This window comes from Callospermophilus lateralis, chromosome 1, assembly GCF_048772815.1.
Source record: "Callospermophilus lateralis isolate mCalLat2 chromosome 1, mCalLat2.hap1, whole genome shotgun sequence".
NCBI lineage: Eukaryota > Metazoa > Chordata > Mammalia > Rodentia > Sciuridae > Callospermophilus > Callospermophilus lateralis.
This window is the reverse complement of record NC_135305.1, coordinates 142742511-142814599: the sequence shown is the minus strand read 5'-3', so window position 1 is coordinate 142814599 and position 72089 is coordinate 142742511. Positions and strand designations below refer to the sequence as shown.

General features: G+C 39.4%; 2 pseudogenes; one reads left to right on the top strand and one right to left on the bottom strand.

Annotated features, from left to right (window-relative positions):
- Nucleotides 1–39140: 39140 nt before the first annotated feature.
- Nucleotides 39141–41472, bottom strand: LOC143399253 (chondroitin sulfate synthase 1 pseudogene; annotated as a pseudogene).
- A 7322-nt stretch (nt 41473–48794) lies between these two features.
- On the top strand, nt 48795–50435 carry LOC143642035 (KH domain-containing RNA-binding protein QKI-like; annotated as a pseudogene).
- Nucleotides 50436–72089: the final 21654 nt, after the last annotated feature.

Genomic DNA, 72089 nt, shown 5'->3' with positions numbered 1-72089 from the left:
TTTTTTAATTTTCATAGTCCAGAAAAGGCTTTGAAAAACTCACTACAACCCTATGAGGCTGCTTATCTCTCAAAATCCTTGTCTGAACTTTTTGATCCTATCAACTTGGTTTTCCCCCTAGTGGGCATAATCCACCTTCCTCTGATGAACTTGATGGTATTATTAAAACTATAGCAAGGTACGTAGTTTTTGTCCTGACTTCAGATGTCGGCCACATTTGTCATTAATGTATAATGGCAGTGCATTTTGAATTTACTTCAAATTATTTAGGTAATTACGCCTATAATTAAGGAGTCCTGCAGTGAATGATTATACACATAATAAGTAGAGATTCCAATTAATGAAATTTATTCTAAAAATAGTCTATTATAATCTGTATCTTGCCAAAGTTGGAAAGTAAACCTAGCTTTTTATATCATGGTGAATTCCTAGTATCTCATTGCAAAATAAGAATAAAATAATTTTACAAATTGAGAAACTAAAACATAACAGTTAGTGTTTTTTATCCTAAACCCAGAAAGTGCTTCAAGCAAAACAGAGTTCTAATCCTCATTAGCCTACTTGTGTTTGCTATTTTAAGATTTCTTAGTGTATGTGATGGCATTTACAACTCCAAAAAAGGAAGGTATCCTAGCTGAGGTGCCACCTGAATGCTGGCAGGCAGTGTAATTATCCTTTAGCCTTAGATTAGTTTGCAGTTGAGACTCTCTCAGTTCCTGTCACCACTGGCAGGTTGTTTTGAGAATAAGCCTGTACATTTGAAATGGACATTTTAAAAAGGAAAACTAGTGGCTGGGTATTATTGGACCCAAGTGTAGAACTGTCTTAGTTATTTTAGACTATAAATTTGAAGATGGTGATTCTGAAGAATGGAAGAGTAAAACTAAAAAGCCACAGGTATTATATACATATCATCAGCTGCAAACACACTATAAAGAGTCTAGATTGCCCAGCATCGTGGTTCTAAACCTCTTTGCTGTTATATTAACTTGCTGAAGATTTGACTCTGTATTTTTTAGTCTAAGGTGTGTTACCTTTTTAGTGTGCAGGTGATAAAATTACGGTCCTAGATTCAACTTGAACTCTTAAACCTATTTATATAAACATTAACGCAGCACCTCTCCTATGCCAGTTACATCTTGACAGTGGTGGTATAATAAAAAAAATAATCAGGACCTTGAAGAAGCATACTGATGCCAATGTTTAATACAATTTAAAAGTGAACATTAATAAAATTATATCTCAACACTATACGAGAGCACTTATTGTCACACATAATATGCACTAATATTGTTCCAAACTCCTTCTGTTTCTTTGGGATAATCTGGAAATTATCAACATCCTGTCTACTTCAGAGATCATTACTTTTCTTGCTTGCCTGTATATGAGTTTTCATGCAGTTTTTAACTTTTAGTATTCTTTTCATGGTCTTTGTAAAAAGTCACTATTTTTGATTAGTCATGTTCAAGTCAGATTAATTAATTGTTAAAGATGAAAAGATACACAACAAGGATATACTTAAAAGAATCCAAGTTTATAAAATTTCTTATTATAGCCATTATGCTTTTGATATATTTTAAAAGCTGGTCTATACAAAATAGCATGCATTGACATAATTTCTAGAAAAACTGAGTATCTTTATGTATCATGTGTAATTTATATTTTTAGACTATGTCCTTCCAAGGTCATCATTTCCATTCAGGAGCTGTCATTTTATTGCAGATGTCTGTGATATGCGGTGCCTCTAATTGCAATTATCAGTATTTGCAAGGGTGTGTGTTTAAAAATCTGTACACAATTCACTCTGTTAGTCACAGACTGAACCCACACATGATGTGCTTTTATTAATGGGAAACTGGTCATTAACAAAGCTATCTCTCAAATCATTTTTTCCTAATGCTGGATTTAGGTGAGGTGGGGGATAAAACAATGTACCGCTTCTTGGAAACAATCAGCAAAATGTATAAAAAGAAACACCGCATTGCTTATAGGGCTTAGGCTTATATGTTGTGCTTTATTTTGTTGATGAACATATTTTGCTAATATAAAAAAGTTTCTGGTTTCTGCAGTGAACTAAATGTTGCTGCTATTGATGAAAACCTCACATTAGCTGTGTCAGAAAATGTAGCAAAGACCATTCAGTTATATGGTGTAAAATCAGAGCAGCATGTAAGTAGTTCCCTTTTCTGTAAGCTTTAATGATTTTGTTTAAAATTACTAATTACATAATACTTGACTAAACATAACTAACATTGTAACAAATGAAGTAATCTATTTTTGCCAATATCTGAGTTGTTTAATTTGGTTCTGTATTAATTTTAGAATAGCTTGTTGACAAGTTGACTGAAATAATTTGTTTAAAATGATCCTTGGGTATGTAGAGCCTTCCTACTTGTAATTCCAATGGAAGGTCCAACTTTGTTTGCTATCACACAGTACTATTTTCCATTAAATTCTTCTTGTTGTCTCGACAAATAATTTAGAGGCATCTTTTTTTTTAAAAAAATTGTTTATTAAAAACCAGCCATACAGAGAAATGGAAGCTTTCTGTAAGCAATTAGATGACTAATTTTTCTCTTAAACTTTGTTTATAGATACCTTATAATAATATTCATTGCTTTAAAAACACAGGTTTTTTACTATAAATGAAATTCAGTATTATATCTAGAAAATTTAATCTGGTTACTGAAAATGTCAGAGAAAAATGTTCTTATGAGATGGTTTCACTAGAGGAAAGAATCAGCATATGTATAAGAAATATCTTGCATTTTGGTGGTGGCCGGGGTGAGAGAGGTTAGATGGTAGTAATGGGAATATATCTGGGAGAATTATTACAAAGGGCTTTGAAAACAATAAAAATAATCTAAGAACTATGGTGTATGTCTGTAATTCCAACAATTCGGGAAGCTGAGGTAAAGGATTACACATTAAAAGCCAGCCTCAGCAATGTAGAACCTGCCTTACAATAAAATGAAAAAAGAATCAGTTGTAGCTTAGTGGTAGAATACTCCTGAGTTCAGTCCTCGGTACCAAGAAGAAAAGAAAGAAAAAAAAATCAACACACATCAACATACTTGAATTGATATTTTTGCTTAAATAGTCTGGGTTCTAGGTTGCTTAGGCATTTTTAACCTACAGTGATGAAGGTTGAGTTTTTCATTTCTTAATAGAATTCTTACCCCTCCCAATTTTACTTTTCAACTTTCATTTTAGTATATAAGGAAACTCTTTATTGAATAAAATTACAAAGAAAACCATGTGCTTTATTTATTATTTAGATACTGGGGATTGAACCCAGGGGTGCCTTGCCCCTGACCTACATCCCTAGCCCTTTTTTTTAAAGTTATTTTTTATTTTGAGAGAGGGTCTTGCTAAGTTGCTATGCCTTCACTAAGTTGCTGAGGCTGGCCTCAAATTTGAGGTCATCCTGCCTCAGTCTCAAGTGGCTGGGATTGAGCTGGGTGGATGGGATTGAGCTAGGAATATGGCGCAGTGGTAGAACACTTGCCTATCATGCATGAGGCCCTGTGTTGGAGCCCAGCACTGCAAAAAAGAAAGGATCAAGTGACTGGAATTATAGGTGTGTACCACCTAGCTGGTATAATTTTAACAACATTTTATGTTGTTTAATTCTTGGCTGTTAATAATACCATTCCTGCTACTCCTCTATGTTGATGTGTTTTGTTCTTTGATCTTTCCATGTTCTTACTCTTAAATGTTTGTTTGGTGGTACAAGGAATTGAACCCAGGGCACAGGGCCTCCCCCATTCTAGGCAAGCATTCTTCCACTGAGTTACATCCCAGCCTTCATTATTCTTATTCTTTTGAATAGTTTCACTAAAGACAGAGGAAATAGTCAAATACTAAGTACTTGGTTGAAGTAAGAAAGTAAACAGATTTTTAAGTGGAATAACAACTTTTATATAAATGGAAATGTTGACTCAAGATTTGGAATGAAAGATCAATCTTTAAATAGGGGATTCCTTTCACAGTTGAAAAATTAAATCTCAAATCTACCAGGTTTAAAAGTGACATAAATCAGATTATTAATGGAACATCTAGATGCTAAGATAAAGGAAATCTAGAAATTTAAAGATAGGTATGCTTTCAGAAAGGGTGACTTGAAAATACAAGCTGAAATTCATTAATTAGTTAATTAATTTTTAGAGTTTTAAGGATATCAGTGACATGGAGAAATACTATATAACATTAAGTGGGGAAAGTATGATACAAAACTGTGTGTGTGTTAATTAGCTTTGTATTTTAACAACCTAAAATTTAGAATGCCCAACTATCCAGGATCCAAAATTTATTTTCCTAAAACTTAAAAGTTTTCTGCTGCCAAGCACTTTAATATACTTAATTATAGCTTTAATACATATCAGGAGAAAGGCTCATGAGAAGATTTTCAAACTGCTTTTAACATTGTGGGTATAGTAGATTATAAAAAATAAATCACGTTTAAAGTACATTTATAATCTTATAATAACAGATCAGAAATTATTTTTATCATTACATATATATTTTTCCCAAAGCCTTTTCTGTTAATAATCATCAAAGACCAGTGTCATACAAACATAAATTTCTGTAAAAAGAAATCTTTAAATCCTTTCCTCCATCCCTTCTTTGTTCCCTCCCTCTCTCTTGAATGTGTCATAAATGTCCATTCCTTCCTTCCTTCCTTCCTTCCTTCCTTCCTTCCTTCCTTCCTTCCTTCCTTCCTTCGTTCCGTGGTGAATCTGAATCTGAATACCCTCTGGTATCAGAGGGTAGCTTAGACTCATTTTTCCCCTTGGGTACCAGGGATTGAACATAGGATCACTTAACCACTGAGCCACATCCCCAGCCCTATTTTGTATTTTATTTAGACATAGGGTCTCACTGAGTTGCTTAGCACCTCACTTTTACTAAAACTGGCCTTGAACTCAATGATTCTCTTGCCTCAGCCTCCAAGCGACAGGGATAGAATCATTATTAAACGCTGTATTCACTATAAGCAATCATGGATTATGAAAAGCCATTAACATATATCATATATATATATATATATATATATATATATATTTGTGATTTGCTTATTCACTTTACAAAATAACAGAGATATGTAACTACTATTTCAATACATGCATAAAATATATTATGTATATCATGGTTTATTAATTTATATGATCTTTATATATAGTTAGATGATAATTTAGTAGTTTAATTTTGAGATAAGAAGGTTTGCCACTGAATTCTCTCATGCGAATTTTAAGCAATAGAATATACATCCTGTAGTAAGTATTTTTTATAATGTGTCATGAATGTCAGCTTTCTAGGTGAATTTTTGTGAAAAATAAGAGCACTGGTATTTAAAATCTCTCCATTTAAAAATTCTTATTCATTTGCCTTGACAGCAATTGTGAAGTTATAATCAATTTACTGAGTAGAATTTTATGTTCAGAACTCATAGGTATAGATATATAAACCATAGTATTTTATGATTGAACTGAACAAATTATTTAATAGCAATGTAATGCTTATTTGTTTCTATAGTCTGAAATTGCCTTACAGAAGAAAATGACACTAGGCTTTATAATGGAAAGTGTGAATTGATGTTTTTCCTGCCCCCAGTGTGTTACAAAGAAATTAAAATTTCACGATTAAGGGAACTGTTAGTGCACCTTTATAATTTATGGGAATATAAGCTTTTTTGAAAACAAAATTGTTGGTAAATAATAATAAATATTCCATTAAAAAGTGAATTATTACATATTTTTCAGCAGTAACTATTACCTTGTGGTTTTAAGGAATCTAGAATCTTAGTGTAAACATCAAATGTTATGAACTATGAGAAAGTAAAATTGATATATAATTTGGTTGCAAACTGAAATAATAATAGGAGTGACGTTTTACAGAAGTTTCCCATTTCAATACAAGTCAGTAGTTGTAGACACTAGGGTTTTGTTTTAAGGCCTTGTAAATATATACTTATTCTTTGTTTAATTTCATATGTAACTTGGAGACTTGGCATTCCCTTAATGGAAGAAAACTTGCATGTGTGTTATTTAAATACTCATGTAGAGACATATGAGTTCAATGTTTATAGTTTTAAAATAATTATTTAGTGGATACTTTAATGTCATCTTCATGAATACCTCTTCATATAGCATTATATGGTAATGACTTATGTTGTTCACATTCAAATAAATAAAAGATGAAAGGAAATATGAAAATCTTGAAATAGTTTTTTTAAAGAGAGAGAGAGAATGAGAATTTTTAAATATTCATTTTTTAGTTTTCAGTGGACACAACATCATTATTTTATTTTTATGTTGTGCTGAGGATCTAACCCAGTGCCTCACGCATGCCAAGTGAATGTGCTACCGCTTGAGCCACATCCCCAGCCCTGGAATAGTTTTTACATTATACTTTTATGTAATAAGGCATTCCTTTTTGTTGAAGGCATTCCCTTTAAAATTTGCAACAAGACAGGGATGCCTTCTCTCACCACTTCTATTCAACATAGATCTGGAAGCACTAACCAGAGCAATTAGACAGATGGAAGAACTTAAGCTAGCACATTTTGCTGATGTATGATTCTATACCTAGCAGACCAAAAAGGTTCTACCAAGAAACTTCTAGAACTAATCAATGAATTCAGCACAGTGGCAGGATATAAAATCAACACCCATAAGGCATTCCTGTATATCAGTGACAAATCCTATGAAATGGAAATGAGGACAAGTACCAAATTCATAATATCCTCAAAAAAATACTTAGGAATCAACTTAACCAAAGAGGTGAAAGATCTATAAAATGATAACTACAGAACCCTAAAGAGAGAAATAGAAGAAGACCTTAGAAGATGGAAAGATATACCTTGCTCATGGATAGGCAGAATTAATATTATTAAAATGGCCATATTACCAAAAGCACTTTACAGATTCAATGTGATTCCTATCAAAATCCCAATGGCATTCCTCACAGAAATAGAAAAAGCAATTATCAATTTCATCTAGAAAAATAAGAGATCCAGAATGGCTAAAGAAATTCTAAGCAGGAAGAGTGAAACAGGTGGTATCATATACCAGATCTTAAACTATACTACAGAGCAATAGTAAGAAAAACAGCATGGTACTGGAACCCAAACAGGCTGGTAGACCAATGGTACAGAATAGAGGACACAGGGACCAACCCACAAAATTACAACTACCTTATATTAGACAAAGCTGCTAAAAGCATGCAATGGAGAAAGGATAGCAACTTCAACAAATGGTGCTGGGAAAACTGGAAATCCATAAGCAACAAAATGAAATTGAATCCCTTTCTCTCACCATGAACAAAAGTTAACTCAAAATGGATCAATGATCTAGGAATCAAACCAGAGACTCTGTGTCTAATAGAAGAAAAAGTTGGCCCTAATCTCCATCACGTGGGATCAGGCCCCAAATTTCTTAATAAGACACCTATAGCACAAGAGTTAAAACCAAGAATCAACAAATGGGATGAATTTAAACTGAAAAGTTTTTTCTCAGCAAGAGAAATAATATGTGAGGTGAATAGGGAGCCTACATCCTGGGAACAAATTTTTACCCCTCACACATCAGATAAAGCTCTCATCTCAAGGGTATACAAAGAACTCCAAAAGTTAAATAACAAAGAACTAAATAACCCAATCAACAAATTGGGCCAAGGACTTGAACAGACACTTCTCAGAAGATGCAATCAATCAACAAATACATGAAAAGATGTTCACCATCTCTAGGACAGAGAAATACAAATTAAAACTACTCTAAGAATCCACCTCACTCCAGTAAGAATGGCAGCCATTATGAAATCAAACAACAACAACTGCTGGCGAGGATGTGGGGAAAAAGGTACACTCATACATTGCTGGTGGGACTGCAATTTGGTGCAGCCAATTTGAAAAGCAGTATGGAAATTATTTGGAAAGCCAGAATGGAACCACCATTTGACCCATCTATTCCTCTTCTCAGACTATACCCAAAAGACCTAAAAACAGCATACTACAGGGACACAGCCACATCAATGTTTATAGCAGCACAATTCACAATAGGTGGAAACAACTTAGATGCCCTTCAATGGATGAATGGGTTAAAAAAAAAACTGTGGCATATATACACAATCGAATATTACTCAGCACTAAAAAAGAAGAAGATCATGACATTTGCAGGAAAATGAATGGCATTAGAGCAGATTATGCTAAGTGAAGTTAGCCAATCCCTAAAAATCAAATGCCGAATGTCTTCTCTGATATAATGGGGGTGACTCAAAATGGTGTAGGAAGGAAGAGCATGAGAAGAAGATTACCTCTAGATAGGGAAGAGAGGTGGGAGGGAAAGGGAGGGAGAAGGGGAATTGCACAGAAGATGGAAGGAGACCCTCATCGTTATACAGAATACATGTATGACGATATGAGGGGAAAAAAGAAGTGTGTCACATTAGATTGGGTAGAGAGAAGTGATGGGAGGGGAGAGGAGGGTAAGGGGGAAAGGAAGGTCAGCAGAATAAAAGAGACATTAGTATTGCTGTATGTATATATGTGACTGCATGACCAATGTGATTCTGCAACACGTTCACTCAGAAAAATGAGAAATTATACCCCATCTGATTCAAATGTATGATATGTCAAGATCATTGTACTGTCATGTATAACTAATTAAAACAAATTTTAAAAAATAAAGAAATAAATTATACAAATAATATTTTTTGTTATAATAGTTTTTACATTATTTATAAGTAAAAGATAAGTATGTTCTCTTGGACTAAATATGTACTTAGTTATAACAAAAACATGCTGGACCCTTTGGGTTAGCTACCCTCTTGATCCTTTAGCTAGCTCTCTTTCATATTCTGCTTTACATTAGACTACTTTAGAATCACTGCTTTTCCCCTCCCTTTAAGATAGCTTTATGACTTGCTTCCTAGACAAATAATAGCTTGATTTTCTGGAGGCTGTTCCAGGTCAGTGGTAGGTGGATTGTCAGGCTTGTCTAAAAGTCGGTAGGCTTTATTGATGACAGAGAACATTGCTACACAATGGTGATTCTCATCATAAAATACTTCCATGAGAAAGGAAAAAATTCAGAGTTTTCAGTTAAAATCTGTTAATGCCTGTATTAGTTATCTGCTGCCACAAGAATACTGTGTAACTAGCAGCCACAAATCAATTCGTATTTATTGATTGCTCTTTGCTGGTCAGAAGAAGTATAGCCATGTAGCTTTGCTGACCTTGGATAAGTTTTCTCCTGTGTTGGCTGGCTGCTGATCTAGCGTTAACCACAATTAAGATTATTTTTTGTATGTATAATCCTACAGCAAGCTCTGCTGGGCTTGACCTTACAGTGAAGGCAGAGGCACTGGAGAGAAAGAGACCCAATTAAGTGTGGTTCACCAAAATGGCTCAACCACAGTACCAAATTAAACAGCAAATAGAGATGCAAGGAGAGGTGAAGGATTGGGGATAATTATGTCATCTATCACAAAGCCAATTTGGAAGTGTGGCAACTACTAAAAAAGAGAGCTTGTGAACTTTACTTTTTATTCCCAAAGGTAAATAATCTTGCTATTTGAATTCTAACCAACTTGTATTTGTTTAGGTTTTATGTCATTTGGCTACTAGCTTCAGAGTCACAAAAAATAAAAATTCATTGCTATAGTAATTTCATAATTTTCTTTTGTTTGTTTGTTACTTAATGATTTTAATTCATGTTAATATTATATTTTTAAATTGAGGTTTTTTTGGTTGTTTTTATTGAAGCTGTGGTCTTGCTCTGTTGCTTGGGCTGCCCCCCGGCTCCTGGGCTCAAGTGGTCCTCCTGCTTTTGCCTTCCAAGTAGCAGTATAGCTGGGACTACAGGCGCACATCACTGTGCCTGAATATTAGCCTTTGTCTGAACAGCTAGGACTTCATTTAATGATACTATATGTGTTTACCCTTTATCATATTCCTTAATTTTTGTTATTCCAGAACTTGTTTCATTACAACAACTAAATAATATCAAAAAATATTTTCCATCATCTATTTCCTCTACCTTTCTTATTTAAAATATTCCTATTAATTTTTTCCTTTTCTCCAAAATGTGAAGTTTCCTTAGTCTATGAGCGAAATAAATCTTCCATTTCCATCCTAGGAAACATAGTGTTAGTTAAAGGATTGAAAAGGAATTGAACAATTGGATCTTACCCTGTAATTTTTCACTGCCATGTTAGCACTTGATACAATCAAGATAATTTGATCAATAAGTTATTCAATTTTTCCAAGTGTTCTCATTGAGACAATTTATCTGAATTACCTAGTCATTTTTTTCACAGGAAGTGGAAATCTTAACATTGTAGAGCCCTTACATCTTCCCAACCCTTTCTTTCTTTATTTGTTTGTGTGCTTATTTTTTCATTTATTTGTTTGTTTGTTTTGCACCAGAGATTGAACCCAGGGGTCTTAACCACTGAACCGCCTCCCCAGCCCTTTTTATTTTTCATTTTGAGACAGAGTCTAGTTAAGTTAGATACTCACTAAGTTGCTGAGGAAGGCCTTGAACTTGGATCTTCCTGCCCCAGTTTTCCAAGTCTTATTGAGATTACAGGCATGTACCATCATACCTGGCTGTTACATCTTTTCAAGTATATTAGTGATCAAATAGAGCTTTTAATACTACCTATTCCCAAGGTATGGAATATGATTTAATTTCTTCATGGATAATACAAAATTATACCAAAGTATATTTCTGGAAAAAAACATTGTCAGCATTTAGTCAAGATTAGGCTGTGCTTCACTATGAGTAGCCTCTACTACCCTAGCATAGATGACATATAAATGCATATAACAACAAAGGTGTAGTCATACTCACAATTAAGGTCTAAAGAAAACCTACACTTACTATATAAGGCTGTTATAGGTATGGACTTGCTACATGAGGCAAGATTGCCTTGCAAATGGAGCCAAGGCCTAACATGTTCTGGTTGGGCCTGCAGTGTCCCAGTGTGACTAGATATCTCTGTTGCTAGCATTACCTAAGGCTCTGAATTGAGAATTAGAATAGAAATGATTGGGAGGGATATATGAGTAAAGATGCCTCTATAAACCCCAGATATTAAGGACAAACTGAGAGACAACACAAGACATACTAGCTCTGAAGAATAGTTAGGATACAAAGTTAAATTTAGTATATTCAAATTTAAAAGAGGTTATTTACATCTTAAAAGCTATTAATTATCTTAGATTATAATTAACTTCACCAGACATAGCATACTTTTTGGCAACTGCCTTTTATTCAGCTCATTAGTATGAAGTTGTGCCTATTTAGAGTTTTCTTTGACATAGTTGAACAATAATAAAATGGTGACATACAGAAAAATTCTCTCTGTGATGGGAACCAAGAAAATAATTTCTCCCTCTCTGGGAACACTTTTTATCATTTTTCAATGTGTGAGGATATGGTTAGTCTAGCAGATTAGTGGATAGGTTTTATGGGATCTTTGAATCCCAGGAATTATAAATGTTATATGATATGTAAATTTTTTTCTGAGAAAATGCTGCAACAGATTTCAAAAAAGCCTGTGATGCCTATTCTCAAAATACCTGAAAAATATCTGTAAAATCCTCCTAAATATTTAGAAACTAAAGATCATAATTCTAAATGACTTATGGGTCAAAGAGAGAATTGGAAAAAAAAACTTTGTTGAGATACAATTTTGCATACCATAAAATTCATGCATTTGAAAAAAATTTAATTGTGATAAAATGCACATAAGTTATAATTTACAACCTAGTAAAGTGTAGTAATACACATCAAATACACATCAGTCCCAGATTCTCTGGAGGCTGATGTAGGAGGATTGCTGGAGCCTTTAAATTTGAGGCCAGTCTGGGAAATACGGACCCTAATATTTTTAAAAAAATCTCGATCTCACCTGGCTTAAAGTGTACAGTTAGTATATTCACATTGTTATGTAATTTATGTGTTCTGGTTACCAACTTGTCTGAGTCCAGCTTGTATAGTCATATACAACATATTGTGTAGAATGAACTAATTACTTAGAGATAAACAGCAAGGGACAACAGAAGCTTAGGATTCATGGTAAACCAGTCCTCCAAGGATGAAGTCTCAATTGCATGTGTCCTACTTGCACCAAGGGTGAGGGCCTCTAAAGCATTTTATACTTCAGGGTCACTTGAAAAGATGGAAAATTTTAAAAAATGCATTTCAAACTACGTAAAAATGAAAATACAACATACCAACATTGATAGAATCTAGTTAACTCAGTTAGGTTCAGAGCATAAAATTCTCATAGTGGGAAGAAAAAGGTCTTAACTTAATGATCTTATAATTTTTCACATAATGAATTAGAAAGGAGAGTCGTTGGGAATCTAGCACAGTATAATACTTGCCTAGCATGCATGGAGACCCTGAATTCAATCCCCAGGCCTTCCTGGGAGAGCAAATTAAACTCATAACAGGCAGAAGGAGGGAAGTAATAAAAATGAGAACAGGAATCAATCAAATTGAAAACACAAAACCAATAGAGAAGATCAATGAAACAAAAATCTTATTTTAGAATTATAAATAACTTCAGTGAAATCATTGTACTTAAAATGTACAACCCTCCACACTATTTCTATTTATCATCTACAAACAGAAAATACAATTTATTTTTGAAAATGCTTTAAAGGCAGCAAAACATCAAAGTCTTAGGAACAATTTGACAAAATATGGGCGGGCTTCTACATTGAAAACTATACAGCATTATTGAAAAACAATAAGAATGAGATAAGTGATGGTATATATCCTATTCATGCCTTAGATGACTCAGTATTACAAAGATGTTAATTCTTGTGAAATTAATATGTATATTTGATGTAACTTCCATAAAAATCCTAACAGATTTTCATTTACAGAAATTGATAAGGTGATTTTAAGATTATTATGGAAATGCAAAATGTCAAGAATAGGAAGGACACTTTAAAGAAGAACATTGTTGGAAGATTTGATATTCTAGCTAATAAACTTTATCATATTTAAGATGGTGAAATATTAGTGCCAGTATAGATGGATAGAACATTGAAAGAGAAAACAACCCCACACATAAGCAGTTACTTACTGTGTGACAAAAATGGTACAGAAGAATAGTGGAGAAAGAATATCTAGAAAGTCTCCTAGGATATAATAAACTAATCTTAGGATAAAAAGCTGAAAAAGGACACAGATTAGAAATTGAAATGTGGGAATGCCTTTTGTATTTTTCCTTAGTTTCTTTAAACAACCACCTTTCCACAGTTTAAATAGCCTAAACTTCTAAAATACATTTTGTTAAACTAAATGTATTATATGTCCTGGAAGTCTGGGGAAAATAAAGGAATAAAATGTGTACATAGAAGGGTATGTGTGCCAGAAGAAATTCTTTTCCGTTTTCTAGGTTCTAGATTTCTTATATTCACTTTTGTTAATTTCAAACATACGATAGATCTATTTTTGCTAAGGATTTGATTTAGTTGGGATATTGAATTTCTAACTGTAATCATTCTAGTTGAACTTCAAAGATTAACAATAATGACAAGTTTTGTGCTCTTGGAAATTCAGATCTCCTTACTTCATGTCTCATGCATCCAAATAGCTTTTAAAAATTAGCAGGAGAAATATTTTCTTTAGTCTATTAAATATTTGTATGTACTGATTTGGAAAAGCCCAAGATGTATTATTAGGTTAGAAAAAGAAGGTAAGAATAAACAGTAGACCTGCTTGTAAGTAAATTAAATATATAAATAAATGCTATTTTATGATTTTCCTTTTCTGCCCCCTCCAGAAGATCACATGAGAAACTATTAGTTTATGACATTGTGGAGAATGGGACTTAGGATATGAAGTATTTGTTGTTGTTGTTGTTGTTGTTGTTTTGTTTTGTTTTTGGTGCCCTTCAGTTTTGTTTCAATTTTAAACTAGATGTAGGTTAGAGGAAGAAATAGTCAGGTGTGGTGGGCTATTTGGGATGCTGAGGCCAGGAAGACCACGAATTCTAATCAAGTTTTGGCAACTTAGAAAGACTGTGTTTCAATATAAAAAATGAAAATGACTAGGGATGAAGCTCCTTGGTAAAGTGCCCTGGGTTCAATTCACTTCCTCCCAAATACCATAAAAAATATAATAGAAAAGAAAGAAAAGAAGAAGAAATACTTTGATTAGTACCCACAGAGAGGTTGATCATACTGAATGGGACAGAGAAATTAAGTACCAGTGGTTTACAAGCCAACAAGGGTCTGGTAGCTGTTGAATCAATTTGCTTGGACTTTGGTTGAATCAACAGATCTTCCAGATTTTGGGACTACTTCTTCACCTTTCCCTACATGTCTGGATTCTTAGAAACTGACAGACTAAAGACTAACTGTGAGTGCTTTTCCAGAGTTCCTTGTGACCCAGTCTGTCTTCCTGAAACTATTTGTGACCTTAACCCTCAATCATACTAGCCCTTGCCTTTATTCTGAACAATACGGAAAACTTTAATGATTGGAATTATAAGGAGAAATCTAACTCAAAAAGGAAGTGTTGAATGGAAGAATTAATATCACAAAAAATTGATCAATATGTAGGAAAATATAATCTTTATTTTCCTTTAAAAAAACATTTATTTTTTTAGTTTTAGGTGGACACAATATCTTTATTTTACATTTATGTGGTGCTGAGGATCAAACCCAGTGCCTTATGCATGATAGGCAAGTACGCTGAGCCACAACCCCAGCCCCTTATCTTTAATTTCTTTAAAAAATAAATAATAATGGCTGATATAGAAAATAGAAATAGATTTGAAATAAAATATAAGTCCACATTAAGGTGTCACGAATTTTAAAACTTTCTAAAATACTTTTTTTAACTTTTCAAAAATTTTTAAAATTCTTTTTAGTTATATATGACAGTAGAATGTATTTTGACATATTATACATACATGGAGTATAACCTCCCATTCTTGTGGCTGGACAAGCAGTTACACTGGTTGTGTACTTATATATAAACATAGGAAAGTCATATCCGATTTATTCTACTGATTACCCTTTCCTTAATTCTCTTTGTCTAAAGATTTGTATGATTTAGAAGGATTATGAAGTCATAAGTACTTGAACTTAGATTGAATGTTAATTTTTAACGATTTAATTATGACCTGAGATAATAAAAATAGAATGTATAACTTCTAACTACTTTGGTGGCAAAAGGAATAAAAAGAAAACTATCAGTACAATAAAAGGCTGAAAAGAAGGCAGAATAAAAGAACAAAAGTAAAATGATATATAGAAAGTTCATAATAAGGTGGTAAAATAAGTCTCCATGCATATTAAATACAAACAATTGGCCACTGACATTCAAATAGAAAATATGAATAAATTTAGCTTTCTGCAACATACCTAAAATATAAGGACAGATAGGGGATAAAAGTAAATGAATGGAGAAATATATTTGAGACAAATATTAATCAGAAAAAGACTGACATAACTATATTACCATCAGATAAAATTGACCTTAAGCAAAACACTTTAGGGATTGGGGAAGATCGCTTGCTGAGCAAAGGAATAGTGTACTGAGAAGGCATAAAAATTATCATTGACATCATAACCTCAAATTAATAGAGAAAAAGTAGATATAATTACAGAGAGAAATTTACAAATCCTTTACAAAAATGGGGGGTTTGATAGTGAGTGGGGTCATTCAGGCCACAGTAGAATGATAAATCTTTAGACCTATCCTCTTGGGACTTTCTTAGGCTGTTTAATTTATGGCAACCACAAACATAGTGTGACAAATATAATAGTGACATAGTTTGAAAAATAGATTTCTGATATTTTTAGAGAAACAGTTGCTCTCAGGTAATTAACCTTTTAATTTTTTTCTAAACATTGCTATTAAGATTGATATCTGGATAAAACTTAATTAACTTGGAGTTCAGTAATACGCTTTGTTGTTATGGCTTAAAATGAAATTTATTTATATATAACAATTTTTTCCTATGGAAAGTAATAATGGCTACATGTGATAGTACATACATAAAATCCCTGCTACTCAACAGGCTACAGCAGGAGTATTGCTTAAACCTAGAAGTTTGAGACTGACCGAGCAACATAAGGTGATCTCCATCGCACACATGCAATTGTGCACATGCTTTCTCTCTCTCTCTCTCTCTCTCTCTCTCTCTCTCTCTCCCCCAGAGTTTAAACCCAGAAGTATCTAACCACTGAGCAATAGTACCAGACAATTTTTATTTTGAGACAAGGATTGCTAAGTTGCTCAGGGCCTTGTTAATTGCTGAGGCTGGCCTCAAACTTACAATCCTCCTGCCCCAGTCTCCCAAGCCACTGGGGTTATAGGTGTGCAATAACCACACCCAGCCTCATCTCTTTATGCAAAAGGAATAATGCATGTTATAAAATTGTGTTGATTAATGTAGGCCTTAATAATAAGATATAATGATTTTAAGTGTTCAGTAGCCATGAGAGTAACAAACTTTCTTATCCTTTGAAAGTTCTATAGTTTGAAATCCAACTTGTATTATACTCAAGTTACTATAAACCACAGGTCTTAATCTCTGTTTTTATACTGATTTATAAGTTAGTGGTCTTCATTATTCAAAAATGGGGAAAACTCTGTATATATCACATGGTAAACAGTTCTTATTCAAAGAAATAAAAATATGCAGACTTGTGACTGTAATTAACAAGACCAATGTTAAAAAGCCTGTGATTGGTCATGAGTAGGTGGTAAATCCATGGGCTGTATAAAAACTTAAGAGTACTGGAAGGAAAATAAAGTCAAAACTTTTGGGGAGTATCATGTTAAATGATCTGTTTTTAGAAAGTTGTTTGCTTCACCACCCAGCATTGGTGCCAGATGGAGATTTTCCCTTGAAGGACAGGAACCTGGAGATGTAAAGGAAGTTAAAGAGAAAGGTAGGTTGTTAGAATGCCTCATAGCAGCAGGATGTCTGAGCCAAAAGTTGTATTTCTTTCCTGTGTGCTGTTCTTGCTCATCTCTTATGTAAACACAAGATTTAATTTTGCTTTCTGTTTCTTTTTTATGTATTAACTTTCCCAAAGGGGAAATGTTTCAAGTGTTTTCTTTTTGAAAATGCATTTCTGAAGGGTTTAGTCTAACATCAGGATATAACATTAGAGCTGAATCTGTTCTATGCTTAAGTATACCTGTCTTTACTTTTTAAATAGCTATGTAGTAACACTTTTCTTTTTATCTAGTAGTAAAATATTTAATACATTTAGCAGTCTATAATATAGCAAAGAACTAGGAAGGAAAGGAAAATATCCTTTGAATGGATAGACTTGATATCATAATGTCTGTACATACAAAAGCACACATTTAACTCACAGGGATGTCTCCTAGCTTTAACGTATTTAGTTCTCTAGTTGTACACTTTAAGACATATTAGACCAAGATGAAGGGAGAGTATCAACAAGAGGTCAATAAAGAAAAGGCTTACAAGTTAGAAATAGGGGAAGGAGAAGCAAACTTTAAAAGATTGTTAGCTGTAGCCATTAATTGATTGAAAGGGCAAGTGGCTATACATTCTCTACAAAGTTCTAGTAAGTCATTTTTAAACAGAAGAGGTGTAATGCTCAAATGTACTGCTTACTTTAACAGTAGTCAACATCTACAATGGTTAAGTTAAATAGAATTTGCCTTTTTAAGATATAGTGAAATATAAACTATCATGTGACATAAATTGTAGGAAGGTTTCCTTGAAAATAGTTTTCAATGGTTTTAGCACATTAGTTTTATTCATGGTGGGTTAAGTCGGTTTCCCAGGAAATGAGGAATTGCTGTGTAAATCTATGAAATTGTCCTTTGCTGTTCCTCTGCAGAAACACATCCTAAATCTGGACTCCAAATATAATACAATTTCTGATGTTTTACCAGTTATATTTAATATTAGATATATTTGATAATTTAATAGTATTTACATGTGTATCTAAATATTATTTCTATTTTTATAGGATAATTGACATTATAATAAATCAAAGTTACATTTAATAATAATTCTTATCTTATATTCTAAACTAAACCAGAAATCTATGAAGAAATCATTTGATAAATAAAAATCAGTTATTTTCATCAGTGTCATGGGTGATTGATTGAAATGTACCTTAAAGAGATTTACTTTTTCCTAATAGTTTTGGCAAGTAAAGAGTGATCAAAGCATTTTTTGTTTGTTTGTTTTATATCTTTATGAGATGGAAATTGTATACTTTTGAATTTTATAATCAACAAAATTATTTTGTATAATATTTCCTAAGTCTCTGAAACAACTGAGCTTTTAGATACTAGGTGGAATTCCAAAGTGCTTTTTACTGATGTTTTACTATTTTCTTCTTTATTTGATGCTTCATACTTTTTCTCAACATTTTTACTTTATTTCTTTTCACTCTTTTTGTGAGAGCAGATTACAACATAGATAAATATTTTCTTTACTATTAACACTATAACAGAACATCTACCACTCTTCTTTGTTCTAACTGGTGAATTGCCTAATATACCCAATGATTCCCTTATTCTTAGGTTTTCTTTATGCATATAATTTTCTGTATTATTTTCTTAGGATACATTTCCAATAGAGGCATATATAAAGAAACAGCAGTTTTAAAGTGCTTGGAATTTATTCCCCTTAAGATTTTCTGATCTAGAATAACCATAGTCTATGCCTGCATTCTACCAAATTTGGGATGCACACACACACACACACACACACACACACACACACACACACAATGTACACAAAAAATGTGATGTATTATTATTGTTGTTCTTTTAAAGAAAAGCAGAAAGAGTAATATCTGGCTCTCATGTTATCATTCCCATGCACGTCAAAGAGTACAATGAGTTGTGGCCTGCTAGGCCTTCTCAACATAGCAATCTGGGAAGTGACTAGAGATCTCTTGGATTTGACCCTGGAGATAAAATCTATGAGTGATTCCAGATTTACATCATATCAGTACTTTAGACATATGCTATATGTCTAAAAGCTTAATGTAGGGCAAGTAAAGCTAGAATAAGAATTGAGAACATGAGGGCTAATAATCCACTTAGTATGAATGGATTATAAATTGCACAGGCAAATAGAAAACATTATTCTGGTTTAATGTGTTGCATTGGGCTTAGGGGATTTATAGGCATATAGTTTTCTGGGTCGTCTAATAGGTCTGAGGAGAATAAAACTAAGGCTAACATAAAAATAAGGAGCATCAAGCCTAGGTATCTTCAATTGTAAAGTAGGGGTGAAAATGGAATATTTTTTAATTTTTTTTTAGTTATAGATGCACACAACACCTTTTTTGTTTATTTTTATGTGGTTCTGGGAATGAACCCAGTGGTGAAAAGGTATTTTAATGAGATGCTTAGATCAGGGGTTACTAATAGTGTATGGACCAAGCTATATGGGCAAAGACCAAGCAGACTTTATTTTACCCTGAGACTCCAGACTCCCATGGGAAAGCCCCACCTCTGTACCCCTCAATAGTTGCTTAGCATAGCATGTTTGGCAACACAAAAGGGCAATTTTTATACAATGTAAAAGTGTTCTCTCTTTGGTCCCCATTTTTCTTGGACAATGTACACTTTCAGAGATAGATTGTCTAGATGTATTAACTTTGATTCCTTTTCTATGGGGTTCCTAGAATGGTATAGAAAAGGAATGTTGTTGAGATGGTGTATATAGATATCATCAAAATAATTGAGTATTTCATATTAACTTGTGGACAGGAGGGAAATCTGCAAACAAGACTGTAATATAATTAAGTAACTTTGCCAAGTGATTTATTCACTTTGTAAAAGACCTGATTAAAGGTTGATTTTCATCATGAAATTAAAAGAAGTGTGTCGCGACCCCTTGCCCGCAAGGAAGACGCAACTCAGGAATCTTCTTTCAGCAGTTTATTCAGGCCTTGATTAAAGTATCTTTTTGTGACCTCCCTCTCTCTCTTCCCCCGAGCGCCCAAGCACAGCCTAATAAAGCCTCCCACGTACCAATCTTAAGCCGCCGCGTGGATCTTTCTTATAGGGTGGCAAGGGATAGCGTGCCAACTCTCCACAAAAGAATTTGTTTATCACAGGCCACAGTGGAAGCCGGCGCCATCTTCTAATGGCGGCCACAATCTACAACAATGGCTTACCACAGTTCCCCCTTCTAATTTATAAAACAATGCAGGCGAAAGTAGAGGTCCTATCCCACTGTGCAGAAGCGGCTGCAATGTATGGTTCAGTCCTAAGGAGGCGCCTTCCCCAGACCTGACCCCATATCAGCCGACGCCTTTTTTCGTAGGGCGGGGGTGTGGACGTCAAACCCGCATGCAATAGGACATGCTTTCCTTGAGGTCCGTTGAGGGATCACTCAAGTGCAGTGCTTTGCCTCGCATCCTGCATCGTGACAACGGCGAGAAGTAGGGCAACACAGGTAGCCTGGTAACATAACAAATTTTTAGTTGGCAACACAATCCCTAAGCCCCAGAGGAGAGTAAAGAGTCTGTAGCCGAGAAGAAAGACCAGTCCTAAAACCCATCTGCGTGCAATGGTAACAAGACCTGCAGAGTGCAAGGGCTATTCAGTACTGGGGGAGAATGAGAAAGAGGACATGCCAATCCCAGTGCAATGTGAAATTAACTTGGGGTGCAATGACCATGTCAAAGATTTACTGTTTAAGCTGCGCAAGCCAGACTTGAGGTGAATTGCCATTTTCTAAAGCTGCAAGAGCTTGGATGATCATAGCCTTATCGTGAGCATTGCGGGCCTTGAGGCGACAGAGAAACCACAAACAGAGAAACATACCGAAGCAACACATTGCACCAAAAATGCCTACCTTCACCCACTCTTTAAAAAAGGAAAAGGCAGAAGATATCCAATCGGTGAATTGACCCAAAGTCACGGGATCAACACGGGTGCTATTCAAGACAGCTATCTGGGTTAGTTGAGACTGGATCATGTCTTCCGCTTCCATGGACCAATTTCCAGCCAAATATTTGCCAATGATGCGGGAAGCATTCCTGGAATTATTAAATCTGACAGAGGTTATGCATAAATGTGCACGTTGGTCAACACAACCCAAAAGCACTAAGTCAGCCAATTCTTCTACCTGAGCTTGGAGTAAATCTATTCTTTGGTTGGCAGCTAAAATCCCTGACAAAATATGTTGATTAATTGTATTTTGGGATTCAAGTATGGTGGAAGTTTGTTGGACAACTTGATTAATAGTGGCAGCAGTTTGTACTTGATTGGCCATAGCCACTCCGGCCGTAACCACTGCAGCAGCAGATATCGCCACGGCTGTCACTATAGCCGCTGTGATCCCAAAATCTCTGTGGACTCTAAGTAGCTCAACAATAGGGAATTTATCAGGATCCGCAGTGACCGGGATTGGGACGAAAGTTGGAATTTTCATAATCACTGCTACAGTCCAGGAACCATTCCAACACTCAGATAAGAGACAGGTAGTATGAGAACAATCCAGCATCCCCGATGAGGTGGCCTTAGCCAAAAGGAATAAGAAGGGGGATTGGACACAGACCATTGCAGGAGGCAATGTGGCATTATACAACAGAGAGTTGAATGAAACAGATGTAAGTCTATTACCTTGTTCACTTTCCCTAACAGTACCAGAAATATTAGCCAGCCAACTTTTGGCTCCTACCAACTGAGCCAGTGCAGAAATATCGGCTGAAGACCCCTTTTCATTGGAAATCAGCCATTGAAACCAGGACCAACCTACTCCTGTAGAGGAGCTGGCACTATTGTTAAAGTTATAAACATACCTATTAAGAGAGGGGGAAAGGGAGAAACCTTTAGCAATTTGATGTTTCTCCCAAGAATGATCCTGACAAGGCGTAAATGTTGGGGGGAAATCAAGATTAGGGGAACAGTAAGGAGAGGCCTTGAAATGAGTGGCATTATAAATACTACTAGAAGAAGGAGGCACTGGGGTTAGTGCCTCGGAGATAATAGCCAAGGTAGTTATGTTAAGAGCAGAGCTGCTGTTTGCGGGGGCCCCTGAGCCTGATTGCTTCCCCGAAGCTACCTTGCTCAATACAGCACTGATAATGCTTCCTGAGACCTGATTGGACGGCAGTTAGTCAAATTTTTGGTCTTAAGGCTAATGTAATTAGCGTTTCTAAGGCTGAAACAAAAAACTCCTGTGAGATTAACTTGAGATTGATTAAAAATTCTCTCCATGTCCCCTCTAGGAGAGGCACAGGGAGCAGACATCTCACATGAGGTTGAAAAAAGAGTGGGGAGGACACTACAATTACCATGAACCGGCATCGGCATTGGCCATGCCCATGCCACTGCCCACCACCGCATTGGTGTTGCCTGTGCCATCGGCACCAGCACCAGAGCCAGAGCACTTAGCAGAATGAAGATCCTCATCACAGGATTGTTGTGGTATCTCTTGTTGCTGGTCAGTTGATGTCGAGACTCTTCTTGTCAAGCGTTCAGGGACCCACAATGGTTCCGTACGATCCTGGGGAAAAACACATACAGATCCTCGTGCCCATGTCAGCACGGGGTCAGGGCCGTTCCATTGGCCCGTAAGAACATCCTTCCACTTAACATAGCCAATCACAGAGGGCTGAGGGGACACATGTCTATCGGCCGCAGAGCGACCATGAATATCCAAATTCAAAAAATTAATGGTAAAGAGAGCTAAGGACAGGCGTTCTTTAGGAGTGTGTTCAGCTCCTATTCCCCCTTTTTGTTTTTGTAAAGTTTCCTTTAAGGTGCGATGAGCACGCTCAACAATGCCTTGTCCTTGAGGATTATAAGGCAAACCATGAGTAAGTTGCACTCCCATAGTAGAACAAAAAGCTGTAAATTGTCTGCCAGTATAAGCAGGTCCATTATCAGTCTTAAGGGATGCAGGTGCACCCCATGCTGCCCATGCCTCTAAACAGTGAGTAATGACATTACGTGCCTTTTCTCCCGATAAAGCAGAAGCATGGATAATTCCAGAGCACGTATCAACGGAAACATGCACATACTTAAGGTTACCAAAGTCAGGTATATGTGTCACATCCATTTGCCAAACAATCAATGGCTTTAATCCCCGTGGGTTTACTCCATAATTAGGGGGATGAAGAAATGTGACACAATGGGGACATTGCAATACTATCTGCCGAGCATCCGCTCTTGAGATGGAAAAACGCTTGCGCAGAGTTAATGCATTAACATGGAAGTTTTGGTGAAACAACTTAGCCCCCTCTAAGGAGGAAGCCAAGCATATTAATTGACCTCTAGTGGCTAAGTCCGCACAGGCATTACCTTGGGATAACGGACCAGGAAGAGAGGTGTGAGCCCTGATGTGCATTGGATAAAAAGAAGCAGTGCGGTTAGAGATAAGCTGTTGAAGCTGAGTAAAGTAAACAGACACATTGTGGGCATCACTAATAGTTCCCACGGCCTCCAGGACTTTTAGTGCTTGTACCACATAGCTGGAGTCTGAAATAAAATTAAAAGGAAAAGAACACTGTTTAAAAACTTCAATAACAATTTGTAGTTCTACCCATTGTGGATTTCCAGGAGCAAATTGATGCTGGATAGGGGGAGAGTCATTAATTACATAAGCTCCCATTCCAGACTTGGAACCATCAGTAAAAATGTTAACAGCCCCCGTGTTTGGGCATGGAAAGCTCTCCTCGAAACACCCCCACCGTACGGCGGCGGGTCCGGAGGATCTTTTTTTTTTTTTTTTCCTTCTTCTGAGCTCCTGTTTATTTTTGTTCCCTTTTCCCATAGTTAGACTCCCTAGCTGCCGAGACAGTCTCCCGAGCTCCTCCTGCTCATCTTCCTCCTCTTCTGACCCACTTTTGCATGGGAGTGTGCGCAGTGTACTGAGATCTGGATACAAGCGTTTCCTCCCCCGTTTCTCGCTCTGCACATTCCCTTCCTCCTGAAATATTTCACTCCGTGCCAGAGACAATCGCCTCCTCCCCTGTTTCTCGCTCCGCACACTGCCATCCTCCTGAAATACGTCACTGGCTGCCGGAGATAATTGTTTCCTCCCCTGTTTCTCGCTCCGCACACTCCCACCCTCCTGAAATACCTCACTGCCTGCCATTTCTGATCTTTCTTCACGTAATTGCTCTAAAACTTCTTGTCCTTTAGTAAGTGCTTCCTGACATCTGCCATCTGCGAGGCAACTACGGATCATCTTCCAAAGGGGTATCACCCCACCCTCTAATATGCCCTGCTCAGAAGCAAAATCAAGATCTGTGCCTAACTTATCCCAGCTAGGCAGAGTAAAGCTGCCCGAGAACGGAAACCACGATGCAGCAATATCTGTCTTCTGTAAAAATCTCTGTAAAGTACTACGTTTCACTTCTAGGCCCTTGGAACGTAATAGGTTATCTAGGGCCAGGAGAAGCGGACTTGAAGATACGGCACCCATGACACAACAAAAGACACACAAAAAACAAAAGTGAAAGTAAGAGCGAAAGTACACAGTGCAGCTGCAATAAGATGTAATGCTCTCTCTGGCTTTACAGAGGAGCTGCTGCTTTGATAGCGGGTCCCAATTACCTAGGACTAATCTCCGCTTTGACCGCGGGTCCCAATTATCTAGGACTGATCTCCGCTTTGATAGCGGGTCCCAATTATCTAGGACTGATCTCCGCTTTGATAGCGGGTCCCACTTACCTGGGACTAACCGGTGCACCACCCCTGACTGCTGAAAGTTCTGGTTCCCGGGTTTTCAGCACCACTTGTCGCGACCCCTTGCCCGCAAGGAAGACACAACTCAGGAATCTTCTTTCAGAAGTTTATTCAGGCCTTGATTAAAGTATTGTCGCGACCCCTTGCCCGCAAGGAAGACGCAACTCAGGAATCTTCTTTCAGCAGTTTATTCAGGCCTTGATTTAAGTATCTCTTAGTGACTCACTTTCTTTCTTCTTCCTTCCTCTGAGGGCCCAAGCACAGCCTAATAAAGCCTCCCACGTACCAATCTTAAGCTGCCGCGTGGGTCTTTCTTATAGGGTGGCAAGAGATAGCGTGCCAACTCTCCACAAAGGAATTTGATTTATCACAGGCCACAGTGGAAGCCGGCGCCATCTTCTAATGGCGGCCACAATTTACAACAATGGCTTACTACAGTTCCCCCTTCTAATTTATAAAACAATGCAGGCGAAAGTAGAGGTCCTATCCTACTGTGCAGAAGTGGCTGCAATGTATGGTTCAGTCCTAAGGAGGGCCCTTCCCCAGACCTGACCCCATATCAGCCGACGCCTTTTTTCGTAGGGCGGGGGTGTGGACGTCAAACCCGCATGCAATAGGACATGCTTTCCTTGAGGTCCGTTGAAGGATCACTCAAGTGCAGTGCTTTGCCTCGCATCCTGCATCGTGATGAAGGTGGACGAAGGGGGACAGCTGAGGCTGAACTGTGGCTGTACACAATGACAAACGAGTTGACAGCACCCTGAAAGAAAGGCACGGACTTTAAGGTGATAGAGAAGCATTAGTGTGGAAACCCACCTGCGTGCAATGGCAGCAAGACCGGCAGAGTGCAAGGGCTTTCCAACACCAAGAGAATAATGAGGAAAGACATGCCGATCCCAGTGCAATGTTATAACAACTTGGGGTGCAACGGCCATGTCAAAGATTTACTGTTTAAGCTGCGCAAGCCAGACTTGAGGTGAATTGCCACTTTCTAAAGCTGCAAGAGCTTGGATGATCATAGCCTTATCGTGAGCATTGCGGGCCTTGAGGCGACAGAGAAACCACAAACAGAGAAACATACCAAAGCAACACATTGCACCAAAAATGCCTACCCCCACCCACTCTTTAAAAAAGGAAAAAGCAGAAGATATCCAATCGGTGAATTGACCCAAAGTCACGGGATCAACACGGGTGTTATTCAAGACAGCTATCTGGGTTAGTTGAGACTGGATCATGTCTTCCGCTTCCATGGACCAATTTCCAGCCAAATATTCGCCAATGATGCGGGAAGCATTCCTGGAATCATTAAATCTGACAGAGGTTATGCATAAATGTGCACGTTGGTCAACACAACCCAAAAGTACTAAGTCAGCCAATTCTTCTACCTGAGCTTGGAGTAAATCTATTCTTTGGTTGGCAGCTAAAATCCCTGACAAAATATGTTGATTAATTGTATTTTGGGATTCAAGTATAGTGGAAGTTTGTTGGACAACTTGATTAATGGTGGCAGCAGTTTGTACTTGATTGGCCATAGCCATTCCGGCTGTAATCGCTGCAGCAGCAGATATCGCCACGGCTGTCACTATAGCCGCTGTGATCCCAAAATCTCTGCGGACTCTAAGTAGCTCAACAATAGGGAATTTATCAGGATCCGCAGTGACCGGGATTGGGACAAAAGTTGGAATTTTCATAACCACTGCTACAGTCCAGGAACCATTCCAACACTCAGATAAGAGACAGGTAGTATGAGAACAATCCAGCATCTCCGATGAGGTGGCCTCAGCCAAAAGGAATAAGAAAGGGGATTGGACACAGACCATTGCAGGAGGCAATGCGGCATTATACAACAGAGAGTTGAATGAAACAGATGTAAGTCTATTACCTTGTTCACTTTCCCTAACAGTACCAGAAATATTAGCCAGCCAACTTTTGGCTCCTAGCAACTGAGCCAATGTAGAAATATCGGCTGAAGCCCCCTTTTCATTGGAAATCAGCCACTGAAACCAGGACCAACCTACTCCTGTAGAGGAGCTGGCACTATTGTTAAAGTTATAAACATACCTCTTAAGAGAGGGGGAAAGAGAGAAACCTTTAGCAACCTGATGTTTCTCCCAAGAATGATCCTGACAAGGCGTAAATGTTGGGGGGAAACCAAGATTAGGGGAACAGTAAGGAGAGGCCTTGAAATGAGTGGCATTATAAATACTACTAGAAGAAGGAGGCATTGGGATTAGCACCTCGGAGATAATAGCCCAGGTAGTTATGTTAAGAGCAGAGCTGCTGTTTGCGGGGGTCCCTGAGCCTGATTGCTTCCCTGAAGCTACTTTGCTCAATACATCACTGATAATGCTTCCTGAGACCTGATTGGACCGCAATGGTTCCTCCCAGTTAGTCAAATTTTTGGTCTTAAGGCTAATGCAATTAGCGTTTTTAAGGCTGAAACAAAAAACTCCTGTAAGATTAACTTGAGATTGATTAAAAATTCTCTCCATGTCCCCTCTAGGAGAGGCACAGGGAGCAGACATCTCACATGAGGTAGAAAAAAGAGTGGGGAGGACATTAGAATTACCATGAACCGGCATCGGCATTGGCCATGCCCGTGCCACTGCCCACCACTGCATTGGTGTCGCCTGTGCCATCGGCACCAGCACCAGAGCCAGAGCACTTAGCAGAATGAAGATCTTCATCACAGGATTGTTGTGGTATCTCTTGTTGCTGGTCAGTTGATGTCGAGACTCTTCTTGTCAAGCGTTCAGGGACCCACAACGGTTCCGTACGATCCTGGGGAAAAACACATACAGATCCTCGTGCCCATGTCAGCACGGGGTCAGGGCCATTCCATTGGCCCGTGAGAACATCCTTCCACTTAACATAGCCAATCACAGAGGGCTGAGGGGACACATGTCTATCGGCCGCAGAGCGACGATGAATATCCAAATTCAAAAAATTAATGGTAAAGAGAGCTAAGGACAGGCGTTCTTTAGGAGTGTGTTCAGCTCCTATTCCCCCTTTTTGTTTTTGTAAAGTTTCCTTTAAGGTGCGATGAGCACGCTCAACAATGCCTTGTCCTTGAGGATTATAAGGCAAACCATGAGTAAGTTGTACTCCCATAGTAGAACAAAAAGCTGTAAATTGTCTGCCAGTATAAGCAGGTCCATTATCAGTCTTAAGGGATGCAGGTGCACCCCATGCTGCCCATGCCTCTAAACAGTGAGTAATGACATTACGTGCCTTTTCTCCCGATAAAGCAGAAGCATGGATAATTCCAGAGCACGTATCAACGGAAACATGCACATACTTAAGGTTACCAAAGTCAGGTATATGTGTCACATCCATTTGCCAAACAACCAATGGCTTTAATCCCCGTGGGTTTACTCCATAATTAGGGGGATGAAGAAATGTGACACAATGGGGACATTGCAATACTATCTGCCGAGCATCCGCTCTTGAAGTGGAAAAACGCCTGCGCAGCGTTAATGCATTAACATGGAAGTTTTGGTGAAACAACTTAGCCCTCTCTAAGGAGGAAGCCAAGCATATCAATTGACCTCTAGTGGCTAAGTCCGCACAGGCATTACCTTGGGATAACGGACCAGGAAGAGAGGTGTGAGCCCTGATGTGCATTGGATAAAAAGAAGCAGTGCGGTTAGAGATAAGCTGTTGAAGCTGAGTAAAGTAAACAGACACATTGTGGGCATCACTAATAGTTCCCACGGCCTCCAGGACTTTTAGTGCTTGTACCACATAACTGGAGTCCGAAATAAGATTAAAAGGAAAAGAACACTGTTTAAAAACTTCAATAACAATTTGTAGTTCTACCCATTGTGGATTTCCAGGAGCAAATTGATGCTGGATAGGGGGAGAGTCATTAATTACGTAGGCTCCCATTCCAGACTTGGAACCATCAGTAAAAATGTTAACAGCCCCCTCGATGTTTGGGCATGGAAAGCTCTCCTCGAAACACCCCCACCGTACGGCGGCGGGTCCGGAGGATTTTTTTTTTTTTTTTTTTTTTTTTTCTTCTGAGCTCCTGTTTATTTTTGTTTCCTTCTCCCATAGTTAAACTCCCTAGCTGCCAAGACAGTCTCCCGAGCTCCTGCTGTTCATCCTCCTCCTCTTCTGACCCACTTTTGCATGGGAGTGTGCGCAGTGTACTGAGATCTGGATACAAGCGTTTCCTCCCCCGTTTCTCGCTCTGCACATTCCCCTCCTCCTGAAATATTTCACTCCGTGCCAGAGACAATCGCCTCCTCCCCTGTTTCTCGCTTCGCACACTGCCATCCTCCTGAAATACGTCACTGCCTGCCGGAGATAATTGTTTCCTCCCCTGTTTCTCGCTCCGCACACTCCCACCCTCCTGAAATACCTCACTGCCTGCCATTTCTGATTTTTCTTCATGTAGCTGCTTTAAAACTTCTTGTCCTTTAGTAAGTGCTTCCTGACATCTGCTATCTGTGAGGCAACTACGAATCATCTTCCAAAGGGGTATCACCCCACCCTCTAATATGCCCTGCTCAGAAGCAAAGTCAAGGTCTGTGCCTAACTTATCCCAGCTAGGCAGAGTAAAGCTGCCCCAGAACGGAAACCACGATGCAGCAATATCTGTCTTCTGTAAAAATCTCTGTAAAGTACTACGTTTCACTTCTAGGCCCTTGGAATGTAACAGGTTATCTAGGGCCAGGAGAAGCGGACTTGAAGATACGGCACCCATAACACAATAAAAGACACACAACAAACAAGAGTGAAAGTAAGAGCAAAAGTACACAGTGCAGCTGCAATAAGATTTAATGCTCTCTCTGGCTTTACAGAGGAGCTGCCGCCTTGACAGCGGGTCCTAAATCACCTAGGACTAATCTCCGCTTTAACCGGGGTCCCAATTAACCTGGGACTAATCTCCGCTTTGATGCGGGTCCTACTTATCTAGGACTGATCTTCCGCTTTACCTGCGGGTCCCACCTTACCTGGGACTAATTGGTGCACCACCCCTGACTGCTGAAAGTTCTGGTTCCCGGGTCTCTCGGCACCACTTGTCGCGACCCCTTGCCCGCAAGGAAGACGCAACTCAGGAATCTTCTTTCAGCAGTTTATTCAGGCCTTGATTTAAGTATCTCTTAGTGACTCACTTTCTTTCTTCTTCCTTCCTCTGAGGGCCCAAGCACAGCCTAATAAAGCCTCCCACGTACCAATCATAAGCTGCCGCGTGGGTCTTTCTTATAGGGTGGCAAGAGATAGCGTGCCAACTCTCCACAAAGGAATTTGATTTATCACAGGCCACAGTGGAAGCCGGCGCCATCTTCTAATGGCGGCCACAATTTACAACAATGGCTTACTACAAAGTATCTTTTTGTGACCTCCCTCTCTCTCTTCCCCCGAGCGCCCAAGCACAGCCTAATAAAGCCTCCCACGTACCAATCTTAAGCCGCCGCGTGGATCTTTCTTATAGGGTGGCAAGGGATAGCGTGCCAACTCTCCACAAAAGAATTTGTTTATCACAGGCCACAGTGGAAGCCGGCGCCATCTTCTAATGGCGGCCACAATCTACAACAATGGCTTACCACAGAAGTGTGTCTTCAGCTTTGTCTTATGCAACAATTTTATCAGTGAACTCGATAGGAAGGTAAATGCTTTGATTAAAACATGTGCAGATTACAAAATCTGGATGGGGCATAGAATATAATCATTGATAGAATAAGGTCCCAAGTATCATTAAAAGTAATTCCAGGATGAATTAAAGCCAAACAAAAGGTAGCCTATGTAAAATAGTATAAATTTGTATACCTATTATCAGAAAACTGAACTATTTAAACTTAAATGGAATAAATATTACACTTGATGTATATTGATATGGGATTTTTTTCTGACTCTAACCCTCATTTGAAATAGTAACTCTTAAGTACAGAATTACTAAAATAGCTGTAGAGTTTAATAATAATAACCTAGGGTCTAAAATGTGGGATTTTCTGATAAATAACATATGGCATGTAAGGGAAAAAATGTCAAGGATGAACACACTATCATTGGCCCAAGATGCGGAGAGTGGTGGATACCATTTACTGAAATAGAGAAAACTGTGTTAGAAAAATCTGCAGAATGAAGGAAGTTAGGAATCAAGAGCAAGAGCTGGGATTTGGGCAATGTGAAGTATTAGTAGAGGGTTTGAATAAGCACTGAGATATGTGCATCTGGGATTTAAAGGAGAAGTGAATACTAAATCTTCAGTATATTTCATTGGTTCTCCAGCAGGGGTGTTTTTCCGTCTATTTCCTCTTTTCCCCAAAAACATTATCTAATGTCTGAAAATATTTTTGATTGTCACCTGTGTGTGTGTGTGTGTGTGTGTGTGTGTGTAGTTGCTACTGGGATCTAGTGGCTGAATGCCAAGGATTTGCTACATATCCTACAATGCTTAAGAGCCCTTCACAACAAATAATTATCAGGTCTAGAATCTCAGCAGTGCTCAATTTTGTGTATATAAAGCAATCATATTGGGAGAAGCTTTAGATAGAAAAGAAAAAAGATAGGGTCAATGAGGAGGAACCAGTAAAGAGAAGCAAACATGTAAGGAATGGCCTGGTGGGTTATTTGGTAGCCAACTGAAAAATGTTTGAAGAAGAGAAACTGATCAATTGTGCCAGGGTGGTATAGGTATAAATGGAAGAACACCAATTTTTTCATTGTGGAAGTCTGTTGATTTTGACAGGAGCTGCTTTGGAAAATGGAGACAGTAGCTTAAATGAAATGATTTTAGGATATAATGGGAGGAAAGGAAATGGAAACAAGCTTTTAAACAACTTTTTGGGTTTTTCTAGAAAAATCAGCTACTAAATGCTAATGGGAATTTTCCATTGGGAAGAGAGAAAGTGATGATCCAGCAGAGGGAGGACATAATTTTAGGAGCAATAATTGTTTTGAGGGATGCATCTGGTATAATGTCAATTTATTGACTATAAATTGAAGCATGGAGAGTTCATTTATAAGACACGTTAGAGATAAAAATGAAAGTGACACTATGATAAAGAAAGTTTCTGATTGCTCCTACTTTTTAAAGAAAAATAGACAAGTTGTCAACTGAGAGTAAGAAGGAATGAGGATTACAGAAAATGGAGATTACAGAAAAGGGGAGAGAAAAGGAGACAGTGACTGGCATATAAATGGATTGACAGGTATCACTAAGGACCCATCTTAGCTTCGTAGTCATGGATTTAAAATGGGACCAGTGTGGTATAAATTTGCTCCCAAGATGTAGGCTCTGTATTCACCCTACTGATTGTTTCTTTTGCTGAGAGGAAGCTTTTCAGTTTGAATCCTTCCCACTTGATGATTCTTTATTTTAATTCTTGTGCTATAGGAATCTTATTAAGAAAGTCGAGGCCTAATCCAACATGATGGAGATTTGGGCCTACTTTTTCTTCTTGTAGGCCCAGTGTCTCTGGTTTATTTCCCAGGCCCTTGGTCCACTTTGAGTTGAGTTTTGTGTATGGTGAGAGATAGGAGTATAATTTCATTGTGTTGCATATGGATTTCCTTTTTTCTCAGCACCATTTGTTGAAGAGGCTATCTTTTCTCCAATATATGTTTTTAGTGCTTTTGTCTTAGATAAGATAACTGTAATTGTGTGGATTTATTCATCATTAAAAGAGAATAAAATCATGACAGACTTTTCAAAATTCACACATATATTAAGAACATCATTGATAAGAGTCTGTAAGTTCTCAACTTACATTTTTAAAAAGAATTTCTCATTACTAGCGATGCTTCAGAATCAGTTTTTATGAAATTGATGAATTTCTCATGTCAATATTAAAATAACATTATTAAGCAGTAATTTGTTGCCAGAGTCTACCTTACAAATATAATTTTGAAGGTTTGCGTAAAATGATTTATGATGATGTGCCACACTACTCTGTCACACCCTTTCTCATGGATATTTCAATTATCTCCAGTTTTCTCCCATTATTAACAATATTGAGCTAGATAGATAGCCTTGTTGTAAATCTTTGGTTATGGCTTTATTCTTGCCCCTTAGGATAAGTTTCAAGAAGTGGAATTACACACTTTAGATAACCCAGTTTCTTTTATGACTTCCTGCCTTTTGCTGAATTAGTTGTACATTGAAACCCTTATAAACGGTTCGTGTAAGTGCCCATTCCTTCCAAGTATCATTGCTCTAAATTCATTAGTGAATTTCACAGCAATTTTGACAAGTGGACCAGTGCATTCTCTCCATGCCCAGGAGATGTCTGTGGTCTCAGTTTGCCAACTCCCAGATCTTCAGCAGCTGCCCCATCTCTGTCTTCTGTCTCTGTCTCTGGACACAAATCTGGCCTCAAAATAGACTCCGAACCTGAGCCAGTTTTTCAAAAACAGGTTTGACTCTACTTAAATCCCCCAGAGCCTGCACCCAGACAGCAGAACCTAGTCTGGGGCACGAGACCTAAGGGCTCCACCTGCTTCAGCCCAGAAGCTCCCTGCTTCCCTTGGTGCCCACCCCCTTCCCTAGTGTCTCTGCTGGGCTACCCCATCACTACCCAGCACCCATTCATCTGTGATACCAGCTTGGGCATCAACCCACAGAGGGAGCACACCTTCTCTAACTCTGTGGCTCCTAGAAAGGACCACAAGTCTGTCCCCCATGACTAGACAGGTCCCTTAGTGCAGGCAAGCCCTCTTTATTGTCTCCAGGCCTGTCCCTCAGGAAATGTTTATGACCAAGGCAGTGAGGGTACATCCTTGGGAGACCAAGTCAAATCCTCACTTCATTCTCAGGGGAGGGCTTTACAGAACATCCCTTCTCTTAGACCATCATAGGTCAAAGCTGAGGATGTAGCTCAGTGGTAGAGAGGGGCTTATCATGGGCCAACCACTGGACTCACTCCTCAGCACTTCCCTTTTTGTCACAAAATGCAAGACAAGGTCATGCATCAACAGCTCTGGGAAGGAGGCAACCTCACGATGAAGCCCTGGTTGAGGATTGTTGCCTGAGGGTCTGATGACTGGATCCCTGCTTCCCATCATAAGTGGTCCAGCCAGACCATAATGGTGCAGAGCACAGCCAAGAGGAAGCGTGGAGAAGGAGGAGTGAAAAAAACTGAACCCTGTGCAAATGGGAGATTCTACCAATGGACTATAGATAGGAGTGAGTGAAGGACTGAGGAGCCAAGATTAATAATAGTTCAATAGAATGTTGAAAATTAATTCAAACAAACCCCAAATGGACAAAAAATCAGCACTTTAGGCCAGCATCTAAAGCTGATCCTTTGTCACCCCTTTTGCCACCTCTCTTGCCCTCCTCCTCTTCCACCCATTCCCAGCTTCAGCTGAGACTCCCATATTCCTCCAAGACTCCTTACTTGCTCCAAGGCTCTGCAGGTTGGACAGACTGCTTCATGGTCAGGCACCTGGACCCAAAGCCCATTTCTAGTTGCTACAGTTGGGGCCTCTACCATGGGAATCTACTGCCATGCCCAGCAGCAACAGGAGGGTCCAGTACCAAGTGGCCTACCCTGGGCCTATCTGCTCTCAGGGTCAGAGGCATCTTTGTGGCATGAGGTGCATAGAGGGTATAGTCCTGGTCCTTCTGCTGGCAGTGACTGCTTCAGTATATACAGGTCCATGTGACCCTTGGCCCCATCCTCTTCCTGGATTGGCTCTGGTCCCTGTCCTCAGTTGGCCTGATCCAGGGTCCATGGCTGTTACCCCTGGGGGTCTCTTGCAGAGAGATATCTGCCAACTGCCCTGCTTTGTTAAGGATTCAGGGCCCAATCCTCAGGGCAGCCACCTGTCTGGTCCCACACCTGGAGCCCTGGGTGGGGCCCTCCTGGAACACCTTTTGCATCTTTCCTTAGTTCCCCAAGGGCATCATGGGTGTGTGGACTGTCACCCAGGGGCCTAGAGAGGCTGTGGAAATTGGCTGAGTGCTCATTGGAACAGGAGCCCCAGAAGACTTGATGTCAGGAGGAGGGGACAGGGCTGTGGCTTTTCTGATCAGGCCCCAGGCTAGACTCCTACACATTGCACTCTGGACAGTTTAGACTAACCCTATCTTGGCTGGGATGGCCAAGCCTGGCCTGCTCCTGTCTAGCTCTCTCTCGAATCAGGAAAGGATCCTCCCTACAGGGAGTGATTCTCTACCCCCCCACCCAGACAAGCAGTGGTGGTGAGATCAAGATGCTGAGTCCCTTCAGGCATAGGTCACTTCTGGGCTTCATTTTTCTTGTCTGTAAAATGGGGAGAATGTTTCTTGTGTATCAGGGAGGTTATGAGGGTTAGTGAGACCAGCAGGTGTCTGATGAATGCTGGTTTCCTTGTTTGCTATCTCACTTTGGGTTCAGAACAACTCTTGGGGTACCCTTGGGGCAAGTGTCTCTGTTTTACAGATGAGAAAATTAGGACCCAGAGAAGATGAATGTAGGGTACAAATTTGTTCTTTAAGTGGGGTGAAAGATAAGCTAGAAACTAGAAATGAGCTTGTCCCTTGCATTTCCAGTCTTTGATCCACCAGGAAGACTTGTGCCTAGCTCCATGCTGAGCCAAAGTTTGAGTTCTGTTAGGCAGTGATGAAGGAGGAGGGGGATGGGCCCAGGCTTAGAGTTGGGGTGCATTGAGGAAAAGATATATAATTCATAATTTCATGTTAGTCATGATGCTTTATCACATCTGAGTGCTTTACACACTTTAACCCTCCCCTATTTGAAGATAAGAAAGTTGATGCTCAGGAAGTTGCCTTACTTTTGTGATGCCATAGGGCCAAGAAGTAGGCTAGAGTTGCTAAAGTTGGATTTTGGAGCCTGGTCTTTGAATGGCACCAGGGCATTCTTTGTTGATGATAATGACTGTTCTCCAGATGGTGTCAGGCTGCTCAGTGCATGGGAAAACTCAAAGCTCTGAGTCCATTCTATGATAGCTGCTCAGTTAAACATGGGCCCAATCTGAACCTTATTGAATAGAGTTTTCTTCTGCGTTACTTGTGCACTGGTGCCATTTGGGCTCCTTCACATCTCTGTACTCTGATGCCCTGAAGACTAGTGTACAAATGTCTGAGATTCTTAGGACTTTGAATTTTACATCCTGATGAAAACTCCCTGCTCTGATACTCATAGGACTGAAGTGGGGATCAGTACTTTTGTTTTCCTGTTGCTTTTTCTGCCAGAAAAAAAAAATTAGTGTTAATTAATACATGATATCTATTCACATTTATGGGTTAAATTTAGTGTTAATTAATACATAATATGTATACACGTTTATGGGTTTAAATATGTGAATTTATATAGTCATTTTAAATATATATATAAAATGACTAGGTCAGGGGCATTGGCAAATGCATTGACTCAAACATTTATCATTTCTTGTGTGGGGAACTGTCAAATCCTCTCTATTAGCTACTTTGAAATATACAATGAATTGTTGTCAACCATAATTACCTTGTTGTACCATAAGAACTTAAATGCATTCCTTCAAGTTCAGAAATGCAGTGCTGTGGGAATTTGTCTTGTTTGTTTTAGCAATTATTAAAGGGTCCTCCTACAAGCAACCAAGGTAAATTTTCCAAAAGACCTCTTTCAAGAGTTGCTTGTTTTGAAGTATAAACTCCTCAAAATTCTCACTAAGTTTGGTGAAAATCAGTCTAGCAATATCCATGGGATGTAGTAATGGAAATGGAATTTCCCATTGTGAGTATAGATCATGAGTGTAAGGAAAAAATATTCATGGAGCTCTGCATTTCTTCATGTCTCTTCAGCCCAAGTGTTGAACAACTTTATTCTGGACTGTGTTTTCAAGGATATTTGTATAGTGAGCAACCTTGGAAGGTAGAGAGTTTCCCTTTGGAACAGAGAACAGGTAGGCTTGCTCTTCAAAATAAAACATTTGGGGTGCTCAAATCTGGTTCACAAATGTCACCTGACCTTCTTTGCATGGCTTTGTGGAAACAGTGAAAGAAAGTGCTGCTTTGGGGAACCTGCTATTCTGTGAGTGGTAATATGTTCTTTGTCTCTGATCTAGGAGTCTTTTGTGTTCTGCAGCATCTGTGAAACTGTGGCAAGCTTGCATTTTAGCTTGCAAATTAGGTAAAGTCTCAGAACCTTCACAATTATCAATAATGATCATAAAGAGAAGAAAGAAAGAGATAAAATGAAGGTTGGTAATCATAACTGACTGATTTTTCTTAACTCATCAGATCAGATTTCAAGGATCCCCAGGCTGAATCTTCCCATGGCACAATGTTGTTTTCTCCTTTTCTGAGGGCCAAGACTGGTGCTAATAAACCCCACATGTCACTGAACTTGTAGATGAACAAGGTTGTGTAAAAGATGTCCTGCATGGCTCAGGGGACAAGCCCTGGGAGGTCCCTGAGCCAGTTCAGCTTCTCTCTGTGGGGGTGCATGTCTCACTCCTACCTCAGGCCTTGGACTCCTCACATGCTGGGAACTGGTGAAAGGTTCCATCCTAGGAGTCTGGGCTACAGCTGTTCCATCCACAGCACCCCTATATGGGCATGGCTATCTCACTACTCAGGACCTAGAAGCTGTGGTTTCCCCAAGAGACTGTCCCAAGTCTGAGGGAGAATAAATTAAATTGTCCCTAAACATAGCATCCCCAGCTATACTTCCCCCAGCCTCACCTGCCCTCCCCCAATCAGCTCATGCACCTGCAGCAGATGTCTCACCAGAGACCACATCCTAACGTGGCCACACTCAAAAATTCAAAAGCATAGGTCTGGCCTGATCCTGGGAAATCCTCAGGGGGCTGGGCTGGGGATCTCCCCAGCTGTTGCAGCTGCAGCTCTAGATGCTCACACCCTCCCCTTCTCTAGACTGACATAAAATGAGAGCTGAATTCCGGCACTGACATAGGAGTATGGGTCTATCTAGCCCTTTTATCAGTGTCTCTGGAGCCTGGATTGTCTCTCCTGGTGAAAAGGGGTAGATATGCTTTTCCAGTTGTTCCCTTGTCAGAAGTACTTGTCCTAGCCTCCTGCCGCCTCACTTCTGCTCACACACCTCAGAGACTCTCCCTGTGGCTATAGGATGCTCATCTTTCCCAGGCCCAGGTGTCCTCAACTTCCTGCTCCCTTTCAGCCCCAATGATTCTTCTCATTTCTTGTGATTGTCCCACTGCAGAGTGGGGAATTGGGGATTCTGAGACAGAGGATGATGGTATTATTCTGGGGACATATCAATGGTTCTGAGCCTCAGAATTCTCAGGTAGGGGCTAGCTCTGTAGATCCAAGTCCCCTCAAGAACCCTGCCTCCTCTGGTAATATTTAGGTAGGAGAGTATCCCCTACCTCAGCTCTCCCCAGGAATTAGGAGAGACTCTTCTCTCCTAGTAGAATATGGTATCACAGTCTCACCAACCTGGCAAGGATATTCAAGTTCCTTCTACTGATGACTTAGTGGAAGTACAGAGAGGGAGTTTTTCTTGCCTAAGACACAAAGCAGCTTTGTATAAAATCTGTGTCCTTAGACTTGACCAATAACAGCCAAGATCTGGAAGGAACAGACCTTTTAAAACACCTGGGATGAAGCTAGCCTGAAACTGGATGGTGTTTTTGGGGGAAAATTTTAATTCTTTAACTTTAATCTCTCCATCTAATGTGTAGAATGCAACCTGACATGAACAGTCCAATATTGACCAGCAAAGAAGGCTGGACATTCAGTGGAAGGCTGCACGGGTGGTTACAGGAAGAGGGATGCAGGGATAAAACTCTGGTTCTGCATTCCTGCAGTGTTAGCTTTCCATCATTCTAACAAACACCAGAAATAATCAACTTAAATGGATAAAAGATCTTTTCTGCCTCTCAGGTATGAATGTTTTGGTCCATGATTAGTTGACCCCATCACTTTGGCCCTGAAGTAAGGAAGTCGATCATGTTGGGTAGCACGCGGTAGAGAGGATCATCCCACCTCAAGGCAGGTAAGGAAAAGAGGAAGAGAGAGAGAGAAATGAGGACTCCATTTTCCTTTTGAAGGGTACACCATCTATGACTGAAGACCTTCCACAATCCTCAGATCTTAAAGGTTTCACCATCTCAACACTGCCATAAGACCAGACCGCAACATCAGTTGCATGCACTTGCTGCTCAACTTCCTGCACTAGAACTTGAGATGACATTAAAACAACTTGTAAAAAGAGACAAAACTGAGCAATATTTAAAAAAAAGAATGTTACAGTGTTTTGTATCTTTTTGTTACAGTAATACTTCATGAGAATGTTCATTTTTTTTGTCATAGGACTGTAGAGAAGGGACCTGGAAGGCATTCAAGAGATTTTTTTTTTTCATCCAAGACATTTCAAATCATCCAAAACATTTCTGCTACATAATGTTCAAAGGAATACGTATTCAAAGGCAAACACTAATCACAATTTTGTTCACAAAGCTGAATATTAAAGGAGTCTTATGTAAGAAAATCACTTAGAAATTGAATCCTTGCATGGACTTTAATAGCTGATCTAACTAAAATTTTTCTAAATAGATAATTAAAAATGTTTTGGCCAGCGGAGTTGACTGGCTGCTTTGACTGTAACTTGGATTATTTTTCTCCAGTCACATTTCAGCTAATTGCTGCATGGAATCATGTGATGATGCTTTGGACCACAAACACATTTTGTATTCTTTGGGAATCCAGATTAGGGTTCATGAAAGACAGGGTGCTGGACATGCACTATTCCTACATCCTGGCTTCTGAACATCTTCAAACCTGCTTGGAGAACATTGCTGAAGATTTCCAGATCCTTCATCCCCAGATGAGAATGGAAATTGCCACCCACTTGGGCAAGATATCCCTTTAAGTACCAGTAATGTCAAAAACACAGCTTATTTAGAAGCCAGTTTTTTTTTTTTTTTGAGTAAAAGGAAAAATGGTTTTCCATGGTAACTTTCTCACCATAAATAATGTTTCAATCACACTGTCTAAAGATGATTGGGGAATGTGTTTGTTGGCCCCAAACTGTATTTGCTCAACACTGTTGCAGGAGTTCCATGGTAAACAGCAGTCAATTTCACAGAAGAAGTGCAAAGATTTGTTAGTAATTGAGAACATCCCACCCTGAGGGCCAGAACAATTGAAAATTCTACAGACACAGGCAAAATCTTCATATCACTTTTAGGGTACTTACTGCTATAATCTCTCATCTGTTCTACTAGTTTAGCCTTATCAGGGTTGGAGTCAGAATTAAAATGTAGTACAACCACTTTGGTGTTCTGATTTGGGGTGGGACATGTCTTCCCCAAGTTTCCCAGAAACCTCATAAACATGTCAAAATATCCAGTATATGACATTTTAATCTTTGGGCTCTTTGCATTTGTTCTTGGATCCAGGGAACTGGAAAGGAAGAAGCTTATTCAAGGAACTAGAGAGGAAGAATAGGTTTTCAGATTCTGTTGGCCAGCTCCTGAGTGTCTAGTTCCTAATGCTCCACAAACTGGATCTTGCTGAAAATCTGCTATAGGTCTGCATGCCTCCTCACTGGAACTGACATCTTCTTGCCTTTATACTTCCTGTGTAGAAGGAGCAGGTTCAGAATGTACTCTGCCCCATACATGGGATTCACCACAAGATGATAGCCAGACAGGATCTACTTATCCATGATGCATTCCTAGGTCTTGGTGGTGGCCTTGATCATTTCCACAACCTACATGAAGATGTCACCCAAGGCTTCCATCTAGGCTGAGTTCATTCCTTTTTTTTGGGGGGGGGGGGTGCAGGTTTGCTAACTCTCCACAGCCAAATATAAATTCTACCCAGTCAGAAATTCCCATTGCAGAATTTCCTCTTGATGGCAGGACTGAAACCTCAGGAAGGAAGCAAGGATTCCCAGATGTTGGTCCTCTTTATGCATCTCGGTGTTGCTGTATTTGCTCATTAGGATGATTTCTCATTGGAACTGTATTGTGTGATGATGCGGCTCTGCAATTTGCTGACTGAGAATGTAGCTATGCAGTTTATGCTGGTAGCTTTGGTTTTTGTTCAGGTTAAATGTGATAGCTTGGAGAATCTTACTGTAATGGAGTTCTCAGATGTACCCCTTCTTGTTCTTTTCAGAATTCTCATTTTAAGAAAAAGCTGATGCATCTCACAAGACCCAAAACACTTCTGTAGAGCTCAGTCCTGTCTGCCTGAGAAACAGGGGCTCACTGATATTCAAGCTCCTCAGAAATCTCTTCAGATAATCTCCTTTGATATAAAGATCATCATCTGCTTCCAGATCACTGTCTAAGTGGTGCTCATGCATATACTTAAGCATCATAAAAGTCTTCTGGGGTGGGTAAGTGCCATCCACACCCCACAGTGGCACTTCTGGAATTGGTACAGATGTGTCTGAACCCTCAGTAGAGAAAAACTCCACTATCCCAAGAATTGTCTTAGGTCATGTTCTGAAGGTGGACACAGCAGGAGTCTGAAGTATTTCTGGGTGGTCATTACTCCCACAAAGAGGAGGTTCCTGTCATATGAGGCCACCAACTGGGAAAAGCCTTGTGCCTCACAGACATCTTCCTGTGCCCTGCAGGCCTGGGTCCTTTTGCTGTGCCCACAGTCCTCCAGTCTGCTATGTCACAACTGACCCACGGATCCCACTGGTTGTAGCTCTGAAGCACAGAGAAGAACAAGCCTGTGAGGCCAGCACAAAGCCCAGCAGGAGCCAGATCTGAGGCAACAAGCAGAGCTAGGCTCGCCAACTTGCCTGGAGCCATGCCCATGCGAATCTGCCTGCAGGGCTGCTCCCACCACCTATGTTCAGGAGCCCACCACCACAGCTTCCAGTGGCAGAGACCAGCTTGCCCTCATGACAGAAGGCCTGGTCCCAGATGCTCAGCGGGTGACTAGGGCCAGCCATGCCCATGGCGGCTGCAGAGCTGACAGCAGGCCTGGTGCTGAAGATTCATTATGCACACCTGCCCACACACCACAGAGACCTGCTCCTTTAAGAGTAGAACATGCCCTGTTCATGCAAGCTGCATCTCCTGAGCAACACCGCCATGACTATTCTTCCTTTTCCATGGAAGTGTGGGGGCAGTGCAAAGGCAATGGCAATGGCACCTGCTCAGAGATCTTGTCCTGCCCTGATGGCACCCAGGCAGGCTCCACACCTGTTTTCCTTGTGGCCTAGACTGCTGCTGCTGTTTCACATGCTCAGACATGGCTCACCATTTCTCTTTGATATATTTTCAGTTGATTTTTATGCAATGTGAGAAATAATGGTCTAGTTTTATTCTTCTGCATATTCCACCATGCCCTTCTACCATGCTGTTTTTGTGATAGACTCAGAAGCTCATGGAGACTTGAGAAGCCACCAGCCAAAAATTAATGTGCCCTTCTCTAACTTTTTCCTGTCAGGTATAATGGTCACAGTGAAAAAGAGCTGACAACCACAAATGGGAGAGTTACAGAGCTCATTTGGGGTTCTGGTAGTCCTGCCCAGCATGCAATACTGAGGGGAGTCCTAAAACTTAAGAAGGGTAAGAAATGGGAACTTGAGAACCTGAAGAATTAATATCTCTGCTAAAGGTACTTGCATAGCTGATCATAAATCCTAACAATGATATAGTTTTGTAATTTAGTTTCTAACATATTACCATGTGAATTAAAGACAGGAGAAATAAAGTTCATAGTTTGAATCAATAATGGAAATGAACACAAGAATGCCAGTATGCACATCATACTTATGACAACAGCATCATAAACAAGAAGGAATACATGAGGGTGGGAGGAGAGGGAACATGACAATACAACTCAGGCAGCATCATTGCAAACTATGTTGGTATTGATGTAAAGCACATAGAAACCACTATAAAAATAAATTTCAAAAATTAATAAAAGGACATGAAAGGTAACAAAAGTGGCATGATGGGGGAAAATAAACAAATCACAATGGAAGCTGCTAGTGGAGCAGTGAGGAACCTAAAAAAAAGGGGTAAAATATATGTAGAAATCAGCACATTGGCAGAAGTCTGTCATTATCTGTGATGACATTAAATGGAACACATGAGTCTTGGTTTCTCAATACCTAAGAAGCCTGCATCCACACAAACTTTCACACAATTTCTGTACACTATTGCATGTGGGGAGATAGGCTTGGGTTTGGCAGATTCTCTTCTAACAGAAACAAGGCACCTGTTGACATGAACGTGACCTGCCATGACTTCCCATGCACTGTCAATGCCACCAATCAGAGACACAGGACAGGGTACATTTTGGCACAACTGGCACAGAGTGAGGCTAGACATACTGACAATAGGCTCTACAGGGACAGAAGATTTGGGGTCCTCAGGAGAGGGGCTTCCACTCTGTGAATCCTCAACCAGCAAGTGTCAGTGGAAGGGCATTCAGAGGAATCCAGGAGAGAAGCTTTGGTTGCACAGAGTTCAGGAGTGAGGCCAGCCTTGGGGTGAAAAGGAGGAGTCCAACTGTAGTCCCTGAATGGACATCAGGAGTTTTTAATCTGTGTCTGGGGTTGCAGTGACATTGCAGTGATATTCTGAGGGTCAGACTAACACAGGATCACCCCCCAGGACACTGGAAATAGCCAAGGGACAAAGAAGACCTCACCAGGGAAATGCACTGAAGGAGGCTGATTGTATGTGTAAGCATGGCAGACCACACTGGTTGAATTTTGTAAGGGAGAACATACTAAGCTTCAGATGCTGTAGGAGGGAGCACAGTGTGAGAATATGCGGCTCCTCGGGTCTATTTCCTTCTCCCAGCATGACTGCATGTGCCTCCTGCTAATCTCAGGGGACTTTTTATCACTGTCCAGAAGTCATCCATGGTAAGGCTTCTCTATCCTAGGGTCTTCCAAAGTTGCCTGCACAGTCTTCTCTGGCATTTCCTCCCACCTCCAGCCATACATACCTTTCTCAGGAAGAATTTCCTATGTGGTCTTGCATGAGGGAAGGGGGCACTTGGTCACTTCTCCCTGCATGAAAAATGGACAGGCTCCCTGAGGAGAATCTCAGATTGACACTAACTCTCATCTGCCTCAGTTCATAGCCCTAAACCTGGAATTCACCTTAGTTCAGAGGCAGGATCCTCTCTGCTTGAGGAATACTTGAGAATTCATTTTTTAAAGCTCAGCCATGGAAACTGTGATACTGATGAACTTCACAGAAAATAAGGTACCTTAATTTGTTTTGTCTGTCAGGACTGGATTGTAGTGCTTTTTTACATGTCACATAAAGCATGGAAGATTAAAAAAATAAGAATAAATGTGGCCACTTATTGTACATTGCAGAATGAGATGTGTCAAACACAATGTTTGAGACTAAAATTGGTGGTAAATACATAAATGTAGTCAGTTGATTAAGTAAACAATGTATAACACGTGAAATACATAAAAGCATGTAAACAAGAACAGAAATATTAAATTAAATGCCAAAGATGAAACCAAAGTCCATGTGGGAGATACTAATAGGACCATGAGGAATGTGAGGGTCTATGGTGACCTTATGCTGAGTCACTTGTCATCAGTGGTCTCTCAGCAGGGAGCTGCCCTGCTTTTGGACAGGAATATGAAAGGGCAGCAGCCCATCAGAACTAGACGCAATTAAAAAAAAAAAAAAAAAAAAAAAACAGCTCAGAAGAATTGGAAAAGTGGCAAAGGATTCAAAACCTGGAAAGTGACTGTAACCAGTGGTCAGGGAAGTCAATGGTGATATTTTGCCCAAAGCAGCTTGAAGAAAGTTGAATGCTGAACCTCCAACTCCTCAGTCTCATCTTTTGTCCCCATAGCTATTTTGAGTGGCTTCCCATTAATAAGATGCCCAGAGGATTCATAACTTCCATGTTGACCAAACACACACTTACCTCCAAAATCTAGAGATGAAGCGAGAGTGGTCTCAGAAAGCCCGGCTGTGCTGTGCATTTGAGGAGAGAAATCAATGAAGAAAGATGTCCCACAAAGGCACTCAGGGACTCTTAGGGTTTGGATATAGGGTGTGCCATAAATATCATGGGGGAGGCAATGCAAGAATCTTGAGAGGAAAAAATGAAAAGGTTGTGAGGTGTAAACTAATCAGTGGTTAACTCCAATGATATAGATGGTAACTATATGCAGGCAGACTGTGGCTGAATGAGGTTGTCTGGGGATGAGACTTTGGGGTTTCTATTTTGTTCCTGGTTTCTCTGGGAGACAGAGGTCTCCCTGCTTCCTGATTGTCATGATTCAAGATGCTTTTCTTCTCTATGTCATTCAGCCACAATATTCTGCCTCAGTTTAAAATCAGCAATTGAGATGGCCATGTATGAACTGACAAATCTCAAATCCTGAGACAAAAAAGAAAATTCCTCCTCTCATTTTTTCTTGTCAGATTTTGATCACAGCAACAACATACCTGACTAGTAATGGACCAGGAAGGCCATTGTATCCTCAGAAAGCTGCTCTGGGATAATAAACTCCATGGTAAATATCCTGATGCTCCATCTAGTACCACTCATTCCTTGCATTTTTATAATGAAAATTGAGCCATATGTCCTAGTTATTCTGGGTTATGAAACAGTTGAAGCATCAGAACCATGCTGGAGGTGAATCCAAGGACATGTAAACAACCTGACCCCTCCTCTCTATGTAGTGGCCTAACAGATACACATATGCAGGCATGAGTCACAAGATTGCAGTGATTCACTTCTAGCCTCCATGGCTTGTACAACAGAAGCGTTCCTTCTACTACCAGAAATATACATGTGATCAATTTTGAGAAATACACTAAAACTATCACATTTTAAACTAAACATGGCACCATATTCCACGTGTGTCAACCAGAAACTCATTGCCACTTCCATGATCACTCAGTCTCCACCTAAACATAATTATGATATCCAGGCTTCATGTAATAAGATGATCCACCAAACTACCACCCCAAAAAATGTGCATCTTTTTTAAACAAGAAAATACATTTTTTGAGCTCAAATATGTTCATTGTCCTCCACCTATGATCTCCTGTAAATTAAATATTGAAATAAAATGTTAACTTTTTTTTCCCTTTTGAACCAGGGATTGAAATCAGGAGCAATGGGCCACTGAGTCACATCCCCAACCTTATCTTGTGTTTTATTTAGAGACAGGGTCTCACTGAATAGCAAGGCACTAAGCTATTCTTGAGTCTTCTTTGATAACATGATCCTCCTGCTTCAGTCTACCAAGCAGCTGGGATTACAGGCATGTGACACCAGGCTTGGATAGTTACATATTTTTAACACACCTATGTTAGTTGACACTAGAATCAGACAGAGGAAGGAAAACATATTCAAATATATTCACATTAAAATATTTTTCCATAGAATTCTAATTGGTGATTTCTTACGTCTGTATTCTAATTCCCTTGACCACCAAAAAAAAATGCTTTGGCTAATATAGATCTCTAGCTAGTAGTGCCAGGTGGAAGGCACAAATCATCACTTCATACAACATAGGTGCACCAATAGCCCTGCTGAGTTGGATTGTGTTGGTATTCTGACCTTAAGTGCAGTCCAAGGAAGTACTAGAGAACATGCTTCTTTCTATGCATTGCCTCCTTATTTTGAGTCAGCAATGGCAAACTAATTCCCCTGATTATCAGGACCAATCATGACCCAATAGCCCCAAACTGGTCTAATGATTCCTTGTCATGAGTAGCAAAAGGGAGGCTTAAACCCAGGTTAGAGCAGTCATTCTTGTGTCCTGTGTTTAGAACTAAGTCCTCTGCACTAGATCAATAATAGGGTTGAATTACTGAAATGGGAATCAAATATTGTGCTAGTGAGTCACTAGTGTGTGGAGTCATTCCCAGTCCCAGGCCCTAATTCCAGCTTCAGGAATTCTGCATATGCCACAAACATCATTATGTATTGGATATGGGTGTAACCACTCACCAAGATTCATCTTTGGCTCCTCAAAAGCCAGTCAACCTTTTTGTCAGACCTGGTGTTTTAGAATGTTGGGGAAATGTAAGAGTAGTAATGGCAGGAATATGGCTTGATTACTGTCCTTTATTGGGTGTGACATAAGCATTGTGTTCAGAAGACCCATGTTGAATATCACCAGGGTGGTTAAGGTGTTCACTAAGTACATGGATAACAGTTTTGGCAGAAGCACTGCAGGCAAGGAAAACAAGCTCCCTCGAGGGTAAATGCATGTTTCACTGAGAACTAATGTCAGTCTGCCATGATGAAAGGACCTAGTGTCATCAATCTGCTCTGAGGAACCTGGCCTCTTCCCATAGGAGATAACCTCATATTAGAACTCAGGGTTGGGTTCTGCTGTTGCCACCTGGCTATAGGCAGGTCACCTCTGTGAGTGGAAATATGTTGTCATAACCACATGAATACTCTCTCTTCATGAAAGCTGGACTTTTTGTTCATGAGCTGTTTGGGAAAACGTGTTTATAGGGAAGGAAACCACCTGAGATACACAAATTGAATTAAGATCCACCTCATCATCAGGATCATTTCCTTCTCAGGTCACTCTTTGGTGATTATGACCTGGCATCAAAATACCTTCATGACTTTGCAAACAGAGAGTTTATTTTCTTTATAGTAAAACCGTGATGATGAAAACAGTCACTTAAAATCAACTGCATTTCTGTGAAAATAAATGTGAAAATAGAAGAAGCTTGTAACATTGAACAGTGAAAGGACTGCTTTTTTATACTCCCAAATTAGATTATTTATATAACTTCTGTCTCTCTATATGAATACACTACCAGTGTAACTCTGAATCATGTAAAACCACAAGAATGATAAATTATGTTCCATATATATATATATATATATATATATATATATATATATATATATATCCAAAACCACTCTACTGTCATGTACATCTAAAAATAAGAAATACAAATTTTAAACAATTATACTATATAGATTTAGAAGTGTTATATTAGTATACTACTTAAATTATGGACTTTCATAAGATAGTTGGTCAAAGAGTAGTTTTGAAACAAACATCCAATTTCTTCAAAGTTGAATTTATTCTAATAAACACAAATCACATTTACATATCTGGCTTCAAATATCAAAGGGTGAATATTATTTCTGTTAACAACTCAGTGGTTAGAAAATTACCAATCCGGCTTCAGTTATTTGGTTAAGTAAATCTACCTTAAAAATGTAAATGAGAAAATAGAAAAAGATCAAACATTTCTGAGAAAATTTTACTGTCCAAATTGACATGTAATATAAATATATAAAACCTTTTTTAAAGAAATGACATGAGAAAAAGTATATACATTATATCACAAATAAGTGTTCATCTTATCTTTGTGGAAATGATACTTCTTTACTATAGTGGGTTATATAACATTATTAAAATAATTATGCATGCTTCTGTAATTTAATGTGGTTAGGAGACTTTGCATAATCAGCTTTCATGGTTTTATTAGACATTTTTGGACCAGAATCATCAGGTAGCAGCAGTGTCACGCTCACCTTTTACCCAAAGCCTCACCTCCTCCCATAGGACATACACATGGAACTCCTGGGATAGTGTCTGGTGCTGGAAAGTCGGAAACATGGGGCCTTTACCATATGCCCATGCAGAGTACTGGGAGGGAGCCCTGCTCTTGCTCCTTCCCAGATGCAAATTATCCATGATGCTAAGCCTCCTTGACCTTCTCACTGGCAAATTACACAGTTCTGGCTTCATATTCAAGTGATGACTGGTGTTATTTTGTACCTACCAGCAACAGGCTTTGCACCATGAGCTGTTCTTCAAAAGGCGTATAATTCTCTACAACAGGTGACATGACAGTTCCCAAATGCCATGGTCTGCATTAGGAATCTCCTAGGGGTCTTTCCCTAAATAGCAGATTTTGTCTCCTATCACCAAGTCCTCTATTAGCATATATAGAGAGGATATGTTTGTCCATACAGCTGGGGACCAGAACCACTGTGGCATGTCACAGTGTCTCCTCACACTGGAATACATACACATTCATCAACATTCACTGTAGCTCATATAGAAGCCTCTGTGGTCCTCAGCTCTGTGCCTAGAGCAGGAGCCAGTGCAGAGAGGTACACTGGGTCCTCAGCAGACAGTTCTCAGAGTTACCCCCACCCATACCTTCTTTCTGGCACTAATGCCAAGGCATAGGGTAATGTGGTCTGTGGAGACTGGAATATGGTCAGGGGAAATGGTAATCCCAGATAACCTGATGCAGTTGGTGAAGGACAAGCAGCTCTTAAGCATCCTGTCTAAATTCTGAGGGATCTTCAACCACCTCAGCAGCTGCAGATAAAGGAATTAGCAGAGCACATAAAGTCATGCACACACATTAAATGCCGGTACAAAAATAAGAGGATTGCAAAATTTTCTGATTATTTGGGGCCTATTGTTCAGTTATGAGAGAAACTAAATGTGTCTGTAGGAGAATATTCTGATTTTAGCGACTCCAAAATGGTGTGACCACTTTGGAAAGCAGATTGGAGATTCCTTAGAAAACTTTTAATGGAATCACCATTTTACACAGCATTCCCACTCTTAGATGTATACACCAAAGACTTAAAATCACACCCTAGTGATGCAGTGATATCACTGTTCATAGCAGCTGAATTCACAGTAGCTAAACCATGGAAACAATCCTGATGCCCTTCAACATTTGAATGTATAAACAAACTGTAGTACATTTCCAGAATGGAATATTACTCAGCCTTAAAGAAGAATGAAATTATAGCATTGTCAGATAAGTGGAGAGAGTTGGGAATATCATGGAACAGAATAAGTCAATCCCAGAAAGCCAAAGGCCAAATATTTTTTTCTGATAAGTGGATCAGGTCTATAACATTCTGAAGGAGAGTCAAGAGAAGAATGGAACATTTTGGATTGAGCAGAGGAGAGGAGGTGGAGGGGAGGGTGTGTGGGGATGAGATGGTGGAATGAGAAAGACATTACTACCCTTTGTATGGTATGATTTAATGAATGGAGTGACTCTGCATCATCTACAACCAAAGAAATGAAAAGCTGTGCTCTATTTGTGTAAACAAATTTAAAAAATTTAAATATTTAGATTTTAATTTTCTTAGTAGGATCTTTGGCACCAGAGGATTTACAGCTAAAGAGCTTGAGGCAGAAAAGGGAGGTAAAACAATGGCCTGAGGCAAAGTCTCAAAGATAAAGAGAAGGAGGAACAAAATAGAGCAAACTGAATTGGGAGTATATACATGAAGATTTAGATGTACTAATCACTGTGGAAAGTGCTCAGGATAGAGCAAAGTAAACTATAGAGGGCCATTGAAGAATTGAGGCAAATACTGGTACCTGCAGCAGAAAGGGAAAAATGTTCAAACTGAGTTAAAATTATAGAATGTTTATTTTATCCATCCTTAATAAAAATTTGAGAACAAGGTACATCCATGATGTGTCACTGTATTGGGAAAACTGAAGAAGATGTAGTTGATGAAACTTCTGATTCTGAATGACACCTGCAGAGGTGCCCACATTAAATCACCAGACCTTGCCTTTTCTCTTTTGGCAGCAGCCCAGGCTGCTCCAAGGATCATAACTGGGGCTGTTCCTTTTCTCTGTGAAGTGACCCTGAGTACTCTTCTCCAGCTGACCCTAAATGTTGGTACAAAAAATAAAAGGATTGCAAAAGGATGCCTTTGATCAGACAAATACCAACCTCTGTCCTGCCAAAAGGAACTCCTCACACTAATGCTGTGATTGTCCCTCCAGGGCCAGAGGCTGGGTTGATCTGCACACCGTACAAATATCTTACATGTTGGCACCAGCCACTTCAGTTCTCGAGTACTCTATTGAACCCAATGGTGTGTGAGGTGCAGTGGCTACTAAAATTCGAAGGCACAGTATGTGTGTCCATCCTTTCCAAAGGATTATGACTGAAGGTGGAGCTGACACTGGCAACTAACCTATGAACTTCTGTTCTCTGAACTCTTTGCCCAGTAATGACCTGACCGTGCCTGCCTGCTGATCACTTAAATGGTTATTGCTTTTGCTTGTCTGTGGTCAGTGCAGCAGGCTGAGGGACTTGTCTGTTCATTTATCTTACAATCTAGGTGAAAAAAAAGACAAATAAAATGTTGTCTTCCAGCTCAGCTTTCTGTCCCCCAACTCCATCCATGTGTAGGTGAAAGGGGTTCTAGAACCTGTATTGAACAGTAGAGTAAAGCATTATGTCCCAAATCATCCCACAGTACTGATCATCTTTCAATTTCTTATCCCAAGATTAAATTACATATTCATTTAATGTGCCACTGTTCTGACTTCATGTTACACATGCTGTTGTTTTAATTTATTTACAATACAGGCTGTGCCATTATGATATTAATTGTGTTGTTTTAGTTGAATAACATGTAATACTCAAACACTTGAGGTGACAGTGAAAATTGAAACTATAAATTCTTTCAGCTTCATTTCATATATATTTAACCGAATATTTTGGACATTTATCAAAGGTCTTCAATTGGGAAAGAAAATTTATGAAATACTAGATGAGTAACATGTATGACTAATGTTGGCTCTGAACAAATTTTGAAATCTTAGTTGACAAAATATTGGATCAATGAAAAAGAAGCATGAATTTTGAAATCTGAATGCCTTGGTTCTCAGTATTACCATTCTTTTTCTCTTACATATTTGTTTAGTGGTCAATGGACATTTATTTTATTATTTATATGTGGTGCTGAGAATCGAACCCAGTGCCTCACTTAGGCTAGGTGAGTGCTCTACCATTGAGCTATATCCCCAGCCCATCATTCTTTTTTAAAAAACCTTTTAGTTGTAGATGGACACATTGCCTTTATATTATTTATTATATGTGGTGCTTAGGATCAAACCCATGGCCTCACACATGTGAGGTAAGCACTCTACCACTTAGCTACAACCACAGTCCCTGTATTATCATTCTTTATTGAACTATTTCTTATTAAAGTATACAGTTTTAAGACATATTTTTACAATACTATGTAATTTTAGCATGGTTAGATTGGAGTGATGCCCATATGTTTGTAGAGCAGATATATATATTTTGTCTAGACTTTATTATTATCTTAGTAGTTTTCATGCTCTCTCTATATGGAAACCAAACTATTTCCAATGAGATACATGTCATTTAATGAATTTATCACCATTGGTACAAGTTTATAATGTATGTTTCCAACTTGTTTTATATGTATGTGATATATTATAACAAAAATTATTCTTGAGAAAAGGATTCAAAAATGTAAAACCACAATTTTTATAAATGAAAATTGCCAATTGTTTCCCAGTCCTTTCTTATATTGGGTGTCTTGACTTGATATTTAGTTAGCTAATAAATGGATCAATTAATTGAACACTTATGAAATTTTGTTGGGATTTTACTTACCTTGAAATTTAATTATTCATTTCTTTATTGTACCTATTCACCCACATTGTTAATTTAGTGAATATTATAATACCAACCTAAAAAACAACCTAAAAAGCAAACTTAGGGGTATGAGAGGAGAGTACTGATGGTGATGGGGGTCACCAGGGTAACTCCTTTGTAATTCATTGAGATCTACCTCAGGAACATCTACTTCTTTTTAATGTGTTTTATTTTACAGAATGAGTTGAAAAAGCAACTCTTACCAAGGAAATATAATTTTATTTAAAAATTTAACAAGAAGTACTAATATTAAAATTAATAAACAAAGAATACATAAATCTGTAAATTCTACACATAATAGACTGTTATGTCTTTGGAACCATAAAAACAACTCCTTCCCTAAGTCTTGCTGGCTAATTCCAGGTGCTGCACACCACAGGTGTCATCTCTCCCGTGTCCCGAGGCCAAAATTACTTCTCTCCCAGGTGTTTTACGGAGTCTATAACACAGAAACAGGGAAAAAAATGTCACTTTGGATGAGTTGCTGGCCACAGAGAGTGTCCAGAACCACAATTGTTCTCAGGAAATGCAAGATGAATTGGGCCCTGATCTTTCCTGGGCTCTGGGCAGGGAGCACTGAGGCAGGTATGTTGCCTTCAGCTGAGGCTGTTGTCTGTGGGCAGAGAATCTCTATGAATGTCCTCAGCAGCAAATTCTCATGAAGATTCACCTTCAGAACCTTCTGAGGCTGCTCCCCTAGAGAGTAAACATGAGGCAATGGGAAGGGTTCTCTAGGACATTTGGGTGTAAAGGCTGAGTAGCACACATCTGGAGGACCTGAGGAGCAGCCCCTGTGATGACACAGGGTGGAGCAAGGACCCTGCTCCTCCAGCCCTACCCTCTTTAGCCCTATCCTCAGACAGCTCTGTGCACTGATTTTAATCAAATTGCACCTCCTCTTGCATGGCCATGTTCACATGTAACTGGGGCCACTTCAGTGCTCTATTTCTTCTGATGGATTGCATAAAGTGCAACAAAGAAACTTAAATAATAGAGAACATGTGATTTTGACCTCTCCTCTCCCTCAAGTTTTTTCCACACACAAATTTCCTCTTCCTAAACTGCTTTATCACTTTTGCTGCATTGAGCCCACATTTTAAACCAGGAGAGGGCCCCTGGAAACAATTCATGTTATGGGAACTACTTTCCAATTGTGTAATCTTGACCTAGGAAAGGAAGGGTAAATTCATGCATGCTCAGAGCCAGCAAAGGCAGAAGAACCCAGCTACTCAGTGTTTTCTAGAACAGAGCCAGATTGTTTATGTCTCATACATCAGGCAACAACTCAATATTTCTGAAGACCCCTACACTCAAGCTCTGTACATGGCCATGCTGTATTGCTCAGCATGATTCAGTGGTGTGGCCTGTGGTCAAAACCAGGGAAAGACTAAGAATGTTAGTGCAGAGAGATTTAACAGAAATTGAAGGTCCAAGGATCTCAACCATCTGGATGAGGAAAGCACATTTAGAAAATGTGGGAAATATGATAATGTTTCAAATGTCATAAATATGGGAAATATGAAACATAGAAAAGCTACAGAGGCTCTACATAAGAAAGGATAAATAAGAGAACCAACAGGAAATCAATTACGTACAGATTACTGGTCCTTTTCTCTTCCTCCTCCTCCATCTTCTCATCCTCCTCCTCCACCTCCTCCTCCTCCTTCTCGTCCTTCTGCTTCTCCTCCTCCTCCTTCTCCTCCTCCTCCTCCTTCTCCTTCTCCTTCTCCTCCTCCTCCTCCTCCTTCTCCTTCTCCTCCTCCTCCTCCTCCTTCTCCTTCTCCTCCTCCTCCTCCTCCTTGTCCTCCTCCTCTGCATCAGTTTCTACGTCTTCCCTATGTACCATGGCCTTGATTGTGATGATGTGGCCTTAGAAAAAGGAAAGGCAGATTTAAAGTCAAGGTGAGAACTTGATTGATACTGCTCCTGGTGTCCTAGAGACAAAGACAAAGCTCTCCATTCTTCCTCTTGTCTGCACTCTTATCTCCTGGCCTCCATCACCTCACCTCTGCAATGAGAAACAGATCTAGGATCACAAGAGCTCTTTTCCAGTTCACATTCTGCCACTGTACTCAGTAGGGATGTCTGTGTCATCCTGTTCCTCCAAGAGGAAGCCAGAGTCTCCCTGACTTTCCAGAGTTAGGCCTCTTGAATATAAGCACATTCAGATGTTCCTCCTAGTCCCAGGGCTTGGCAATTAGATGAAGACTGGAGGTTAGAAACATGTTCAAGGAGGAACTTCTCCCAACTCTTTTATAGGAGAACACACTGACCTGTCAAGGGAGCACTGAAACAATGTTCTTTAAGTTGCCCACATTTGGGAGTTTATTTTAAACCAGGAGTAGAAAAACACAGAAGAGAAAGTGCTTCTCTAAGAAGAGAACATGCAGAGGGGAATTGTGACTTCTTATTCACTGCTTAGCACTAGTGAGAGCTTCAATTACAGTTTAAGAAAGTCACTTTAAGAAAGTGTGTTCCACTAGATTCCTTCCATTGTGCATCAAAACTAAAGTGCAGATTTTAATTCTTTCATGCACAATGCCAAAAAAAAAATAGCCAACAATAAAAGCCAAGCTACTTGATGCTTAGAAGAGGCAAATTCAGGACAAAGTGGGACTTTCATGGACGATTGTGTTTAACTGTCAAAGCAGAAAAATGTCTTCTTATAAACAGGATGCTCAAAGTCAGGAGGTCTACTAGCTCTTATTTTTATAAAAACAATACATATTTCTGTTTATTTTTATTTCATGCCAGTTCCTCATTTCCCACATGAGTTAGGTGAACTCAACTCCTAGAAGGAAACCTTTCTCATTTAGTCATACCCTTAGGGCTCTTCCTACCTGCAGTCTCTTCCTCGTCACTGCTTGAATCATAATCTTTGCTCCATGTCCAACCTTTAGAGACACAAACATCAGCAACAGCATTACTTAGGATTGTCTCATGCATTCTTTGTCACAATTAAGCTCATGATGGTTACTAGGATTGCATGATATTTGTCCTGCACAGAATTGTGTGATTGAGGCTTGGTTATTAGTATGGTAATAATGAGAGTTGTGAAACCTGTATGAGGAAGGGTCTCCTTGGACATGATGAGGTCATTTAAGAGTATGAGACTCAGAAGTAGGAATATATATTTCTCAAACCCTTGCTAGATCCTGGTTATATAAGAAGAGAAAATGAATCATCTGATCCCTGCTGGCTTCCTGTCTTCCCATCTGATGTCTCCATCCTGCACCTGCAACCATGCTGATGCCCCAATCATGCAATGCAGCTAAGAGGGCATTCACTAAAGCCAAGTGTTTGCCAGTGCCATACTCTTGTATCTTCAGGACTGTAAGCTAAACACACCTGTATAAATTATTCAGTCTCAAGGGATTTATTATTAGCAAGAAAAACAGAGTCACATATTAATGGTCAGGATCACCCTGATCTCTGTTCTGGCTTCCAGACCATCTCTGAGCTCTGGGGAGTCAGAAAAATTGCAAACCTTCAAGATTGAAGTTTTCAAATTTTAACTACTTTCTTCCATTGACACATTATTACTCTCTCCTTGAAATAGACCAAGTTTGCATGCAAACCATGATGCCAAAAGTTTCAGGAATACAAACTCACAGAGCATATACTGTGCCATTATCAGAGCAGCTGCCCAAAAGAGAATGTGAATGTTCTCTGCCTTATGCACATGGGTCTAATGGCCACTTGAAATGTGGAACTGGGTTAAGGCTTTGAAAGTTTTGTATTAAAATTTAAATAAAATTAAAAATGTATACCACATCCAAAAAGTGATTGCTGTTTTGGATGACCAAGACCTGGAGTTCAAAGATGAAGCAAGCATAAATTTCCTTCCCCTAGGTTTCCTTGGAAAGCAGTTTGGTAGCATAAACTCACTCCTCATTTAAAAGTAGACTGTGGACTCATGCAAAAGAGTCAGGAACTCTCTGAGGGACTGAGGAATCTGAATCAACAAAATCAACATTAAAATCCAGATGGCTCCCCACAAGGTTAGGCACATCCACCTAGAGCTGATTAGAAATGTGGGACACAGTGCTATTTTCTAAACTTCCCTAACAATTCTGGCTGGTCCTGGTGAGATGCCAGGTGGATAACTGGCTCACTGTAGAGCCCCACATGCTGGCCAAGTGAGGTTTTAGCACAGAAGGGCATTCATCAAATGCTGATAGGGACTAAGATGAAGACACTCTGCAGGGATGAGCTCAGAAATGAGGAGGAATGATGAGCACAGTGGTTCCACCCTCACAGTGACCAGTCAATGTCAGTATCCATGTATGTCTGATTAGAAGGACCTGGATAGCATTTGAGACCAACAATGTGAAGACCTATCAGAGACACTGTCAATGTGATATCCTGCAGGCCACACAAGGAGCAGAACAGACCTGGACTCTGGGATCAGACACCACTGCTGAGCTGAGCTTGACCTTCACTGGAGCCCATCTTTTGCTCTGTAACTAAATGAGCTGCAGCTGCACTGGTCATCCCCCATGAATGTCCCTTGAGTTTAAACATGTTTCTCACAAGGTATTGTCTACCAAAGGACCCAAAAAGGAAGGTTTCAATGTCAGTTGGAACATGCAAATAAATCCCTTCCTTTGCTACTGGAAACTCTGGCCTGGGCATCTTCTCTGTCTCAGATTCCTGCCATAACTGAGCACAGTGTGCTGGTGGACCTGAGGGTCACTGTTAAGGATTGGCTCTGTCCAGAATTTTGTGCTTAGAATAGGGTTTGGAAAATAAATTCTGACACCTTTCAGAGAAAATGTATATGAACGTGAAAAGCTGTCATGAGTGAAGTGTGATGAACAATCAAATGCCCTGACTAAATACAGGGCCTACTGACAGGTGATGTTTGTTATTAAATGAAGCTACTGGTGCAGTGACAGGAATGAAACAGAGCTTTTTCCTTACTGAGTGTTGTGAAAATTTTCCATGTCTGGATGGGATATATTTTGCATGTTAATTGAGGTATTCTTGGCGTGGAATGAACTGCACACATGGAAAATTCATCATTTGTTCTATTCACACATATGGAAAATCATGATCTAATGGACATGGCATGTTTTGTATAAACATGCATGTTTGTATAAACATGACATTGGCATCTTGGTGTGTATATATCTAGAGAAACACACAAATGTGCAAAAACGAATACACAGGTACACTTAGAATCACATGATATGGATGTACCCAGAGAAACACATACAAATTATTCCTGGAACTAACCACATCATTCAACTCTCACAGGTGCTATCAGTAACTATAGAGAATGGCCATAGTTTTTTGTGGGTTTTTTTTTTTTTTGTGTGTGTGGGGGGGTGTCCATATGTTTGTGTTTTTTTTTTTTTTTAATCAATTTGGACCACAAGCTCCTCACTTTTAATTCTCAAAGAGTTAGTGGAATTACTGAGACTCTGCACTCAAAAGAAAAGAAGACTGTCCGACCCTTGGCATCATCTACATTTTGCATCAGGAAGAGAGTGAGGCCAGGATACATACCACTTATAGCTCCTCTTGAATCCTCCTGTAAATACAGAAAAGGAGTCACTATGAATATCAAGCCATGCTCTGTCCTGTGTGCACAAGTCTTTTTTTTTTATTTTTATTTTTTTACTTTTTGACATTAGAAAATCCAATGAGAAAGTGGTCAATTCAAGGGAACTCAAAGGCAACAACAAAGCAAATGTACACTCACCAAATGACACAAGCTTCTCTAGGGGAATTTGTGTCACGGGTCTATATGAGGTGATAAATAAGGAAATCAATGGCCAGGAGGGAAAACCACAGCCAGGCACAAAGTTTGCTACCATACAATGTGTAGTTGATATTCTTTCTTGTTAATGTTGCATTCAGTGAGGTCTCAGTTGACAACAGACACCCCCATGAAAATCTGCACACTCAGAAAATTGTTTTTGTCATTTCCAAGAAATCATATCATATTATAAGAGAAAGAGAAAATAAAAGGAACACTTGGATTTCAGAGGAAGATAAGCAAACTTACCATGGCTTTTGATGGGGCCTCCTGACCCATGCTTTCTCCAGGAATGAACTCAACCATGCCATTTGGGGGAACTAGGAGGATGCAGAATGACTATTATTATATGACTTATTGCTTATGAATTGTTCAGGGCATTTCTTGATATGAACAGCAGTGAAAATACACAGCAAAGAAAAGAACAAGAATTAATGAGAAGCAGAACCTTTGGTTTTCCAGCTACACTAGAACCACGTGTGATATGTACATTTGATATTTTGTACCCCTAGGTATATATCTTTATAGAGATGACCACTGAGGCCACTTTAAAAGTATGGAAAATATCTCACAACTCTGTAGGAGATATGAGTACACTAATATATTGGAATAACCTGGAGTGTGATATATCACTAAGTGATGAATACATTTCCCTATCCAAAGCATTACCATGAGAACAATTTTCTGAAATATTATATCTTCTATCACTCACAAAGATGAGAACCTGGGTCTTTTGACTCAGCATCGTCTCTATCTACAGAGTGGGCCTAATAACCAGAACTTAAGATCTGGGTGTCATGAAGTGTGAAGGAATTGTATCATAAAAATCATGCATTAGTGTGGGTTTTTATTTTTAGAAAATGGACACTTGTGCTAGGCATGTTAGAACAGAATTTCTCAGAAAGCTCCCACAGCCTCACAAACGCATACACAATTATAACACATGGACATGCTCAGAGATACCTCCCCACCTTCATTCACATAAATGCACACCAACAAAAAGACAGCTGTTTCAGGATCATGGTAGATGGCCATAATCCTTCGCTGGATTTTTGCTTTGTCACCAAATCCCAATCCTCCTTTCCAAAAGAAATCTAAATCCAGGATAACTTTTTTCATAGAGACAGGAAGGAATGTCTGACCTATCTAAGTACAGAGGTTTTCCTCAGTATGTTAGGAAGTTGAGAATACTTACATTTCCCATTTGCTGCAGAGGCTACCTGTAGTTACAGAAAGGAAGACAGTGTGAGCAGGAGATCATTCGCCCAAGTCTACTGTTGGCTGTGGTGACATTAAATAACTAGATGCGAAACAGCAGTTGGGGCAAAGATCACAAATTAAGGCAGAGAGTGTACTTGTGAAAAGACTAGAGCTTTGCAGGAAAGATTTTTCAGGTACAATTTGATGACATGCACAAAATTCATTTTCTACCAAGGGAAAGTGCCACTGAGGAAAATGCTCATTACAATCATTTGACAATGGTTGTTCTCATATGTGAATGTCATCTTGAATCATTGTCACAGAGAATAGAGGTGCAGTTGTAATTTCATCCACAAAAGAAATTTTATGAGTCACCCATAATGATCACTGTCATATTTTCATGCATGAATTTGAAACTAAAAGGAACAGAACAACATTTATATCTTAGACAAATAAGGGTCACATTACCTCAGCAATACAATTTATTTGGTCTCCTTCCAAACTCATTGATGCCACTTGCATGATGACCTGCTTGGAATCTAGGGAAATACAGAGTCATTGTCAGTACATTGGTTTGCTGATGAATTACTCCAGGGGCTTACTTACTGTGGACATGGATCTAGAGTGTTTGGAGATGGTTGTTTAACACACACAGGCTTCGTTGCTGCTGGAATATGATTGTTTCTGAACGCCAAGAGAAGGAGCATACCAGGAAACAAAAATTAAAAATAGAAAATAAATGGAAGAAACTACAATGAGAAATGAAATATTCTACGGTTACACTAGTAGTTTCCACATTTCTTCATAACACTTGACAGATCCATCAAGAAAAAAAGAAAAAGTATACTCTTGAATCAGTCATCTCTGTTATGGGTCATATTATTTCCACCCCAATACATGTTTAAGTCCTAACACCAGTACCTCCAAATTTTACTAGGTCTGAAATGAGAGTCAATGTGATCTTAGCAATTAAAGGTATCTTCTTGGAGCAGGATGGACCCATTCTCCAAATAGGGCATCTGTTCTCATAAGAAGATAGGGCACATTCATGAGGGACTAATGCCATGTGGTGATGGAAGCAGAGAGTAAAGTGCTTCAGTTGAAAACCAAGCAGACCAAGGATGGCCACCAAACCATAGAAGTTAAGAATGGGCAGGAAAAATTCTTCCCTAAAGTTTTCAGAAGTAGCATGTTTCTGCTAACAGGTCAATGTGGGATTTTTAGGGAATAGAGCTCTAAGATAGTATAGTTGCATTACTTCAACCCAAGAATGCTGGTTCTTAGATATGGAAACCCTAGGAATTTACCAACACAATTATCATTCACATTGATCTAATTGGCATTTGTACAAATACTTCATACAACCACAAGAGAATAAAATTTGTTTTCAAGTTCATGTGAGTTATTCATCAAAATAGAGTATATTTTGGCCTTAAAAATTCCTTGGTGTCTTGAGATATTGTGCAAATTTGCTGTCAGGAAAAGGGAAGTTGGCAGATTGGAGGAAGGATGAACCCAGACTTAGAAGGCAAAAAAAAAAAAAAACTGCTTCTCAGTGAGGGGGGAACTAAAGGAACTCACCAAAACTTAATAGTGAATGGAAAAAAATCATAGAGGCATATAAAGTAAGAAAATTAAGTAAAAGAAATAATACATTACAAAATGGAAGCAAATTTAAGATAGAGAGAACCTTTATTTCTTGCAGCTCCACAACTTGTAATGCAAACAGCGTGAATACTCCTTCCTCACAGGTGAGCAAAAGAGGGGTTTCACTAAAACTCAATAGTGGACACTCAGGGAGTATTAGAGAATCAAAAACTTGGGTACATTAAACAAAGACAAAAAAAAAAAAGAAAGTACATGGGATCCAAGCTGGTGGTGTCACCATCAGCAGCAGCTACATCAGCAGGAATAGTGGCACTGCTAGATCACATAGGGAGGGAACATGCACAGAAACAAAATAGATAGATTAAGTTGAAAATCCTGAGGTCAGAGAGGCAGTGTTTCCTTGCGTGGCTAAAGAAGAGACTTCTTTCCACTGTACACTGGTGCAAGAAGGGAACTCTGTGATTCCCGCTGGCCCCAGAGAGTAAGGCAGGAGCCTTCTTGACACAGCCAAGTTGATGGTGCCAAGAATTTTCAACATAAGAATTCCAGACCTGGTGAACTTAGCAATGTATCAGGAGGAAAGATCAGCACTCATAAATCAATAGTGTTACTATATTCCAACATTGATGGCACTGATATAGAATTCCAAAAACCATCCCTTTTACAATAATCTGAAAATGCCCCTGAGAATGAATATACCCAAAAGGGTGTAAGATTTCTACAATGAAAACTATGGAATGCAGGAAAAAAATAGAAATTGATCTCAGAAGGTGCAAAGAACTTCTGTGTTCGTGTATAGGCGGAACTGATATTGTCAAAGTGGCCATACTATAAATGGCAATATACAGATTCAATGAATTCAACACAATCCCCTTCAAACTACCAATGATATTCCTTACAGTATTGAAAAACCAACCCTGAAATTCACTTGGCATAATAATAATAACAACAACAACAATTTGCCAAAGCATATCTGAGCAAGAAAAAGTAATGTGAAAGCCATCACAATACCCAATTTTAAATTTTACTATAAAGATGAGTAGCAAAAACAGTATGGTATTGAACTGAAAATAGATATGAAGATCCATGAAATAGAATATACCACACAGAGACAACCCACCTGATACTTACAGCCGCCTGATCCCTGACAAGGGCACCAAAATATATGTTAGAGAGGACATCATGTTTTAAACAAATGGTGTTGGGAAAACTGAATACCCATAGAAATACTGGCAAGGGTAGGAGAAATAATGTTGATGAGACTGTAAATTATTAGGACAACTCTGGAAAGCAATGTGGAGATCCATGAAAAACCCAAGAGTGAAACACACAAGCCTCAGCTATTACATTCCTCTTTGCTTATTCTCTAGAACTGCAAGTCAGCATAATATAATGATACAATCACTTCAATGTTATTAGCATTCACCATAAATACATGGTAAGATCAATCCAATGTCCATCAACAGTTGAATGAATCAAGTGCACAAAATTAAAAGGTAACTAGATCTTTACTTTTGGACCTGCATCACTGCTGAATGACTCAAAGCACATCAATTTGTACACATCAAAAAAAAAAAAAAAAGAATTGGAACTCTGAATGAACTAGAATCATTATTGCAGAGTGAACAACAATGACAGGATTTTCACAGTACCTTTTTTGGACTTTTCCTTGGGCACAAGGATGTTTGGTGGCAACAGGTGGACTTCTCTGGACCAAGGCCTGTGGATGTCTTCTGCATGTTTTGATGTTTTCCGGTGCTCACGTGGGAGACAAGAGCCTGGGAAATGGAATAAAACAGAGTTATCTATTGACAACGTGCTAGCAAAAAAAAAACAATGTGTCATCAATAGTAATTCAAGTAATGATTCAAACAGTTTTAATTGATAAGTGATAATTGTAAATATCTGGGGGTATAATTTGAGCTTTGAATTCAAGTATATATTATACACAAAGAGCATGCCCAGTATCTTAAATATTTCTTGTATTTTTTTTCAGTGAGAAGAACTCTGTCATTTTCATCAACAAGGTTGGTAATTACATTAACTGAAATAGGTCAGACACAAAAGGACAAATGCTGCAAAATATCACTCTTTTGTGGAGACTAAAAAGTTGATTGCATAGAAATTGAGAGTAGAATATTAATTAGTAGAGTAGGGGAGACAATGTTACAATTGAATATTAGAAAAAAAAAGTTCTGATGTATTTTTGCAGTCTGTGAGCAGAGTTAAATATCACAAAATCTGGGTCTGGGTTTGTAGCTCATTTAAAGAGTGCTTGCCTAGCATGTGTGAGGCAAAGGTGTGATTCTCAGCACCACAATTAAATAAATAAATAGATAGATAGATAGATAGATGATAGATAGATAGATAGATAGATAGATAGATAGATAGATAAATGTGCATAAATAACTGAAACAAATTTCAAAATATAACAAAATCTGTTTAATAAAATTTAAAGGAGGGATGTGAATGTTCTTAGATTTCACACTACTGAAATCATTTTTCACCACTGGGGCAGTGGTGTCAGATTGGGATTTAGGATGACATTGCAATGTGTGAGGTCTAAAACCCAACAAAATATTGTATGCACAAACACAATTACTAAGGAAGAATCATAGAAAGGCAGAGAAAACAGTGACCATGAGCAGAGGCTGTGGTTATGTGGCTTTTGTTCAAATACTACCTCAAAACATTACATACCTCTGCAGTTAAATAAACCCCTCTGTCTCCATTGTTTGGAAAAATGTGCATCTGATACATGTAATGGTGTAATGCTGACAGTGATAACATCTAGGCATCCTTAAGAAGACTGGTGTTTCATATGGGTGCTAATGTGTCATGTCATTAAATAGGACACTTCATTAAATGTGTGGAAAAATAAACTTAATCGTTGACAGTGTTTGAACAGAGAGGTGTCAAACAGAGGTCATCCTCCAGAGCAATGGGTGAAGAAAGTCTATTCCTCATTCTTTACAGATGGATATCTGTAAAGCTCATGGAGAATGTCTGTGACCTCCTGTGACTCCATATCAGCCTAAAGGGATGGGTGAAACAGAGTCTGTCCACCACAATTTTGAGTTTAGGTGTTTGTAATTTGGAGATTTTATGTGACTTTCCCAGATTCACAACAATGATGAGTGGTGGATGTGGGACAGGAGTGTAGCTATTTACCTGGGACCAGAGATTCCTGAGCACTTGAATCCTCTAGTGGATTCCCTAGAACAGGAACCCAGAAGTTTTCTCAGTCTTTCTCAAATATTTCTCCCCTGAAGCCTCCTTGAGGCTTCAGTAGCAGACAGTTGAATTATACCAAGAAAAATGTTCCAGTCATAACTCAGGCTTCTGCCTCTTCATCACAATTACTGACTTAAAAATAATGATTTCATGCAAATAAAGCCTATCTGAAGGTCAAGAGTAGAGTACACACTTGTAGCCACCCTCCCCCAGGGTCTTCTCACTGCCAGCTGCCTCTCAGTGAGCCATCCTGATGAGTAGTTGATTACCCAAATCATCAGGGCTCTGTAGGGTGCATAAACTGTTTGAGAACTTAGGACAATCTAAACCAACTGCCAGTTGATGGATGTGCCAAGAATGAAGTTTCCTTGTGCTTTTCTAACCTGGATGGCCTGTTAATGTGAATTAATGGCGGGGGGGGGGGAAGATACCCTGGAATGATGCTTTGGTGTTTCCATTTCAGAATCTGGCCTTCCCGCCGTGTCTGCAGACTAACATTCTGGCCATCACCTGCGCAGGCAGACAAGGCCTGGTTGAAAACGTGGTTGCTGTAGATGCACCAGCTCTGATCTCATATATTCCTTCTCCTGATCTTCCACGCCTCTTCCTAGATCCTGCAGGGCCAGAGGCCATACTTATCTGCCTACACGGATCCACCAGTAAGTACAATCTGTGATCCTCCACCGATCCTCCTTGAAGATCCCCAAGGCTCTCATTTCCTCCATTATCAGATGATCACTCCTTTGACCTCATGGCACTGTCCTTTCTGCCTTCTTCCCAGTAACCCCCAAACACCAGGGATCCTGTAGTCATCAACCCCTTGGAAACTTTCCCTGAAATCTCAGTACTCTTTCCTTTCTACAAATGTCTTAATTAAGACTTCTCTAGCATTATTTTTAGATGTTCATATACATTCAGTTGAGTTTGGCCTCTAATTGCCCTTTCATGGGATATATATTGCCTTACTTAGCATCCATTTACTCTCTCTCAATTTATTTCTTCATCTCATGAAACCAAGGTGAATGTCCTCCCCCTTTTTATTTATTCACTTTAAGAGCACACATGATATTGGCCTTAGGAATGGTTCATTTTTTCTAAATTTAGAAAAACATTTTCAATAACCAGGTCAATAGTACAAGCAAATATATGAATTGAGTTATAAAGCAATATCACCAAATACTTAAATCTCAGGAGAGAAGATTCAGGGTCAGAGATAAAAAAAATCAAGAGAAAAATACGTTCAGTAAATGTTAACTGCCCTTTGAAGAAACAGCCTTAAAATAATCACTGACAACATACCTTCCCCGCAGCAATTTAGATTTCCCATGGCCGACCAGGAACTCAAAACCTCCCTACTCTTCTCCAATTCTAACCGATACCAACTCACTCACTAGATCAACTGAGTGGAAATGGAAGGTAAGATATGCATCCCACATTACCATGGTGACTGGTCAACATGGAACTTTCATTGTGAGCACATGCCACATTCTGAGCTGCAACTATTCTCTTTGTAAGTGTATTTTCATGTCCAAGTGTGTTATTGGAGAGTGTGTGATTATTTCTTTAAATACTGAAACCTAGACCCATACATTAATATTCTCTATTTATGAAAATATATTAAATCAGGAAAAAAGATTTTGCTCTTCAAATAATTTCATTGATCATAAAATAATGGGTTGAAAGGGAGGCATAGCTATAATTTTGAGAATCAAAATATATTCCATTTCTGGTTTGAAATGCCAAACCTACAGATATCTCAATCTTTCTGAACCTCTAGACATTTTTAGATAGAAAAAATTAAAACTTCTTTTTGAATCAGAATGAAAATACACACAAAGCATTGTATTTTAATATTTGGAGAGATTTCTGGTGGGATTTTAAGATTATATCCCCCTTATTTGAAATTTGAAAATAAAACTATTTTCTATTTAGTAGGATTTAATCCAGTCATTTTAATTAATCTTCTTCTTCCATGACTCCTGCTGATGAATCCATTCTTTTGCTTATCACCTGACCCTGTCATCTCATACCACAAGAAGCCATGCTTGAAGATGCCCATGATGAGCTTAAACAAACAAGGTCTGCAATACCTCCACATTTTAAAAGCTATCTATGCTAAGCCCAAGGCCAACATAATTCTAAATGAGAAAAACAGAAAGCATTTTCTCTAATGAAACTCAAGCAAGACAGGGATGTACTCTCTCGTCCCTTCTATTCAGTATAGTCCTTAAACTCCAGTCAGAGGAATCCGACCAATGAAAGAAATTAAAGTGATATGATTAGAAAAAGAACTCAAATTATTACTATTTGCTTATGACATATTTCTATATTTAGAAGATCCAAAAAATTCTCCCAGAAAACATCTAGAACCAATACATACATTCAGCAAATTAGGATATAAAATCAATACCCATGAAACAGATGCATTTCTATACATTAGCAATGAATCAATAGCAAGAGAAATTAGGAAAACCTCCCCATTCACTCTAGCCTCAACACAAAGCAAAACACAATAAACAAACAAACAATAACAACAACAACAAAAAAAAAACTTGGGAATCAATCTAACAAAAGTGGTGAAATACCTCTACAATAAAAATTAAACAATACCAAAGAAAGTAATTGAAAAAGATCTTAGAAAATGGAAAGATTTCTCATGGTCTTGAATAGGCAGAATTAATATATCAAAAATGGTCTTAATACCAAAACATTTACAAAGATTTAATGTAAAAATCCCAATGACATTCTTTTTTTATTAAATGCACCAGACTAAGACTAATGATCTCCCACATGGGGTCTCTCCCCTGGGGCCTCTCCTGACCCTCTTTCTGGCTTTGGCTTATGGTTCCCCTCAGGGAAGTCATTCCCTGGAGACCTTCAGGACCTTCTTTTTACTTGGGGATTTTTCTATCTCCCAGGTTGCATCTACCTGGGAGGTTCTCAGGATATTATATTGGCCCCAGAAACTCAGGCAACTCTAGTCACACCAGCAACTCTGGACACATTGAGGAGCCATTTCCTCCTGGCACCCCACTGGAGCCCACAAGCCTGGTGGATAGATCACTACAGGAAGCACCTGGGGTGCAAATGCTGCCGCTGCTGTGGCTGTTGCTCCTGCTGATCCTGATTTCATTATTACAGAGGCTTGTAGAGGAGTATAGGAATCCCACTGGGATTGGCACTGAATGGAGCACAGACATTTGCACATGGGGTTGCATTGCCTGGAGCCAAGGACATGCATGGGTGTCCTGGCACACAAAGCAAAGGTGCTGGGGCTGGCATCTGGGCCTCCAAATGTGGCATGCACTATGCTCCAAGCACCAACACTTCTGCCTGCTCCTCTTCTTCCAGGGACTACACCACAATACCATGCTATTGGGTTCCCATAACAAGTACAACATTTGGGGGCAATGGATCTGCCAATACTGAGCTCTAAGCCTCAAGTAGCCTTCCACATAGCACTTCATGCTCATACATCACCTGCTGCAAGGCAACCTGAGTGAAGCACAGCTGAGTGGTAGCATCACCACGCTCCTCACACAGCTGCTACAGCTGAGAGACCAAAGCCCAGCAAGCCATCTCACACTTCTCCACATGGTCTCGCAGCTGACAGAACCAATGCCTCTGCTGCTCCTGCTACCTGGCCACTACTCACACACCCAGGGAAAGGCGCTCCAGGTGCCCTTTTGAGGTCCTGAGGCACCAGAGAGTTCATGACCACAGTGCAAAGCCAGTCCTCCACCTTGTTCCAGGGACTAGAGCAAAAGGCCATGTAGAATTCTGGGCCACCACTGTTCAGGAGAGCTTCATTGTTAATGAATTGGACCACCTCCTTGTGGAGAAAGCCACTGGCATGCTCGCCAAACTTCACTGCCATGGCTGCTGTGGGCTTTATTTCTTGATCTCATGAAAGCAAGGTGGATGTCCTCCCCCTGTTTATTTATTCACTTTTCTATTAAAATATTTATTCATTTTAATTTGTTATATGATTGCAGAATGCAATTTATTTCATATTGTACATAGAGATAATCATTTTCAAGTCTCTGATTGTACACAAAGTATTTTCACACCATTCATGTCTTCATATATATACTTAGGGTAATGATGTCTAACTCATTTCACCATCATTTGTACCCCCATGCCCTCTCCATTCTTCTCCCTTCCCTGTGTTCCATCTAAAGTTCCTCCATTCCTCCCATGCCCCTGCTATCATCATTATGAGAGCATCCTCATATCAAAAAAAGCATTTGGCCTTTGGTGTTTTTGGAACTGGCTTACTTCACTTAGCATTACATTCTCCTACTCCATCCATTTATTTGTAAATGCTATTATTTTATTCTCTTTTAGTTCTGAGTAATATTCCATTGTGTATATATACCAAAGTTTCTCTATGTATTAATCTACTGAAGGGCATCTGGTTTGGTTCCACAATTTAGCTATTGTATATTATGCTGCTATAAATATTGATATGCCTTTGTCCCTGTAGTATGCTTTATTCAGTCCTTTCTGTCTAAGCCAAGGAATGGGATAGCAGGGTCAAATGGTGGTTATGTTACAAGTTTCCAAGAAATCTTCATACTGACTTCCAGATTAGCTACACTGAATTACATCTCACAAGCAATGTATGAGTGTACCTTTTTCCCCACATTCTGGCCAACTCTTATTGTTGTCTGTAATCTTGATGACTGCCATTCTGACTGGAGTGAGATGGAATCTTAGAATACTTTGATTTGCATTACATCTGTACCAATGAATGACATTCTTCAAAGAACTAGAAAAAGGAACCACAAAATTTATTTGGAAAAATAAAAGGCCTAGAATAGAAGAAGCAATCCCTGGCAAGAAGAATGAAGCAGGAGGCATCACAATACTGGACCTTAAACTATACTATGGAGCAATAGTAACAAAAACAGGATGGTAATGGTACCAAAGGATACATGTGGAACAATAATACAAAATACAAGACACAGAGACAAACGCACACAGATATGCTTATCTCATAGTAGACAATGGTGCCAAAAATATACATTAGAGAAAACATAGGCTTTTCAATACATGATGCTGGGAAAACTGAAAATCCATATGTAGCAAAATAACATTCAACCATTATCCCTCACCTGCACAAAAATCAACTGAAAGTGGATCAAATACTGGCAGTAGAACAGAGATCATGCACCCAGTAGAAGAAAAAGTTGGTCCAAATCTTCATCTCATTGGCTCAGGACCTTAATTCTTGGACAAGACTTTTCAAGTGCAAGAGGTATAATCGAAAATAGATAATGGGATGGACAGACACTAAAAACTTCTTCTCAGTAAGAGAAACAAACAATAACATGATGAGAGATTCTACAGAATGGGACAGACCTCAGATAGACACTAATCTCCAGGATATATGAAGAACTTAAAAATCTGAACACCAAAAAGCCAAATAACACAATCAATAAATGGGCTAAGGAACTGAATAGACACTTCACAGAAGAAGAAATACAACCAATAAACACGCATTGGAAAAAAATGTTCATCATCTCTAACAACGAAAAAAATGCAAATCAAAACTACTATAAGATGTTATTTCACTGCAGAATGGCAATGTATCAAAAATACAGGCAATAACAAGTATCACGAAAAATGTTGGAAAAAAGTTACCTTCATATATTGCTGGTGAGACTGCAAATTGGTCCTGCCACTATGTGAAACAGTATGAAGATACCTCAGAAAACTTGGACTAGAGGCACTTAGCTAACCCATTTCTCAGTTTATAACCAATGAACTTAAAATCAGTATACCAGAATGTTACAGCCACATCAATGCTTAGAATGGCTCAGTTCACAATAGCTAAACTGTGGAACCAACCTAGATGCCCTTCAACAGATGAATGGAGAAAGAAAATATGGTACATATACACAATGGAATATTACTCAGCCTAAACGAATAATAAAATTATGTCATTTGCAGGAAAATATATGGAACTAGAGAATATCATGCTAAGTGAAATAAACCAATCCCCAAAATTGAAAAAGCTAAAATTTTTCTCTGATAAGCAGTTGCTGATCCATAATGGGGCTGGGAGGATCAGGCAGAATCAGAAAGGCACTTTGGTTTGTGTTGAGGGGACAGAGGGGAGAAGTGGGGCTGTGGGGATGGGAAGGACAGTAGAATGAGACAAACATTATTACCCTGTATACATGTATGATTACACTAGTGGAGAGACTCTGCCACATGTAGTGCCAGAGGAAGAAGTTGTGCTCAATTTGTGTACAATCTGTAAAAAATGCATTCTACTGTTAAAAAATAAAAGAAAGAAAGAAAAGGGGGGAAACACAATATTTATAAGATAAATAATTTATTTGGATTCACAAGGTTTCCCACGTCACAATCCATACACAATTGACTCCATTCCATTGTTCTCTGAGGCAATGGCAAATATCATGGCAGAAGAGTATGGTGGAAAAAATCAGTTCAAGACATAATCAGGGGGAACTGGTGAGTTAAGCTGTTCTGGAATCTATTGTTTGAGCCTCTAGGAGGCATTCTCTTGAGGGCCACTGGTGCAGGTGGCAATGACAGGGCCACTCATGTCTGTGCACCCCACCTCCGCAGGGTTGTGTCTGCTAGTGCCCTCCTTGTCCTGCAGGCCTAGCATGGAGCAGGAGGTGTTGAAGTATCTGAGAAAAAACCTGCTGGTTGTTGCTTGGGTAGAGAAGCTGAGTTGTGAGGGTGGGACTGACAAACACTGGCTCCACCACCAGGAGATTTAGCTCCACAACATAGGGACCTGGGCCACATAGGCTGTGCTGCCTCTGATAACACCAAAGAAGCTGTGAACACAAAGAGCTGAATGATCTGCATAGGAATAAGACCTGTCCTCTGCTTCTACGGGTACCAGTGCCCAGCATATTCACTGGCAAGGCTGTCTCCAGAGCTGATGATTGTGGCCATCTGTCCCAGTGCAACTGACACCAAGGCCAACTGTTTCAGCTCAACGACAGTCACAGAGTCTGTAAGAGAGGAGACAAGAGGGTGCCTGAGGATAAAGGTCCCATTCCAACATTCCATCCTGAGGCTCTGCCTGGGCTAGGTCACGGTGTAGGGTGGGTCCAGTTGAGGGATGAGACTAGGAACAGGAGTAAGCATGTCACCTGTGCAGAGCATGATGGGAGCAAGATGGGGAGTAATTTCCCAGAGCTCAAACACCTGATATCCAGAACATACCTTGTCTCCTTTAATCATCTTATGCTCTCTTGAGATTCTGGAAGTGACTAGCATTTGGTGATTTTGCAAACCTGCTCCTCTCATGCAGCAGCTGATTTGGGAGTACTGGGGAGCCTTTTTTCAAGCATTGGGGTTCAAGAGAACACAAAGGGGGAGGGTAGGAGCCTCAACTTCCTCCACCTGCTCTTTGGGGCATTCAATCAGCCTTAGTCTCCAGGGACCATGTCAGAGGCACTTTCCAGGAATTGACCCATGACCACTCCCCTGACCCTACTGTGTTATCCTATGCCATATGCCCAGCTCAGTAAGGCTGTTGACCTTCCTGGAGCCTTCCCTGGTTGAAGCTGGACAGCTGAGACCACTGATAAAATCTGACTCAGCAGAAGACCCACCTTGTCCTCCTACACTGGGTCACCCAATTAACTTGTGCCCACTGATTGCAATTTCTTTGTGATGTGACACTGTTATAGTTCATTCATTTGTGAAATGAGTTAAAAAATAGCATTCTGTTTATTAAGCAATCTCCTGATTTTGTTGATTGTTCACATTATCTAGTGTAACTTCATAGGTGGCATTTGTTCCCCTTTTTGAGAGCCTCCTTCCCACAGTAGACTGCCAAAGGGCACTGGAAATTCCTTTTTTTTTTCTCATTGCTTCAGTGTTGTACATAATATAGTCCAAGTGCCAGAAACTGGACTTGCCTGAGGAATGCATTGAGTCCCCATGGTTTTTGTGAATTTTGTCAGAATTGAGGTTGCACAGAGCTGAGCTCTTGAGGGTGAGTAGTCAGGCATCCCTCCAATTAGAGGGATAATGTCATGAAACCAAAGAAGCCCCATAATCAGAGTATTAACCAGAGGCAGATGAGAGTCCATGTCACTCTATAGACTGACAACAATCACTTTGACTAAGCAAAGAAACACATGTGGCCTCAGCAAGGGTATATATATATATGGTGAATACTCAGCCAGTTTTCTGCTGGCCACCAGTTCATCCCACTGCCTGTGGGGGCACTGCCCCAATCAAATTCTAGGTGGCACGGG